General features: G+C 44.1%; 1 non-coding gene across 1 annotated transcript; it reads right to left on the reverse strand.

Annotated features, from left to right (window-relative positions):
• Positions 1-23682: 23682 nt before the first annotated feature.
• Positions 23683-23756, reverse strand: Trnat-ugu (transfer RNA threonine (anticodon UGU)). The gene has a single exon. It is a non-coding gene; the product is annotated as a tRNA-Thr (tRNA).
• Positions 23757-72089: the final 48333 nt, after the last annotated feature.

The raw sequence follows: 72089 nt of genomic DNA on the forward strand, positions 1-72089 counted from the left end.
ACATATGCATGAACAACTTAGATAACAAGATCTTTACACACGCAATAAAAGCCAAAAAAGTCCAAAGTTGTGCACCGGTACCGTTATGTCGATGACATAATAAGCCTGATAGGTGAACCACAGACACGCACATATAACAGCTGCACAGTGAAATAAACAACTTACATTCAAAAATTCGCTTCACGTTAGAAATAGAAACAGATAACACAATAAATTTTCTCCATCTCACCGTAAGAAAAACAAACATCAGCGACTTCAAAATAGTACGGAAAACGAAACAATGGGCAACACCATTCACAATCTACCGAATGACCCGGTGGCACACAAGCAAGCAACCTTCAGATTCATGCTCCACAGACTGAACAGAATAGCCATTAGCAAACAGAACTACACGCTGGAGCTGAACACAATAAAACAAATATCAGTGAAAAATGGCTACAAGCCCCGTATGACAGAGAAATTAAACCAACAAATTAGTAAACGGAAAAGGAAAGTACACACCACACACGCACATATAAAACCTTGAACGAGACAGAATAACACACAAACAATAACCACATGCAAGACACAATATTGCAGCAACACACACATAAAACAAAATGGCACATAGTCACCTGCAATAACAAAATTGTCCACATAGTAGATAACATACTGAAGAAACAGTGATTTCAAATAACATGCAGGACAGACAACATAACACAGCAAAATCCCAGAACACAGGAGACAGCCACAGGCAAACTCAACGAAGCAGGAATATATCAACTCAAATGCAACACTTGACAATCAGTATGCATACGATAAATATGCGGGAACTTTAAAAAGAGATACTCAGAACACTTCAGAGCACTAGAAAGTAACAGCAGCCATTGCACATTTGCTGACCACCTACTAGCCCACAACCACCACCCAACAACAATAGCAACAGATTTAAAAAATACCCAAATCCAGCCACATCCTATCTTAGAAACTAAAAATAGAAGAAAACTTCCATATACGGAAGGCAATAACAGAAGGCAAACAAGTTTTCAGTGTATAGGTTTCACTCTGTGAAAGCACACTATTTAACACGTCAAAGTAACTTTACTGAAAAGGCAACATTAACAGTTAAAGAACTTACACACACACAGACACACACACACACACACACACACACACACACACACACACACAGAGAGAGAGAGAGAGAGAGAGAGAGAGAGAGAGAGAGAGAGAGAAAGAGAGAGAGAGACGGAGAGAGAAGGAGAGACAGAAGTATACGAAATTCAAATTCGGCGCTAAACTCACTCGGGAGCAAATGAACGCCGACTGGGTTACGACACACAACAACATCGTTTACACCGCGTTTCGAGAAGTGAAAAGGCTTTTATTAGACCAAAATATTAAAAGGTACATTTAATGTGTGCAGTCCTCTCAGAACACGAAAGATGAAGTTTCTGTCATAATAAATCGTAAGTAATAACAAATCTATACGCAAAACATTTTGTAATACAAAAATCACAGTTTTTAAAAATCTGTTAACTCGCGGATAAAATTCACATTTACATCGTTTGGTTTGCGGGTGAGAAGCTATCAGAGTAGGACACCATACAGAGGGTCCTGCAAAAGCTTATAATATAAAATCATGGTAAAAACACGGACGAACAAACACTATCTTTAGGACTTATTTTGTTAGATCAGTTACAGCCTAAAATCTGTTGACTTTTCACAGATTTTCAGTGCCCACTGATGGTGGCACAGAGGTGCCGAAACATGTTTCGGTAACAAGAAAAGACAGTGTTTTGCATAAAAGGCAGAACCTATAACCTTAAATTTTCAAAATGAGTCATAAGTATCCGAGATGAACTTCTGAACACAACCAAAATCACAGAACGTAATGCCACAATATTTTTCTCTCCAGTGGGCGCCTAACTAATAAGATTTTATTTCTATGCTACTTCTAACGGTGACACGACGTTGCAATGGTTAAAATTAAAAAAAAAAAAAGGAGATCTGCGCAGTCGCAAACGTTCACTCCGTGTCAGACTTCACCGTGAGCATAACGACCGAACGCCTGTCCCGTGAATGCAAAAGCGATGACAACTGGTGACCTATGTACCCATTGTAGAGGTTCACGAAATTAACGTTACCACACCGAAGGTCCTCTCTTAGGGGCAATGTGATTTTCTGTTTAGACCTCTCTCCCAGATCGTCGACATTCCGGTCAATAACAGGCAGTGAAAGGGCATATTAAAGGTAACACAAGACCCAAATACCAAAATTACTACTGACCCTAACGGGAATAAAGATAATAGCAAAAATAGTTTAAATGCGATATAATGGGGTCGTGTACATACTCGTGGGATAGTACATGTGCTCCCGATACATACAACATGAAGTCGATTTTAAAAGCACACGACACAAAATAAAATACCAAAATTACTACTTACCCTAGCAGGGCTAAAGACAATCGCAGCGATGGGATAAATAGGATATAATGGGGATGTGTACATACGCGTGGGTTCCTACATGTGTTGCCGATGCATATGACATGAAGCCGATTTTAACAACAGACGCTGCCAGAAGAAATTGTTCTTTGCAGAGTGACGAGACCACTGCTGCTCCACCGGCACGTGCCATTGAAATATGGCTTCTCGCACACGTCTGGCAAACGGCTGCTCGACGGATAGTTGGTCAGGGTCTTCCGGAAAACACTCTTAATTCATAGAGGGGTTGGCCAGTACTTACCTCAGCTCAGTACAGCCGATAGATACACAAAAAACAGAACCGAAAATTTACGTTCCTAGCTTTCGGAACAAATGTTCCTTCATCAGGGAGGAGAGAGGGGAAAGAAAGGGAAGAAGGGAAAGTGGACTCAGTTACTCACAACCCAGGTTATGAAGCAACAGGGAAAGGAGAACAGGGAGGGTAGCAACGATGGAGGCATGGTTATATAAGTTATGGATGTTTGTGTAGGTTAAATTTTGGCCACTAAACAGCAGGTCAGCATGCCCGTTCCAAAAATAGTGGCACGAGAAGTCACAATCGTTAAAATTATAAATAAAAACTAGTCATCTACAAACCCAGTCGTTAAAATGTTACATTCATAAGTACATCTGATCTACTGATGTTACGTATTGAAAGTATTAGCAGATCAGCTGAGTACAATTATATCACAGGGTGATCGCGAAACCACTAGGACGAAGCCGCCATCATGGAATACGTTAAAATATCTGTCCATTCTAGTTGGTCAGGAGCCCTGAAGTCACACAGAATTTCAAGTATCTTCGTATCAGATACGGCCCAATGACATTAGCTTGTCGCTTTCGACTAGAAAATTCACTGGAATGTAATTTATGTTGAGCAAGACTCACACTCCATCAAATATGTACATCTACATCTGTGTGACTAGTCTGCAGTTCACATTTAAATGCTTCGCAAAAGGCTCATCAAACCATCTTCAGACTATTTCTTGACCGTTTCACTATGGACAAGCACTAACCAGGAAACTGCTTGGGCTCGAACAAACAGATCTGTATGAACGTTTGGTTACAGGACCATTATGTCCCTCTGAATGTGCTGGTGGGTGACGTTTTTCTGCAAAACTCTGCAGTCATGCTCTAGATATCACTGTAGATATAATTGTAGACGCCATACGCAATGCAGCAATCTTAACTATAAATGTAAATGCGCAATGTCAATAAAATGCTTGCAAAACGCACAGTGAAGAAATGCAAGTTGATCGCATGGCGTATTTGCACATTCTATAATATCAATGTTGAACGCCACGTCAATGACGCTTTTGAAGTTGTTCACTGGTTCACCAATATCGTAGCCAGCGTTCTGCTACGGGTAACGAAGCATTGGTCTTTATACTCCCGCAGATAACTGATTGTAAATGACAGAATGCATATTCATGATAAAGAATCTGTCGTGCAATTTCGGCTGTGTATTACTGGAACGTAGTTTAATGAAGTCTGTTATTCTCTTGACATATATTTTATATTGCCTGAAGAAATACACATCCAGAGGTTGTGCATATTTTGTAGTTTTAGGCGGAATGATTTTTAAATCTACATGTTTTCCGCCAGATGCTTCCAGTAGTACTCGTTCATCCTTATGTCCAGACCAGGAGTTGCAAAGTACTAAAGACTTTCTCGACAAATGCGGATTCAAAACTGACAGACAAACGTCTTCAGATGTTGTTTCGTCATCTTCCCACTCACACTTGCATCGACGACGACATTTGGAAGGCACCGCGTTTCTATTTCCCTTGACACGCGGGGTCCAGACTTTCCACTGGATTCTTGGAAGCAAATATAGAGTTTGTCTGTCAATCGTCCGTCCATTGATATAGCAACATCGATCGTGTAACTATCTGCTGCACAGTTAACTGATTGCAACATAGCGACAGTGTTTCTCTCCCCTTTCATGGATAGTGTTCTGTCACAAGAAAGTTCATATTTGAATTGACTCTTATCACAGTTCCATACAGAACTAAAATCGGTGTTTTCTCTCGTGATATGCTCATTGACGACAGCAACAAACGTTTGAGCTCTTTCAATCAGCTCTCCTTCGTCATCCTTATTTTTTCGTGCTTGGAGCATAGTGATACGGCGTGATGTTATCCTAAACTCCTTTTTCAAATTAGTAATACGTCCTAGTGAAGCTGTAAAGTTTGTTCACCCGAGATTTCTGGCTACGTCCAATTCCCAATGTTGTAAATGCCAATAATGAACGGCGGAACCGCATTCTCGCGCTTCATCCAATTTCGCCATTACCCGCTCCTTGATGGTCTTGAGCAGCAGTGTACGATTTCCTTTGAAAACTGTATTTCCTTCTCTTTTCTTTGCCACGTAATCCAGTATATTTTTAATATTGCTTTTAGACTTCAGTTAAGGGTATCTTTTCAGAAGCTTGTCGTATGTGTCGAAACCTCTTACGTAATAATCATCGTACATGTTCTCCAGTGTGTTGTCATCAAACGCCGTGATGATACTTGCAACTTTAACCTTCTTCTTGGTAGACTGTTGGTATTCACTGTCACTGCTTCCATCGTCCCTTCCCGCACTTGCCGTAGCACTACCGTTTGCAACGAGTTGTTCGACATTATCATTCCGATCATCATCATTATGTGTTAGTGTTACAACAGTATCTGTTTCTAACTTATGCTCATATTTCTGCACTATAATAGATATCAGAAAACATGCGAATGATTCGTCTTCTTCACCAATACCATCTTCACGAAGAAGGGTTCTTCGTAACTTCATCTCAACCAATCGCAATACATTATCAGGATTGATTACCAATCGCCGAGCCATCTGACGCTTCAATAGACAAATAATGTCACAAAACGCAACTTCAGAGGCACACTGCACCGTCCCTACTGGTCCCGACTGGCGTACCGGCAGGTCAGTGTGCAATGCGGTATGGCATACGAAGAGGCCTGTAACAGACGACTACAGAGCTTTGCAGATGCGGGAGTATCACTAGTGCAATAAGAGAGCTTTACACTATTTCTCACACGATTTTGGTGTATTTGTGTTTGTTCGAGCTCAAGTACTTTCCTGGTAAGTAAATAGGAACAGCTGAATCTGTTCATACATTTTCTGATTTCTCCTATCTTGTTACTATGACCGTTTCACCTTATGTAGCGTAGATGGTCGTCAGGAAAATACACTACTGGCCATTAATCTTGCTACACCACGAAGATGAAGTGCTACAGTCGCGAAATTTATCCAACAGGAAGAAGATGCTGTGATACGCAAATCACGAGCTTTCCAGAGCATTCACACAAGGTTGGCGCCGGTGGCGACACCTACAACGTGCTGACATGAGGAAAGTCTCCTACCGATTTCTCACACACAAACAGCAGTTGACCGGCGTTGCCTGGTGAAACGGTGTTGTGATGCCTCGTGCAAGGAGGAGAAATGCGTACCATCACATTTCCGACTTTGACAAAGGACGGATTGTAGCCTATCGCGATTGCGGTTTATCGTCTCGCGACATTGCTGCTCGCGTTGGTCGAGATCCAATGACTGTTAGCAGAATATGGAATAGGTGGGTTCAGGAAGGTAATACGGAACGCCGTGCTGGATCCCAAAGGCCTCGTATCACTAGCAGTCGAGATGACAGGAATCTTAACCGCATGGCTGAAACTGATCGTACAGCTACGTCTCGATCCCTGAGTCAACAAATGGGGACGTTTGCAACACAACAACCGTCAGCACGCACAGTTCGACGACGTTTGCAGCAGTATGGACTATCAGCTCGGAGACCATGGCTGCGGGTACCCCTAACGCTGCATCACAGACAAGAGCGCCTGCAATTGTGTACTCAACGACGAACATTGATGCACGAATGGCAAAACGTAATTTTTTCGGATGAATCCAGGTTCTGTTTACAGCAACATGATAGTCGCATCCGTGTTTGGCGACACTGCGGTGAACGCACATTGGAAGCGTGTATTAGCCATTGCCATACTGGCGTATCACCCGGCGTGATGGTATGGGGTGCCATTGGTTACACGTCTCGGTCACCTCTTGTTCGCAGTAACGGCACATTGAACAATGGACGTTACATTTCAGATGTGTTACGACCCGTAGATCTACCCTTCATTCGATTCCTGCGAAACCCAATATTTCAGCAGGATAATGCACGACCGCATGTTGCAGGTGCTGTACGGGCCTTTCTGAATAGAGAAAATGTTCGACTGCTGATCTGGCCAGCACATTCTCCAGTTCTCTCATGAACTGAAAACGTCTGGTCAATGGTGGCCGAGCAACTTGCTCGTCAAAATACGCCAGTCACTACTCTTGATGAACTGTGGTATCGTGTTGAAGCTGCATGGGCAGCTGTACCTGTACACGACATCCAATCTCTGTTTGACTCAATGCCCAGGCGTATCAAGGCCGTTATTACGGCCAGAGGTGGTTGTTCTGGGTACTGATTTCTCAGGATCTATGCACCCAAAGTGCGTGAAAATGTAATCACATGTCAGTTCTAGTATAATATATTTGTCCAATGAATACCCGTTTATCATCTGCATTTCTTCTTGGTGTAGCAATTTTAATGGACAGTAGTGTATTAACTGAGTCCTTTATTAACATAAAAAAAGATCTAGAAACTTAATCTTCCATGTGTTGTGCTACAAGCTGTCCTACATAGTCCACTTTAGCCTCACTGTCGGTGAAGTATAAGTCCACTATGTTCACTATGAGGCTGCTATGTGCGGCCGGCCTCTGTGCTGGAGGCTAAGCCTGCAGACGCCTGTAGACGTATGAGGAGTCCCATACCATTCCAGCTGCACATGCCCCACACCTGTACAGAACCTCTACCAGCTTGACCAGTCCCCTGCAGACATACAGGGTCCATGGATTCATGAGGTTGTCTACATACCCGTACACGTCCATCCGCTCAATGCAATTTGAAATGAGACGCGTCCGACCAGGTAACATGTTTCCAGTCGCCAATAGCCCCATGTCGGTTTTGACGAGCCCAGGCGATGAGTAAAGCTTTCTGTCGTACAGTCATCAAGGGTACACGAGTGGGCCTTCACCTCCGAAAGCATATGTCGATGATATTTCGTTGAATGATTTGCACGTTGACACTTGTTGATGGCCCAGTACTGAAATCTGCAGCAATTTGCGGAAGGGTTGCATTTCTATCACTTTGAACGATTCTCTTCAGTCGTCGTTGGTACCGTTCTTGCAGGATCTTTTTCTGGCAGCAGCGATGTCGGAGATTTGATGTTTTACCGCATTCCAGATATTCACGGTACACTCACAAAATGGCCATCAGGGAGAATCCCGACTTCATCGCTATCTCGGAAGTGCTGTCTCCCATCGCTCGTGCGCCGACTATAACACCACGTTCAAACTCACTTAAATCGTGATAACCTGCCGTGGTAGCCCAGTAACCGTTCTAACAACTGCGCCAGACACTTGCTGTCTTATATAGGTGTTAACAACCGCAGTGGCGTATTCTGCCTGTTTATATCGCTCTGTATTGGAATACGCATGCGTATACCAGTTTCTTCGGCGCTTCAGTGTATATAGCTAGCAGTGAGGCTGCGACATGTATGGGCACCGTTTCTTGGAAGTCACCCATATGCGTACTGCTGATAGTAATTAATGTGCCCATAAACAACAAAAGATGACGGCATTAAAAATTACATATAATGTTGTCGGAGTTGGGAATACACACATTATGATTTACGACTAACGGTAGAAGGAATCTAATTCTTCTGGACAGTATCCCTAGAATAGCCGGAGTCTTAAAGTACTAAAGCGATATCTTTAGTCTCTATGTTGCAAAAATTTCTTATTTGACGCTGCTTCAGTTTCTAGCTGACGTGTACCTCACAAATGATTATGATGCTGTGAGTGCGTAGGTGGTGTCTGTCCAGTCGTGAACAAGCACAAATGGGATCGCATACTACATACCTGTTCCGATGAACTAGTGTCCCGCTGGAGAAATGGATGTTTAGGCTTCTTCTCAGGTGGTGATATGAAGCTTTCACAACTATCTTGTCAAAATTAACTGCCGAGTTTCAGTTTCCTCAGAGCAATTCCGAAAGTACAGCAGAGGACGCGACAGTGATTCGAACTCACAATGTTCCTAGGCAACAGCACAGAGCGCTTCAGGCGACGAAGCATTATTGACGGGCTACCCAGATTACGATATCCTCACTTTTAAATGCCCACGGGAAAATTTTTTCCCGAGGGCATGCAGCTTTCCTGTATGGTTAAATGATGATGGCGTCCTCTTGGGTAAAATATTCCGGGGGTAAAATAGTCCTCCATTCTGACATCCAGGCGGGGACTACTCAGGAGGACGTCGTTATCAGGAGAAAGAAAACTGGCATTCTACGGATCGGAGCGTGGAATGTCAGATCCCTTAATAGGGCAGGTAGTTTAGAAAACTTAAAAGGGGAAATGGATAGGTTAAAGTTAGATATAGTTGGAATTAGTGAAATTCGATGCCAGGAGGAACAAGATTTTTGGTCAGGTGAACACAGGGTTATAAATACAAAATCAAATAGGGGTAATGCAGGAGTTTGTTTAATAATGAATAAAAAAAATAGGAGTGCGGGTAAGCTACTACAAACAGCATAGTGAATGCATTATTGTGGCCAAGATAGACATGCCTACTACAATAGTACAAGTTTATATGCCAACTAATTCTGCAGATGATGAAGAAATTGATGAAATGTATGATGAGATAAAAGAAATTATTCAGGTAGTGAATGGAGACGAAAATTTAACAGTCATGGGTGACTGGAATTCGAGAGTAGGAAAAGGGATAGAAGGAAATGTAGTAGGTGAATATGAATTGGGGGTAAGAAATAAAAGAGGAAACAGTCTGGTACAATTTTGCACAGAGCATAACTTAATAATAGCTAAGACTTGGTTCAAGAATCATAAAAGAAGGTTGTATACATGGAAGAATCCTGGAGATACTAGAAGGTATCAGATAGATTATATAACGGCAAGACAGAGATTTAGGAACCAGGTTTTAAATTGTAAGACATTTCCAGGGGCAGATATGGACTGTGACCACAATCTATTGGTTATGAACTGTCGATTAAAACTGAAGAAACTGCAAAAAGGTGGGAATTTAAGGAGATGGGACCTGGATAAACTGAAAGAGTTTCAGGGAGAGCATAAGGTAACAATTGACAGGAATGGGAAAAAGAAATACAGTAGAAGAAGAATGGGTAGCTCTGAGGGATGAAGTAGTGAAGGCAGCAGAGGATCAAGTAGCTAAAAAGACGAGGGCTAGTAGAAATCCTTGTCTAACAGAAGATATATTGAATATAGTTGATGAAAGGAGAAAATACAAAAATGTAGTAAATGAAGCAGGCAAAAGGAATAAGAACGTCTCGAAAATGAGATCGACAGGACGTGCAAAATGGCTAAGCAAGGATGGCTAGAGGAAAAATGTAAGGAAATGTAGGGGTAAGATAGATACTGCCTACAGTAAAATTAAAGAGACCTTTGGAGAAAAGAGAGCCACTTGTATGAATATCAAGAGCTCAGATGGGAACCCAGTTCTAAGCAAAGAAGGGAAAGCTCAAAGGTGGAAGGAGTATACAGAGGGTCTATACAAGGGCGATGTACTTGAGGACAATATTATGGATATGGAAAAGGATGTACACGAAGATGAAATGGGAGGAACGATACAGCGTGAAGAGTTTGACAGGGCACTGAAGGACCAGAGTCGAAACAAGGCCACGGGAGTAGACAACATTCCATTAGAACTACTGACGGCCTTGGGAGAGCCAGTCCTGACAAAACTCTACCATCTGGTGAGCAAGATGTATGAGACAGGCGAAATACCCTCAGAGTTCAAGAAGAAGATAATAATTCCAATCCCAAGGAAAGCAGATGCTGACAGATTTACCGACAGAATTACCGAAGAATCAGTTTAATAAGTCACAGCTGCAAAATACTAACGCGAATTCTTTACAGATGAATGGGAAAACTGATAGAAGCCGACCTGGGGGAAGATCAGTTTGTATTCCGTAGAAATGTTGGAACACGTGAGACAATACTGACCTTACGACTTATCTTAGAAGAAAGATTAATAAAAGTCAAACCTACGTTTCTAGGATTTGTAGACTTAGAGAATGTTTTTGACAATGACTACTGGAATACTCTTTTTCGAATTCTAATGGTGGCAAGGGTAAAATACAGGGACCGAAAGGCTATTTACAATTTGTACAGAAACCAGATGGCAGTTATAGGAGTCGAGGGGCATGAAAGAGAAGCAATGGTTGGGAAGGGGGTGAGACAGGTTTGTTGCCTCTCCCCGATGTTATTCAATCTGTGTATTGAGCAAGCAGTAAAAGAAACAAAAGAAAAATTCGGAGTAGGTATTAAAATCCATAGAAGAAATAAAAGCTTTGAGGTTCGCCGATGACATTGTAATTCTGACAGAGACAGCAAATGACTTGGAAGAGCAGTTTATCGGAATGGACAGTGTGTTCAAACAAGGATATAAGATGAACATCAACAAAAGCAAAACGAGGATAATAGAATGTAGTCGAATTAAGTAGGGTGATGCCGAGGGAATTAGATTAGGAAATGAGACATTTAAAGTAGTAAAGGAGTTTTGCTATTTGGGGAGCAGTAGAGAGGTCGAAGTAGAGAGGATATAAAATGTAGACTGGCAATGGCAAGGAAAGCGTTTCTGAAGAAGAGAAATTTGTTAACATCGAGTATTCATTTAAGTGTAAGGAAGTTGTTCTGAAAGTATTTGTATGGAGTGTAGCCATGTATGGAAGTGAAACATGTATGATAAATAGTTTGGACAAGAAGAGAATAGAAGCTTTCGAAATGTGGTGCTACAGAAGAATGCTGAGGATTAGATTGGTAGATCACATAAATAATAAGGAGGTACCGAATAGAATTGGGGAGATGTGGAGTTTGTGGCACAATTTGACAAGAAGAAGGGACCGTTTGGTAGGACATGTTCTGAGGCATCAAGGGATCACAAATTTAGCATTGGAGAGCAGCGTGGAGGGTAAAAATCGTAGAGGGAGACCAAGAGATGAATACACTAAGCAAAATCAGAAGTATGTAGGTTGTAGTAAGCACTGGGAGATGAAGAAGCTTGCACGGGATAGAATAGCATGGAGATCTGCATCAAACCAGTCTCAGGACTGAAGACCACAACAACAACAACACTTTTAAATGATTGCGTCTCGCTGTGGCTACACTACGTTTCAGTGTATACACTACGTTTCAGTATATTATTTCATTTCCGTAATCCTGTCTGTTTTAACTAGTCTTCTAAATTAAGAAATGGAAGAAGCAAAAGCAGAAATTATTAATTTAAATAATGACTAAACTAGTGCACTATTGGAATGTAGGCCTACAACGCGAAAAATCTTACTCCTTAACGTATTGATCTATGTAACAATTTCTACACGAAATAAGTAGATACTTTTGTAAATACACTCCTGGAAATGGAAAAAAGAACACTTTGACACCGGTGTGTCAGACCCACCATACTTGCTCCGGACACTGCGAGAGGGCTGTACAAGCAATGATCACACGCACGGCACAGCGGACACACCAGGAACCGCGGTGTTGGCCGTCGAATGGCGCTAGCTGCGCAGCATTTGTGCACCGCCGCCGTCAGTGTCAGCCAGTTAGCCGTGGCATACGGAGCTCCATCGCAGTCTTTAACACTGGTAGCATGCCGCGACAGCGTGGACGTGAACCGTATGTGCAGTTGACGGACTTTGAGCGAGGGCGTATAGTGGGCATGCGGGAGGCCGGGTGGACGTACCGCCGAATTGCTCAACACGTGGGGCGTGAGGTCTCCACAGTACATCGATGTTGTCGCCAGTGGTCGGCGGAAGGTGCACGTGCCCGTCGACCTGGGACCGGACCGCAGCGACGCACGGATGCACGCCAAGACCGTAGGATCCTACGCAGTGCCGTAGGGGACCGCACCGCCACTTCCCAGCAAATTAGGGACACTGTTGCTCCTGGGGTATCGGCGAGGACCATTCGCAACCGTCTCCATGAAGCTGGGCTACGGTCCCGCACACCGTTAGGCCGTCTTCCGCTCGCGCCCCAACATCGTGCAGCCCGCCTCCAGTGGTGTCGCGACAGGCGTGAATGGAGGGGCGAATGGAGACGTGTCGTCTTCAGCGATGAGAGTCGCTTCTGCCTTGGTGCCAATGATGGTCGTATGCGTGTTTGGCGCCGTGCAGGTGAGCGCCACAATCAGGACTGCATACGACCGAGGCACACAGGGCCAACACCCGGCATCATGGTGTGGGGAGCGATCTCCTACACTGGCCGTACACCACTGGTTATCGTCGAGGGGACACTGAATAGTGCACGGTACATCCAAACCGTCATCGAACCCATCGTTCTACCATTCCTAGACCGGCAAGGGAACTTGCTGTTCCAACAGGACAACGCACGTCCGCATGTATCCCGTGCCACCCAACGTGCTCTAGAAGGTGTAAGTCAACTACCCTGGCCAGCAAGATCTCCGGATCTGTCCCCCATTGAGCATGTTTGGGACTGGATGAAGCGTCGTCTCACGCGGTCTGCACGTCCAGCACGAACGCTGGTCCAACTGAGGCGCCAGGTGGAAATGGCATGGCAAGCCGTTCCACAGGACTACATCCAGCATCTCTACGATCGTCTCCATGGGAGAATAGCAGCCTGCATTGCTGCGAAAGGTGGATATACACTGTACTAGTGCCGACATTGTGCATGCTCTGTTGCCTGTGTCTATGTGCCTGTGGTTCTGTCAGTGTGATCATGAGATGTATCTGACCCCAGGAATGTGTCAATAAAGTTTCCCCTTCCTGGGACAATGAATTCACGGTGTTCTTATTTCAATTTCCAGGAGTGTATTTAAAATAAGTTGTCAAATTTATTTGCAGTAAATGATTTTCCGTATTTTATTAAGAGATTCTTTTATGGTGTAGGATTTTAATAACTATAGTCAGCGACAGCGGAAGAGCCATGTATCTCATATTATATTTGTACCTCTTTGTACACAAGACCGTATTTTACGAAACGTTAGCAAGATTTTCTACGGACGTAATCTGTCACAGATAAGCACTGCTGCCAGTTTGCCTGTGACAGGAGCTAAATGTGTCGCTGTGGTCGCTTAAGTAGGACAGCTCAGCTCATTCTAATCCGTGCTGGAGCGAAATAATGTGTTTCGGAAACGAACGGAACCAAAACGTATCGTTCTAGAGATATTAGAACAGTTATTAACACTGATTTCTTTCCCTTGGAAATACGACTATGTCAGTGATTGCGAAATTTCTGAATGTGATTTGGGAAATATTCAGTAAGATGCCCAAACGTGAAAAAGTACGTGTCTCTGGGGAGACAAGATAAAACTTAACTGGGAAAACAGCTCTTTCGCTATGACGAACCATGCATTTTTACGAGTTTTCGATGAGAGGACACAAACACTCATCACGACTTTTGGTGAGAGTTTCTCCGGTGGGGGCGTCAGGTAGAAATGCAGTGGGAGTACGTTACAACAGGTTCAATAAATCTCTTCGTTGACGTTTTCTTTATTTTCTTTTCCGTCTACCTTATCAGAAATTACTTTACAAACTATCTTGACCAAAAAAAAATAAACGAAAAGAAAAGTAAATAAATCAGTTCCTGTGGTCGACATTTCACAAAATGAACGGGACGTAAACCTGTTATCAGGAAAACGCATAATGTACGTCAAGTTTTGGAGAGGCTCTCTCATGCCTGACGTTGATGATGTGTTCTCGATATTGTTACGACGCGGCTGCTCACTTTTTCTCTGACATGGAACCTGGCCATAGCACTGAAATCTAAACTAGAAAACATGTTGCTATCTTCTGTCTGCACGTCCATATGAATTTACAAAACGCGTTTCTGTTTATCGGCGTCATTAAGGGCTTTCTGCAATTTAATCCGGTACGGTTTGAACATTGTAGCAAACCACGCCCGACAGACAAATGACAAATAACTAGCTCTTAGCCAGCACAGCCAGCAAACTTCTTAGGACTACATTTAGTGCTCCGATGAATGCATTCTACGTACTGAATGAGCACAGTGGGACATTAAAGCTGCTGCAACCATCGTGAAACCCTGTGAGTTGTAGGAGGGCTAATAGCGTATTCTCGAAGGAAATCACGCATCGCTATTGAAAATAGACATACCTGTCGAAACATATAAATCAAACGCTTTTTCTGGTAGTGTTGTCTCAATCTCAAACGGCGCATATTGAGTCATTAACGAGGGTAGGTTAATGGTTCAAATGGCTCTGAGCACTATGGGACTTAACATCTGTGGTCATCAGTCCCCTAGAACTTAGAACTACTTAAACCTAACTAACCTAAGGACATCAGACACATCCATGCCCGAGGCAGGATTCGAACCTGCGACCGTAGTAGTCGCGCGGTTCCGTACTGAGCGCCTGAACCGCTAGACCACCGCGGCCGGCGAGGGTAGGTTAAAATTCACTCCAAGCTTCTATCTTCATTCTTGTAACAGATAAAGACTTGTGAAACTGGATGAATCTCTTTAAAAGCCCTGTGTTTTGTTATATTTTAATTTTGGGAGCACATTACCTTCTACATCGTCATCAGATGGTATTTTAATTACGGAACCACCTTAAACAACGTATTACCATAAGGAATAACAGAGAATGTTAAATACAACGATAAGCATCACGAAATTATTGGAAATCATGTGGTATCATCATATTTCGAGGGCAAGCGGTACTGAAACTGATAGTTCATTTAAGCTTATAGGAAATCAATCCTGAACATCACGTTAGTAACTATAATTTACGATAGGCCATCTGCCTTAGCTCGCATGCAAATATGAATGGCATTTGTTCAGAAAAAGGAGAATTAACTCACTGAATGCACACTCTTAGATTATTCTGTTCTTCTATAGCGTGATTTGAAGCCCAAAATTTAATCATTTAGCCTACCATCACTTTAAGAAAGCATATTTGTTTTGTGGAATATGGATAGATCACATCACTTCCACCAGTGTTGTAGACCTGTAATGGCAGTGACATGCCGAATCATATAGAAATTAGGCTTCTGTCACTGTGACGACACATCTGACTTTTCATTCATTACTAGAAAATCTGTATTTTCACTGTTGTTTAATTTGTAGACAGAAATCGTCTTTAATATTTCTTCTAGAATAAGTAAATCAGGTTCAAGATAGACTAGCATATAACAATAAGACTTCAAAAAGTAAGTTGAGAGATTGCAGGGCCTTCTTACTTAGCAGTCAGTGTTACGCTGTATAATGTTCTTAGGGAAGTTTATCTTTATTACTTGGTTGCTATACCTGGATACGATCTGACTTCATACATTGTTATGAAATGGTGGGCACTAGTCAACACTCTTGCTTGTGTGCTCAAGTGAAGTGTAGGCGCCCCAGTGGTCCCAGTCGCCTACGGTGGACTGGAAGCCGAGCGGTGACCTCTCCTGTTGTCAGGATGCTAGGAAATGGCTGTGGAATGGTCAGAAACGCCAAAGAAACATTATTAAATTCATAACACCTTTATTCCTGCCGAGTAAAATGTGGCCTGCGTAACACAGGCTGGATGAGCTTGGTGATATCAACGACCTTCCAGAGTCCTCGCTGACTCGTAGTGATGATACCAGCTCTGGACCGCACCAGTCTTGCTAGCGCAGCGCCGCGTGCTGTGACGTAACGTTGGAATGCCCTTACTTCGGCCGCGCGTGGCTGGCGCCTGGCTGGGCGGCCGGCTCGGTTGTGGATTGCAAGCCACTGCGTGTAGGAGGCTCCGGGTTTGAGTCCCGGCGCTGTCGGCACGAGAGGCGTTCTCGTAGTGCTGAGTGTACTCTATCCCACCCCGTCTTCTTCCTTGCTCCTCCTGGTGGTTCGTCCGCGGTGGACGGGCGGAACGGGCTGCAGTCCCCCAGCATCGTCGGCTCACCCGGTTGTGACGGCGGATGCACACGGCCTAGGCCCCGCACGATCTCGACTACGGCTCACCGATGTGGTCAGCATTGGCGGCGAGCGAGTCTGCCGCGATGTCTTCTAATCCTGGGTTGATGATTGACAGTGGCAGCAGAGAGGACCAGAGCTGGTACTGTCCCCTCACGTCTGCTGCTGGATGGGCCGCCATTACTGCAACATCTCCTTAATAAAGATTAACATGTCGATCACCGACCTGAGCGCTACGCAGCGACTCAGTACACATCTAACTGCAAGTCTAACTGCGAGTGCCTTGTTGCTATCAAGGCTGGTGTATTTAAAGGACGCACGAGCGACGTCATCATGTCATGCTCGTTTGTAATGGACGCATTCATTTGACTTATACTGCTGATTCATCTGTCGTACTTGCTCCTTAGGTGTTCTTGCGACAGAGTTACGTGTTTTTACGGCAGACTTACGCGAAGTTGTGAAATGCAGTACAGCTGACGCTATACCTCTGTCTTACACTCTACGAAAGTCTCCGTCTAACACAAACCCGCGTGCTAAGCAATTCTCTCTCGCCTGTTGTGTGTAACCAGGCCATTGCCCCTGCATGACGACACATTCCGATACATGTGCAATCCTCTTACCTCTTGGCTAACCTACTGCCTCTGGCTCTCGGCGTAGGCAACGAAACTTTGACAATATTCCACGTTTCCAACTCTTTACTATTCCGCGACACTACAGAAGGAATAGCGGTAAGTGTTACCTGCATTCAGAGGAATAATAGTGTGCCGATTCAAATGACTGCAGTAAAAGCATACAACGACTGAAGGCCGAGGGGAACGTTTTCTTTTTTTGCGGAATCTGGGTGAAAACATTTGTGGACTGGCGAGGTGTGTGGTCTCATTGTGCAGACACGTTGTATGGCGCCGGTCAGTCGGCGGCCGCATGCGGGTGGGTTGACTAACGCTGAGAAGTCGCCGCTGCAACGGGCAGCCCATTGAAGAGCGGCAATACAGCAGAGAAGTCGATAAGACGACTGTGAGCTTTCTGTAAATTTCCGAGGGATAGGTCACTCGTGCCCAGACATGCAGAGTCAGTTACAAAACATATTTGTGAAGGCACGAGGCTTTCAGCGAGTTTATGGTCGTTCTTTGGAAAGTTGTAATGGATGCAACAGGGGAGATATCGATCTTTTTCTTTATGGAGGGCTGTGGTTCCGTCCAGGTCATGTTGTTAAGAAAAGACAGCGTAAATGAGGGGGAAAGAGGTCACTTGGCTGAATTCTTTTTTTTCCTTTCTCCCAATTATCTTCGAAGTCCCTGATTGGTCAAATTTGTGTATGCAGAGCAAGGGACAGTCCTCCTTCTTCGAATGCAGCGCTCCAGCTCGTGATTGGCTTGTGCTAAAGTGGGAGTAGTCTAAGATGTAAATGTTCTTTGCTACCGAGCTAGCGAGGAAAGTGGAGAGAAAGAGGTCACTCTTGTACTGACACATAGCTAGTAGAGAACGGCAGGTCTTTACCTAAACTGTGAGACTTGTGTCGTTTGCTAGTGTGCCACTTACAGCCTGTGCCAGTCACCTTCTGAACCGTCAGAAGTACTGCTTCAAGCATCACGTACACATCGAGTGATGCGTGGGTGTCTTTATTTGTCTTGAGTCAGCCGTCTAAACATTTGACAAATTCCATCACGCATAGTCGTGGGACGGAGTTAAATTGTTTTGGCAGACCAGCAGACGGGTCCACGTGCACACTGGAATCCACCAGGGTTCCAGAGGTTCATAGGGAAGTACCTGCGTTGCGAATTAGCCCAACTCGAGACCTCATACTTGCATGTTTTCGGGCGCGTGCCATTAATAATAGATTGCTGCCGTATATGACTTCAGTCGCCGAACGCATCGTGTTGTGCTGCCTTGACCAGGAGAAGGGGAAAGTGGTAGCTGCTACGGCGTAGGGCTCCACTATATTTTAACAATAGAGTATAGATGCTTGATGGTGGAGTAGCTTTTGTGCCGTATCCCAGATTCATGTGTGTGACGTCACACAAAGCGATTAGTGTTTTGGTTAGTGTCGTGTGTCGATCCCCAGAAGATAACTTTGTCCGCCTTAGACCCCATATTAGCGAAAGCGTTTGTCAGATAAAACTGTTTGTGTGACGATTCTTTAGCCATTTTTTTGTGATGTTAAGAATAAATAAATAACTTTTTATTGAGATCTCAACTCCTCCCTCTGTTATGATTAACATTACCTTTGCCATTTTTATTAAAGTCCTGATTACAAAAGAAAGTAGGAAGCTTGCAAGTCAGACATTTTTAGGCAAGTCCGAGTAACTTTCATTATGTGCTGCACTATTCTACATGACACTGCTTTTCAAGATAGTCACCAAATTCCTGTAGACGATGGTCAGAATGTCGTACCAATCACTCAGTCCCTCGACAACGGAAATCCGATCCGTGGTCACGGACCTGTTCGGAAATCAACGTTTGAACGTCTTCGTCGGCGGAAAATCTACGACTGTTAAGAATAAGACTTCCTATTGCCTGGACTTTTTTGGAGACTAGAAATCTAATCTGTAGGAATCAGCATGCGTTTCGAAAAAGACGATCGTGTGAAACCCAGCTCGCGCTATTCGTCCATGAGACTCAGATGGCCATAGATACGGGTTCCCAGGTAGATGCCGTGTTTCTTTACTTCCGTAATGCGTTTGATACAGTTCTCCACAGTCGTTTAATGAACAAAGTAAGAACATATGGACTGTCAGAACAATTGTGTGATTGGATTGAAGAGTTCCTAGATAACAGAACGCAGCATGTCATTCTCAATGAAGAGAAGTCTTCCGAAGTAAGAGTGATTCCAGGCGTGCCGCAGGGGAGTGTCGTAGGACCGTTGCTATTCACAATTTATATAAATGACCTTGTGGATAACATCGGAAGTTCACTGAGGCTTTTTGTGGATGATGCCGTAGTATACCAAGAGGTTGTAACAGTGGAAAATTGTACTGAAATGCAGGAGGATCTGCAACGAATTGACGCATGCTGCAGGGAATGGCAATTCAATCTCAATGCGAACAAGTGTAATGTGTTGCGAATACATAGAAAGAAAGATTCTTTATCATTTAGCTACAATATAGCAGGTCAGCAACTGGAAGCAATTAATTCCATAAATTATCTGAGAGTAGACATTAAGAGTGATTTAAAATGGAATGACCATGTAAAATTAATTGTCTGTAAAGCAGATGCCAGACTGAGATTCATTGGAAGAATCCTAAGGAAATGCAGTCCCAAAACAAAGGAAGTAGGTTACAGTACACTTGTTCGCCCACTGCTGAATACTGCTCACCGGTGTGGGATTCGTACCAGAGAGGGTTGGTAGAAGAGATAGAGAAGATCCAGCGGAGCAGAGCGCTTCGTTACAGAATCATTTAGTTTTCGCGAAAGCGTTACGGGGATGATAGATAAACTCCAGTGGAAGACTTTGCAGGAGAGACGCTCAGTAGCTCGGTACGGGCTTTTGTTGAAGTTTCGAGAATATACCTTCACCGAGGAGTCAAGCAACATATTGCCCCTTCTACGTATACCTCGCGAAGAGGGCACGAGGATAGAAGCAGAGAGATTAAGCCCCTCACAGAGGCATACTGACAATCTTTCTTTCCACGAACAATACGAGACTGGAATAGAAGGGAGAACCGATAGAGGTATTCAAGGTACACTCCGCCTCACACCGTCAGGTGGCTTGCGGAGTATGGATGTAGATGTAGATGTAGATGTAGACACTGTCATCTGTAGTCGATGCCGATGGTCTGGCTTCCCAGCCAGCATCACCCATGTCTTTGCGAGCCTTGGTAAAGTTTTTGGCACCATTAATCATGGCTTACTCGGCGTTCCATTTGGTCAGTACACCAAAATCTACATGCAGTTTAGACATAATTTCCCTCAATAATCGTACTGCCACTCACATTTCCGCTTTGGAGTAGGTTTCCAGTTATCTCGCCATTTCACTTCCAACAGTGATGCACCTGTTATCCGTACAGAGGCAGAACTGTGTCTCCATAAACCAAAGGAGAGGAACTCTCTCCTAACAGTGCGCCATCCCTGCAGCATAATGATCTTAGCGAGGGACAATGTGGTGAAATCAATTCACTGTAAATAACTGTTGCCTATTTGTTTAGATAACAGTTCAAATGGTTCTGAGCACTATGGGATTTAACATCTGAGGTCATCAGTCCCCTAGAACTTAGAAGTACTTAAACCTGACTAACCTAAGGGCATCACACACATTCATACCCGAGGCAGGATTCGAACCTGCGACCGTAGCAGTCGCGCGGGTCCAGACTGAAGCGCCAAGAACCGCTCGGCGAGAACGGCCGGCAAGATAACAGTACTAAAGCTTTTACCACCGAAGTGAGAGAATATCCCTGCGAGGATAAGTTCCATGGTTGCCCACAAATTTGCTAATTACATCTGTTAGTTTACAGTTGCTTAGAACTGGCGTGTGAAATTGATTAAAATGTTCAGATTGTTTACGGATAGGGGAGGAGAACAATTGTTTAGCTCGCTGCTATTAACGTATGCGGGAGATTGTAAGTTCCAGGCTTCATTAAATAAAGTGTAAATGTTTGCACTTAGTTTTAGAAGGCTACCGGTCGTTGGATACTAACTTTCAAAACCCACTGTTCCAGAAACAAGTCCACAGCTGACACAGCAGTGAATGTGCATCAGCTGAGGTTGAGCTGACTCCTGGCTGAGTCTCGAGTTAGTTCCTTCTTTGATGTAACATGAGAAGTAAACACCACGAGAAGAATTTTACATCAGACGAAGAAGTGATAACCGTCACCAACAATTATTTTTTTCAAAATCCTCGAGACGTGACCAGATAACTGTGATCAATACATACTCTCTCATGCCGACTGTAATAAATCATTTTTTCATACACTGTTATTTGTTAGCGTTCAGCAATATAAATAAAAGCTTCGCGTTCGGGCTCTAGATCTGCCAATTGCGCCCAACCGGGCGCCGCGTCATCCTCTGCCAATGGTGTCACTAGACGCGATACAGAGCGGCATCTGATCACTAAGCAGCTCTTGCGATCGTTGTCGGGTTCTGTGACCTTGTAACCGGTGCGACTCACACGGGAGTGTGTTTATTGCTCCGCTCATCGCCCTGCCTTGCGCTACCCAATTTGTGGCTCCTTGGGCCGGCTTCAGCGTCTCTAACATTATATTATTTCTGAAGATGAAGTAAATAATGTTACTTCTGCATCAAAATAAAACTGTGTCCCTTCTCTAGCCATTTTTTGTAAGATTCATAAATTAAAACTTACATTCTTGAGAAGACAATGAAATACCTTTCCTTCAAGACTTATCTCGTTTAATTACTCGAAAATATTTATATATTCTTGTAACATAAACACAGTAAAATAAAAGCAAATCAAATCAACATCTTGAATTTCTAGAAAAAAATAATCTGTTCTCTTGGCATGAGAAAGTTAAATTGAAATGAAATCAGACAACGAGAACTGAAACCAATAGTTGCTTTTTCAGCTCCTGCAGATTCAGCTTCTGCAGAACGCAGACTGCAGTTCTACGTGTCGAAGAATGTGAAAGGGAGACAGAGAGAGGGGTTGAGACAGGTAACATACATGATGTTATTCGACTTGTACATTGAGCAAGCAGCACAGAGAATCAACGGAAAATTTGGAATGGGGAATTAAGTTCAGGGAGAAAAAATGAAAACTGCGATGTTTGCCGATGGTATTGTAACTCTGTCAGAGACGGCAAGAGAACAGTTGAATAAAACGAATAGCGTCTTCAGAAAAGATTATAAGCGGAATATCAACAAAAGTAAAATAAGAGTAATAGAATGTAATCGAATTTAATCAGGTGATTCTGATATAACTAGGTTAGGAAATGGCAGACTACAAGTAATTGATTAGTTTGCTATTTGCGTAACAAATCTACATCTACGACTGCATCTACATAGATACTCCGCAAGCCACCGTACGGTGCGTGGCGGAGGGGTATCCAGAACAACTACTTGTCATTTCCTTTCCTGTTCCACTCGCAAAATAGAGCGAGGGAAGATGACTGTCTCTATGCCTCCATATGAGCCCTAATTTCTCATATCTTATCTTAGTGGGTCTTACAAGCATTTTATGTTGACGGCAGTAGAATCGTTCAGCAGTCAGCTTCGAATGCCGGTTCTATAAATTTTCTAAACAGTGTTTTTCCAAAAAAGAAATCGCCTTCCCTCCTGGGATGCCCATCTGAGATGGCGAAGCATCGGCGTAGAACTTACGTGTTGTTCGAACCTACCAGTAACAAATCTAGCAGCCCGCCTCTGAATTGCTTCGATGTATTCTTTCAATCCGACCTGGTACGAATCCCAAACACTCGAGCAGTACTCAAGAATAGGTCGCATCAGTGTTGTATATGCTGTCTCCTTTAGAGATGACCCGTCTTTCCTAAAATTCTCCCAATAAACCGAAGGCTACCACTCGCCTTCCCAACAGCATTTATCACACGCTCATTCCACCTCATAAAATTGCAACGTTATGCCCAGATATTAAAAACACTTGACTGTGTCAAGCATGACACTAGTACTACTATATCCGAACAATACAGGTTTGATATTCCTACTCATCCGCGTTAACTTACATTTTCCGTATTCAGGGCTGGCTGCCATTGATCACACCAACTGGAAATTTTGTCTAAGTCGTCTTGTATCTTCGTACAGTCATTCAACTTCGACACCTTACGGTACACCACGGCATCAACAGCAAACAAGCGAAGATTGCTGCCCACCCTGACCGCCAAATCAGTTATGTATACAGAGAACAATAGCGGTCCTATCTCACTTCCCTGGGGCACTCCAGACGATGCCCTTGTCTCTGACGAACACCCGCCTTCGAGGACAACATTCTGGATTCTATTATTTAAGAAGTATTTGGGCCACTCACGTAGCAGCTAACGGCCAAAGGAGGGGAATAAAATGAAGAAAGCATTCGTGGGAGAGAGAAATTTCTTAACTTCTAACATAAATTTAAGTGTTAGTAAGTCTTTTCTGAAAGTATTTGCTTGGATTTGACTGTTGTACGAGAGTGAAATGTGGACAATAAAACGCTCAGATAAAAAGAGACTGTAAGCTGGCGCTGAACAAGAATGCTGAAGTTTGGATGGGGAGGTCGAGTAACTAAGAAGAAGGTGACTAACTGAAAACCTCAGCTGCCGACAGGTGTTGTTGATATACCTGAATGTGGACAGCTGAAAATGTGTGCCCCGACCGGGACTCAAACCCGGGATCTCCTGCTTACATGGCAGACGCTCTATCCATCTGAGCCACCGAGGACACAGTTGAATAGCACGACTGCAGGGACTTATCCCTTGCACGCTTCCCGTGAGACTCACATTCCCAACTGTCCACAATTCTACATATGTATTGTACCTTATAGACAAGGGATAAGTCCCTGCAGTCGCGCTACGCTATTCATCTGTGTCCTCGGTGGCTCAGATGGATAGAGCGTCTGCCATGTAAGCATGAGATCCCGGGTTCGAGTCCCGATCGGGGCACACATTTTCAGCTGTCCACATTGAGGTATATCAACAACACCTGTCGGCAGCCGAGGTTGTCAGTTAGTCATCATTTATTCCAGGGAAAAGCTGCACGGTCATCAACAGTAAATGTTCTTTCGAGAACAAGTTACTGTCTTCGTATATAAGAAGAAGGTGGTGTATCGAACTGGAGAAGAAGTATATTCGTGGCGAACTTGACAAATAGAAGAACTCGACTGATGGGACACGTCCTGAGGTATCAAGGAATTGTCAGTTTTGTAACGGAGGGGAGTCGTGAGGTGCTGGGTGGGCGAGTCGAAGCAAAATCATCATTACAGTCAGCACGTTCAGATGTATCCAAGCTGCAGCAGTTATGCAGAGATGGAGCGGTTTGCACAGGATAAACTAGCGTAGCACCAAATCAGTCTTTGGATTAAACACCAAACAACAACAAAGCGTAAAGGACAATTCACGTCTCCAGGACATTTTCAGTCTAGTATCACATCACGATCAACGTTCTATAACAGCATTGTGAATAGATGTAATGTGATGTTTCCAAATACAAAACACAAAGCAAAGGAGCGCCTCTACTTAACAAGTTCTACGACTGTCCAAAGACAATTGACGTCCGTCTTGGGAGATCGTTCATGAGTCATACATTTCTCTATCTTCAGCCTCGTTTTCCCCTTCCCCTATGTCACTAATGAATGGACTCTTTTTCGCCCCCCCCCCCCCCCCCGTCCTCTTCGTCGCTATTATCAGGAATTTTCCTCTTAGACATCCTTGTCGAAACTCGACTCAGTTTTTCTGTGCCAACAGAGCAAGTTTTTCTCATCTGTGATTGTTCTTGTGCTCCTGCAATATGTATCATCGATTTAGTTTCAAGACTTGGCTCCAGAGCACTGCGATTTGTGTCACCATGAATGACATCTATCGTGAACAATTCTGAGTTGGTTGTTTCAAACCGTTAGACCGCTGTTGCGATGTCTCTTTGAAGGTCAGATCGTAACCCATTTGGTAACTGGACATGCTACTGTGCTATCATCTTCAGCTATACAACTGGTGTGGACGTGACTGTCACCCAGTGGATCAGTGTTCCCTGTTCCTAAATAGGGTCCATTATTCCAAGTACGCCTAAAGGCGTAGATACATGTTATTTAATTAGGTTGTGTTGAAGACGGAATTTTCATCTAGGACAGTTCCATATGGCTGCAGTACGAGTTTTATTGTTTCGTTTGGAACTTCCGTCGTGATGTTGCAGACACGCACATTTGTCAAGTTGCTTTCGGCTGGACTAACGGAAAACTACTTAGAACCGAGCCTGTTGCTAACGGTAGCTCAAAGCGCCCACGCTAACGATTATATGCCTGTACAATAATTTAGAGCAAATTTTGAAACAGTTGATCGGAAAGTAAAGCACAATAATTTTTTTTCTCCCCTGGTACTGCAGCTGGAATGTTAAAATTTCACGACGATATAGTTTGAAGTTCGCGCTACAGAGCGTATTTTGTTTTCATGTACAGCTCCAACGACAGAAACTTGACCTATGAAACAACATAAAGCGCGTATTATTGTCTTATACATGTGAAGAGGAACTAAGTGCAGTTCGACATTTGTGGGTCAAATGGCATAAACTGATGAAATTGACAGGGACATGTTTGCAGTCTATAGTCCGACTGTATGGACCGTAACAATTTCTCCATGTGGCGTGCATTCTTCCAAGAGGGACGTGTGAACCTCAGTTATTAGACACGCTCCGGGCAGCCGGTAACAGCTACAACCCTGCAGAATGTCGAAGTCACTGAGGCAACATTTTGAACGACAGACGTGTGGAACTTCGAACCTTATCACAGCAGTTCAACTTTTTCTTGGTGTCGTGTACAACAGCGTTCATGACAAGTTGAAATTTCATAAAGTTTGTGCCCGCTGGGTGCCCGAGAACCTGAGGGACAACCACAGGGTGCAGCGAATGATAACAAGCTTGGATCACCTAGCGATCTACGCCGCAGAAAGCTACGACCTTCTGAAAGGAATCGTCACTGGCGATGAGTCGTAGGTTTACCATTACACATCCGAAACCACCTGGTCTCTGTGGAGTGGAAACAGGCTGGTTCCCAGTCTGACTAAATTTCAAAGTAACTCAGTCTCCTACGAAAGTGCTTGTTACAGTGTTCTGGGATATGCATGGTGTGTTACAGGTGGACTTAGATGAACAGGGGACCACTGTGAATGCTGCAGACTACAATAAAATTCTGGTTAAGTTTCGTCGTGCCCTTCATGACAAACGTCATAACGTCAATTCTGACAGTGTCAAACTTCTTCATGACAACGCTCACCCCATGTTACTGCTCCTGTTCATGAGAAAATCGCCGATTTGTGTGGAAGGTGCTCCAGAATCCACCATAGAGTCCAGATCTTCCACTGTCGGACTTTCATCTGTTTGTTCCCATGAAGAAATTCCTGCATGGCCAACACTTTGCCACAGATGAGGAATTGAAATCGGCAATCCGCAGATGGCTGTACACCAATCAATCCCTAATTTTATCGTGGTGATCGTTCCGCCCTATTTAGGTCGGTGTCAAAAAAATATTTTTGCATTCGGACGCGAAAGTTGTTAAATGGATTTCGTGAGAAGATTCCGTCGCAACGACAAACGCCTTTCTTTTAATGATTTCCAGTCCAAACCCTGCATCATTTCTGTGACACTCTCTCCCATATTTCGCGATAATACAAAACGTGCCGCCTTTCTTTCAAGTTTTTCGATGTACTCCGTCAGTCCTACCTGGTCAGGATCCCACACCGTGCAGCAGTATTCTAAAAACAGACGGACAAGCGTGGTATAGGCAGTCTCCTTAGTAGATCTGTTACATTTTCCAAGTGTTCTGCACTTGGTTAGCCTACCCCAGAACATTTTCTATGTGTTCTTTCCAATTTAAATTGTCCGTAATTGTAGTACCTAGATATTTAGTTGAATTTACGGCTTTTAGATTAGACTGATTCACCGTGTAACCGAAGTTTAACGAGTTCCTTTTAGCATTCATGTGGATGACCTCACAGTTTTCGTTATTTAGGGTCAACTGCCACTTTTCGCACCATTCAGATATTTTTTCTAAATTGTTTTGCAGTTTGTTGCCGGCCGGAGTGGCAGAGTGGTTCTAGGCGCTGCAGTCTGGAACCGCGAGACCGCTACGGTCGCAGGTTCGAATCCTGCCTCGGGTATGGATGTGTGTGATGTCCTTAGGTTAGTTAGGTTTAAGTAGTTCTAAGTTCTAGGGGACTGATGACCTCAGAAGTTAAGTCCCGTAGTGCTCAGAGCCATTTGAACCATTTTACAGTTTGTTTTGATCTTCTGATGACTTTATTAGTCGATAAACGACAGCGTCATCTGTAAGCAACCGGAGACGGCTGCTCAGATTGTCTCCCAAATCGTTTATATAGATAAGGAACAGCAAAGGGCCTATAACACTACCTTGGGGAACGCCTGAAATAACTTCGTTTTACTCGATGACTTTCCGCCAATTACTACGAACTGTGACCTCTCTGACAGGAAATCGCAAATCCAGTCACATAACTGAAAATCGTCTCACAAAGTCCTTCCGACTTTGAAAGCTGTATACGTCTATGGCCGGTAAATGATTAATTCAGCCTTTCTGGATCACCATATGAACAAGTTCCTTGCCCTCAAGTACGACTCTTTAAACAGGTTTTTCACACTGGCCACCCAGCTTTTCATAGTCTAAAAGAAACTAATGGTGCGTTTGGATAGAGAATTCAAGAATCTCGTTTTGAACCCTGAAATGTCCTCATGACAGCATCGAAATCTGGTAAACAAAAGAGCCGGCCGCGGTGGTCTAGCGGTTCTAGGCGCTCAGTCCGGAACCGCGGGACTGCTACGGTCTCAGGTTCGAATCCTGCCTCGGACATGGATGTGTGTCATGTCCTTAGGTTAGTTAGGTTTAAGTAGTTCTAAGTTCTAGGGGACTGATGACCACAGACGTTAAGTCCCATAGTGCTCAGAGCCATTTGAACCATTTTTTTGAACGATAAAAGATATTTATAAGACGTTTCTTTCACACCGAAGTGAACAATCTGTATCATCGTTGGATTCTTAGAATGGTCAATATGCAAGAACTGTCTAGATCATTATGCGTGTGGACAGAACATTCCTTTCGTCTGATGATCCCAGTGGCTCTATGACACATGTGCAGCTGTGGGATAGGTATGGCATTCGATGTCGGAAGAACTTCGTGAGATTTTCAGATCTAGTTCTGCTGAATGATTATGTCAGACCGCACTTGAGAAACAATATAATTAAGCTGCAGTAACTAGTGCAAAATGACGCAAAATCAAAATTTAAATTGGAAAGAACACATAGAAAATGTTCTGGGGTAGGCTAACCAAGTGCAGAACACTTGGAAAATGTAACAGATCTACTAAGGAGACTGCCTATACCACGCTTGTCCGTCTGTTTTTAGAATACTGCTGCACGGTGTGGGATCCTGACCAGGTAGGACTGACGGAGTACATCGAAAAACTTGAAAGAAAGGCGGCACGTTTTGTATTATCGCGAAATATGGGAGAGAGTGTCACAGAAATGATACAGGGTTTGGACTGGAAATCATTAAAAGAAAGGCGTTTGTCGTTGCGACGGAATCTTCTCACGAAATCCAATTATCAACTTTCGCGTGCGAATGCAAAAATATTTTGTTGACACCGACCTAAATAGGGCGGAACGATCATCACGATAAAATTAGGGAAATAAGAGTTTACACAGAAAGATATAAATGTTCGTTCTTACCGTTCGCTATACGAGATTGGAATAATAGAGAATTGTGAAGGTGGTTCGACGAACCTTCTGCCAGGCACTTAAATGTGCTTTGCAGAGTATCGACGTAGATGTAGATGTAGATGTACTGCTGCTGACTGATATTTGTCAATCTCCGCTTGATAAACAGTATAGTGAAGATGCAGTCACTAGTGCATAATAAGTTCTCCTCGACAAGGCTTACCGATGTTCTGAAATAAGTCTCATACAAATCAGGATTTTTGGAGTATTACCGGCGACACTTAGAAATCTTGCTGAATTTTGTTTTATGTTGCGTTCACCGTTGTGTGTATTATGTGAAGAAATGTTGTTCCTTTTAAGCGCATGGTTTAAAAAACCTTATGTTTTAAGCATTCCGTTACAGCTTATAATTATTATGTTGATTTTACATCATAATAATTAGTTGCTTATCATTTTCATTTAACGAAATATATGTACGTGGAATCGTAACTCTAAAAGTAGAAGAACATATAGTGTAAGGTGTAATAATGTAACTAATGACAAATTACTGAATAGAATTGTGGAGAAGAGAATTTTGTGGCACAACTTGATTAGAAGAGGGGATCGGTTGGTAAGATACGTTTTGAGGCATTAAGGTATCACCAATTCACTGTTAGAGGAAACCATTTTTGTTACACATTGATATCTGTGGCTTGAAAGCTTCTTTAATTTATGTTGTAGTAAAAGTTTTCATTTTCCAAATTTAATTAATTATGGTGGAGATTTTGCAAAATTTCTTATTGTTACAAAAGTCCATATTAGAATTTTGAAGATTGTTAACTATATATAAACTTTTTTACATATCATTGTTTCCAAGATATTCCCTCTAAACCTGACATGCCAAATTACCTTTTAAGGCGCGTTTTACCCCTTAAATCCGAATCTGGGCACAAACAAAAAAGATTCGTATTGTATAATGATGCCCTCTCTACACACCCACCAAGTTTCATCAAGATGTTTTATTTACACTTTCGAGAACTTTCCCTTCTGAGTCTTATCCAGCCCAAGTACCACAATGTTTAAATTTAATTCTGTCAAATTTAACAATTACACTTAGATAATTCTCATATGAAGCTTGTGATAGCATAGAGGGAAAGAAACCACGAGCAAAAAGCACCAACTACTAAAGACTGCATAGAAATTCGGTCGCGTGCTCACCTAAGGTAACATCCTCTTCTTGTTACTTCATTTATCTACCTTAAGATCCAAATTAAAAAACTTCGGTTTCAGGCGGATTTTCATTTTATTTACATAGCATTATCAGCAGTTAATGGTTACGAGTAGGTGACACTTCTCGTCTCTTTAGTCTTCATCGAACGAATGACAGTTTTGTATTGTAATGATATGTACGTCACTTTACTGTCTGCACTTCTTGTTTCTTGTTTCACGTTCTCATCACTATAGCTTCGTCTTTCATGTTATGAGAAGCCAGAATCGAAGTTTCATTGCAGTGATGCATTTGTTTAGCTTCAATGCATCTGAATGCTATTCTTTTGGTCATTGCACTGTTTGCTGTTGTGATTTGAAACTGTGTCTTATTCGCAGCACGTAAAATTTGATTACAAAACGCAAACATCAACAAGCAGTACTATGTTGTGTATTTATTTGTCTAATTACGTGTTATAGGTAGTGTCCAATACATGTATTCATAAGGAAAAGGGCTTTCAAGTATATAATATTAAAACAAATATTGTTTTGCTACAATGTTAATAACTTCTGGTGATACACCAAAAAGCGGATCACCTCTGGTGATTGAGCTTTTTAGTTTGCAGTTTGCTTAATGCAAGAAAAGAAAAATACCTACGACGGCTACTGAAGAGAAGAACCACACAAGTAACTTTCGCCGCTCTTCATTTATGATGTTGGGTCGCAGTCCGTGAAAATGGATGTTATTCGTAATTACTGCTTAGACCGAAATCATAGACAGTGAAATGCGGATAAATGTCATTGGCCAACACTAGCTATTTTTACTGACGCACAATAATATTAAAAATGAGGATAAATTTCATTGGCCAACACTAGCTATTTTTACTGCAGCGCAGTGCAGTAGCAGTTAGCGACGATGCTCCCTTGAAAGGTGATGTCCCCAGGAGCCAGCCAGCTCATGAAACGCATCGATTGAGAAAACTTATTCTGCTTGTTGCTAGGTTTCAGCTAGGCGCAAATTGAGACGCGTATAGTACGTGTGGCGCGAAGCAGCGCAGCGCGCGTTTTTGTAACATCACAGGTTCCAGTGGGACCGAGCAAATTGCGACGCGACGCGACTGGGACGCGACACGCGCCTGCGCCAGGTCGCGCGGCGTTGTGATTGTGGCACAGTTTCTCGCGCCGCGCGTCGCGCGTGCCTCGCTAGCACCGTGGGAAATTTGAGGCGGGGAGCGGAAAAGTAGCCCCGCCATATGCTCACATCGGAACGGCGCATATCAGCAGTGGTAGTATTGCCAATACGAAAAATTTTGCCTTACTGTATACCAAATTTTATTGCCTTTGGGTAGTGTTTCGTTTTTTGCCATTTAAACACTCCATATTTCTTCGTTAGTACATTATACTTCTCTGTTATTTATATCTGTATAGTTTTGTTTTGTTTTTCTTCTGTCAAGAAAAATGCATACTTCAGTAACTGGTGAGCCATTGGCCGCTGGAATTGTATCATATGCCTCCGCGATGTTTTCAGATCGCAAAAAGGGACAGAGGGTAGTGAATACGGAAGCAAGGAATATAATAAAATCATGTGATTAAGAAGCAAGGCAGGAAAGTAAAACAAGGTTATCTTCTCGCTGCCTAGTATGCTGGCGTATCAGTACGATCTGTTACAAAAATTTAGAAAAGGATAATCTCCACAGGTGTGATCCCTTCGTGCTCCTGGTAAAAAGCGTCCAAGATCTGAAGCATAGAAGTCGCACTGTGATTACTTAGATTGTTGTTGTTATGGTCTTCAGTCCTGAGACTGGTTTGATGCAGCTCTCCATGCTACTCTATCCTGTGCAAGCTTCTTCATCTCCCAGTACCTACTGCAACCTACATCCTTCTGAATCTGCTTAGTGTATTCATCTCTTGGTCTCCCCCTACGATTTTTACCCTCCACGCTGCCCTCCAATACTAAATTGGTGATCCCTTGATGCCTCAGAACATGTCCTACCAACCGATCCCTTCTTCTGGTCAAGTGGTGCCACAAACTTCTCTTCTCCCCAATCCTATTCAATACTTCCTCATTAGTTATGTGATCTACCCATCTAATCTTCAGCATTCTTCTGTAGCACCACATTTCGAAAGCTTCTATTCTCTTCTTATCCAAACTATTTACCGTCCATGTTTCACTTCCATACATGGCTACACTCCATACAAATACTTTCAGAAATGACTTCCTGACACTTAACATACATGGACCTTGCCGTTGGTGGGGAGGCTTGCGTGCCTCAGCGATACAGATAGCCGTGCCGTAGGTACAACCACAACGGAGGGGTATCTGTTGAGAGGCCAGACAAACGTGTGGTTCCTGAAGAGGGGCAGCAGCCTTTTCAGTAGTTGCAAGGGCAACAGTCTGGATGATTGACTGATCTGGCCTTGTAACCTTTAACCAAAACGGCCTTGCTGTGCTGGTACTGCGAACGGCTGAAAGCAAGGGGAAACTACGGTCGTAATTTTTCCCGAGGGCATGCAGCTTTACTGTATGATTAAATGATGATGGCGTCCTCTTGGGTAAGATATTCCGGAGGTAAAATAGTCCCCCATTCGGATCTCCGGGCGGGGACTACTCAAGAGGATGTCGGTATCAGGAGAAAGAAAACTAGCGTTCTACGGATCGGAGCGTGGAATGTCAGATCCCTTAATCGGGCAGGTAGGTTAGAAAATTTAAAAAGGGAAATGGATAGGTTAAAGTTAGATATAGTGGGAATTAGTGAAGTTCGGTGGCAGGAGGAACAAGACTTCTGGTCAGGTGACTACAGGGTTATAAACACAAAGTCAAATAGGGGTAATGCAGGAGTAGGTTTAATAAAGAATAGGAAAATAGGAGTGCGGGTAAGCTACTACAAACAGCATAGTGAACGCATTATTGTGGCCAAGATAGATACGAAGCCCACACCTACCACAGTAGTACAAGTTTATATGCCAACTAGCTCTGCAGATGACGAAGGAAACAAAAGAAAAATTCGGAGTAGGTATTAAAATCCATGGAGAAGATATAAAAACGTTGAGGTTCGCCGATGACATTGTAATTCTGTCAGAGACAGCAAAGGACTTGGAAGAGCAGTTGAACGGAATGGATGGTGTCTTGAAGGGAGGATATAAGATGAACATCAACAAAAACAAAACGAGGATAATGGAATGTAGTCGAATTAAGTCGGGTGATGTTGAGGGTATTAGATTAGGAAATGAGACACTTAAAGTAGTAAAGGAGTTTTGCTATTTGGAGAGCAAAATAACTGATGATGGTCGAAGTAGGGGGGATATAAAATGTAGACTGGCAATGGCAAGGAAAGCGTTTCTGAAGAAGAGAAATTTGTTAACATGGTTACTTAGATGTGGATGTAATAATGTAATACGACACAATGTACTACATGCGTGTGAACATCACATGCACGCTAGAATCAGTCGCAAAGCAGTCACAAATAACAATGGTTTAACTGGTTCTTCGTGACGAGAAAAAGCATTTCAATTGTTGCATGCATATTACCAGCATTAATAAACTAATTATACAACAGGCTACACAAATGAAGAAAATGGTCGGTATTATTACGAAAGTAGGAATAAAGAGTGTCATGATTAAATATATTTAATTTGTTGGGGGCTTATGGGCGCTCAACATCGAGGTCATCAGCGATTTAATTTGTTGGAGTGTACTGCTGACAAAGGCAGATCTGTTTGAACTCCAACTCAGAAGGCACACATGGCCAGTTTCTGCATTCCTGTCACACGCATTATCCTCCGCTGCTGACATTGTGTCGTGCGACAGATCAATTGTTTATTTTTCTCAATAACAACTATTTTATTCGCGATCACACATTACCAATTTGGCAAGCCGTAGGTGAGTAACCAGTATCTGGCATGTGCCTATCATTCCGCCTGAAGGAACGCTTTTCATTATTTTAATACTGCTCAGATCAAGAGAAGGAATAAAATCCTTTGGTAAGTTTCCATTCCAGTCGCTCAGTGTTAAAATTACTATGGGTTACGGGGATTCCACCAAAATTCCAACAGAATTGGCAATCTATTTTTGTGTGAGTTGTTACCCTTTTCTCATTCGAAGAAGCATCAACGTTTGTAAGTAGCGGCCACATTTCTCTTGGTGATTGGTTTAATTGTACTTCCTTTGACAAAAGACAGTGTATTAGCACAAACTCGTCTCATAGCAGTTATTGTGAAAAAATTCTGAAACAGAGTGCCTCATTAAACAAGTAATTGGCAATCACAGCTTACGAAAAATCTCATAGTGTCGATTTGCAGTAACATAAAAGAAGAAATTTCATGTTTATTTTCATACTAGGAAGCTCTTGTTTAGCTAGCTGTCGATAACTCTTAAAAATTACAGTCACTGGAGTGAAATAAATAAAAAGTATAAGTACTGATATAACGCCATAGATAAGAAAGTTCCGTGTGTTTAAGAATTGGCAAAACACTCTACTCCTTGTGTGCTATCATTCGCCAAACTTTCGTTTCGATGTCTCGAGCGGTTCAGGAGATATGAGAGATGTTGCGAGTATTTCATTCTCGCGGGCGTGGGATCGAAGTGAGCGCGCTACATGGGAACCATTTTTTCGAGATCGGAAGCAGATAGAGACCTCCTCCCAAGTCTAAACAAAAATTCAACATGTTACCTAAATTTCATTCGCGGCAACATATGGTGTAATAAGCACCAAACGTAAAATGATAGCGACCTCTAATTTTCGTTGCAAACTTATTGAGTCTTGCGTAGTGCCTTACTAAAATGTGTACATCACAATAAGAATGGTCGTTAGCGATATGATGGGCACTTCGCCACGAAGCTGACATATAACGCTACAAGTAAGGCAAAAATTAAATATTTTCAGTGAATAGTTTCTGTAAATTCGTCTGAGGAAGATAACAGGATGTGTGCGCTTCGGTTCAGTCAGCGTAGAGCGTCGCCAGTCGGCGTGTGCGAAGTATGGTGTACGCGTCGCAATATGCGCTGGACCCACGCGACTCGTGCGGCACGTGCGTGTCGCACTGTAGTGTCGTGTCACGTCACACGTGCTATACGCGTCTCAATTTGCGCCTAGCCTAATGGTCAACTGACAATCCTGCAAAATACGAAACTTCCTAGCACATTAAAACTAGCTGCCGGACCGAGACTCCAATATGGGAAATCTGCCTTTCGTCGACAAGTGCTCTCCTGACTGAGTTACCCAAGTACGGCTCACAACCCTTCCTCACATCCGCACTTCCGCCAGTACCTCGCAGCAGAGCTTGTGTGAAGTATGGGAGATAGGAGAAGAGGTACTGGTAGGAGTGCGGATGTGAGGACAAGTCGTGAGTCATACTTGGGTACCTCAGGCGGAAGAGCACTTGCCCGTGAAAGGCAAATGTCCTGACTCTCAGTCTGGAACAGAGTCTTAGTCTTCCAGGATGTTTCATATCAGCACACACTCCACAGCAGCGTTAAAATTTCACTCTGGATTGCAAAATACGTTTGACAAATACACTCCTGGAAATGGAAAAAAGAACACATTGACACCGGTGTGTCAGACCCACCATACTTGCTCCGGACACTGCGAGAGGGCTGTACAAGCAATGATCACACGCACGGCACAGCGGACACACCAGGAACCGCGGTGTTGGCCGTCGAATGGCGCTAGCTGCGCAGCATTTGTGCACCGCCGCCGTCAGTGTCAGCCAGTTTGCCGTGGCATACGGAGCTCCATCGCAGTCTTTAACACTGGTAGCATGCCGCGACAGCGTGGACGTGAACCGTATGTGCAGTTGACGGACTTTGAGCGAGGGCGTATAGTGGGCATGCGGGAGGCCGGGTGGACGTACCGCCGAATTGCTCAACACGTGGGGCGTAAGGTCTCCACAGTACATCGATGTTGTCGCCAGTGGTCGGCGGAAGGTGCACGTGCTCGTCGATCTGGGACCGGACCGCAGCGACGCACGGATGCACGCCAAGACCGTAGGATCCTACGCAGTGCCGTAGGGGACCGCACCGCCAATTCCCAGCAAATTAGGGACACTGTTGCTCCTGGGGTATCGGCGAGGACCATTCGCAACCGTCTCCATGAAGCTGGGCTACGGTCCCGCACACCGTTAGGCCGTCTTCCGCTCACGCCCCAACATCGTGCAGCCCGCCTCCAGTGGTGTCGCGACAGGCGTGAATGGAGGGACGAATGGAGACGTGTCGTCTTCAGCGATGAGAGTCGCTTCTGCCTTGGTGCCAATGATGGTCGTATGCGTGTTTGGCGCCGTGCAGGTGAGCGCCACAATCAGGACTGCATACGACCGAGGCACACAGGGCCAACACCCGGCATCATGGTGTGGGGAGCGATCTCCTACACTGGCCGTACACCACTGGTGATCGTCGAGGGGACACTGAATAGTGCACGGTACATCCAAACCGTCATCGAACCCATCGTTCTACCATTCCTAGACCGGCAAGGGAACTTGCTGTTCCAACAGGACAATGCACGTCCGCATGTATCCCGTGCCACCCAACGTGCTCTAGAAGGTGTAAGTCAACTACCCTGGCCAGCAAGATCTCCGGATCTGTCCCCCATTGAGCATGTTTGGGACTGGATGAAGCGTCGTCTCACGCGGTCTGCACGTCCAGCACGAACGCTGGTCCAACTGAGGCGCCAGGTGGAAATGGCATGGCAAGCCGTTCCACAGGACTACATCCAGCATCTCTACGATCGTCTCCATGGGAGAATAGCAACCTGCATTGCTGCGAAAGGTGGATATACACTGTACTAGTGCCGACATTGTGCATGCTCTGTTGCCTGTGTCTATGTGCCTGTGGTTCTGTCAGTGTGATCATGTGATGTATCTGACCCCAGGAATGTGTCAATAAAGTTTCCCCTTCCTGGGACAATGAATTCACGGTGTTCTTATTTCAATTTCCAGGAGTGTATTTTTGTGATTCTTAGCTTATACAAACAGCCTGCTGGGAGTTGAAAGCAATTGGCAGCGAGACCATCCCTTAGTAAACCTTGCCAGACAGACCCACACCCACACAGAGCAGACAGGGCAGCCCCTCATGGGGGCAGGACTCCAGCAAAACGATATCTGTCATGGCACCAGCAGAAGCCTGACTAGGGGCAATGGTCTAAAGAAATGCAGAAATGCGTCTACGCAATGGAGTTGTAAACCCTGCACTGTGTGCAGAGACACGCATAACGAAATTCACATGTTTTCATGTTCACTGATATTGCAAGAATCCCAGTGAACCACTTCCCTTAGCCACCCCTGTTGTATAAGAAAACTCCGGAATCTGAGAAATGTTTAGAGATGGAATCTTTATTACACCTCATAGCTAGGACTAACAAGCTCCAAGGCACAGGCGATTTAGACAAACATCTTTGAGATTGTATCTGTTTGCTTGTTGCCATGAGAAGATACGCAACTTCAGAGAAAATCATCTTTTCCCCCTCTGCAAAAACTTAAAAGAAAAGCCAATAACTGTCAGTTTTTTTCCAGAGACGCAGGTTTCTTAACGCTTGCCCTGGTTTGACATGAGTTTGTGCTGTCATATGGGAGGGCAGATTTAAAGCCATTAGAGCCTTGCGATTGGCTCAAGACGGTGTGAAGGTGGTATCGTTCATGCACTTGAGATTTTTGCATTTCTTTCGTGGCCGCGATCGATTCACAGGTGCCGCCTACACGTCTCACCTCCTCCGCCGCACACATCTCGCCAGCTGCAAGTCACGTCGCTGCACGAAGTAAACAAGGGAACGTACTGCCACTCCGACATTGTCAGGGCGTACAGATCTCAATCACCACTTGCTCTCAGCTGCACCTATGTAGACAAACTTCAACATATTTGATCAATCAAAGTCTGCTCAGCGTCAGATCAGTTCAGCATGCGTTATCCATATTTTAGAACTACTTGAACCTAACCAACCTAAGGACATCACACACATCCATGCCCGAGGCAGGATTCGAAGCTGCAACCGTAGCGGTCGCGGGGTTCCATACCGTAGCGCCTAGAACCGCTCGGCCACTCCGGCGGGCCTTCCGCAAGGCGTTCGATACAGTTCCCCACAGTCGTTTAATCAATAAAGTAAGAGCATATGACTGTCAGACCAATTAGGTGATTGGATTGAAGTGTTCCTAGATAACAGAACGCCGCATGTCATTCTCAATGGAGAGGAGTCTTCCGAAGTAAGAGCGATTTCAGGTGTGCCGCAGGGGAGGGTCGTAGGACCGTTGCTATTCACAATACACATAAATGACCTTGTGGATAACATCTGAAGTTCACTGAGGCTTTTTGTGGATGATGCTGTAATATATCTAGAGGTTGTAACAATGGAAAATTGTACTGAAATGCAGGAGGATCTGCAACAAATTGACGGCATGGTGCAGGGAATGGCAATTGAATCTCAATGTAGACAAGTGTAATGTGCTGCGAATACATAGAAAGAAATGTCCTTTATCATTTACCTACAATAGAGCAGGTCAGCAACTGGAAGCAGTTAATTCCATAAATTATCTGGGAGTAGGCATTAGGAGTGATTTAAAATGGAATGATCATATAAAGTCGATCGTCGGTAAAGCAGATGCCAGACTGAGATTCACTGGAAGAATCCTAAGGAAATGCAACCAAAAAAAAAAAGGAAGTAGGTTACAGTACACTTCTTCGCCCGCTGCTTGAATATTGCTCACCAGTGTGGGAATCGTACCAAATAGGGTTGATAGAAGAGATAGAGAAGATCCAATAGAGAGCATCGCGCTTCGTTACAGGGTCATTTAGTAATCGCGAAAGCGTTACGGAGATGGTAGATAAACTCCAGTGGAAGACTCTGCAGGAGAGACGCTGAATAGCTCGGTACGGGCTTTTGTTGAAGTTTCGAGAACATACCTTCACCGAGGAGTCAAGCAGTATATTGCTCCCTCCTACGTATATCTCACAAAGAGACCATGAGGATAAAATCAGAGAGATTAGAGCCCACACAGAGGCATGCCGACAATCCTTCTTTCCAACAACAATACGAGACTAGAATAGAAAGGAGAACTGATAGAGGTACTCAAAGTACCCTCCGCAACACCGTCAGGTGGCTTGCGGAGTATGGACGTGTATGTAGATGTAGATGAGCGAGCGGATGTGTATGACTGATAAGTATCGAGCTATTGTATCAGCATACTCTGAAAGGAACCTGACTGGTATACAAGCCTTGCCTTTCTGATGTGTTTTAAGCTGCTTCATTTCACCGAGGATACCTACTTCTACGTTACTCATGTTGGAAGTTGTTCTTGATTCGAATTCTGGAATATTTACTCAATATAATTTAAACCTTGCAGTCAAAGCGAATTAATACAAGCAATTGACAAGAAAAAATAGGCTTCTGCAGAAAAGTTGCTAAGGAAACCAGAACAGTAACAAAAGAACGTTAGAAGAAAATATGCCAAGGGGTTGTTTTGGTTAGATGTGCCCACATGACCCGCTACAGGTAGACTAATGTACTCGGTCGAATAAGTCCTATACAACTACACGGAATAACATGGCCCGGCCGGTTGGCCGTGCGGTCTAACGCAAGGCTTTCCGTGCGGCAAGGAGCGCCGGTCCCCGGCACGAATCCGCCCGGCGGATTTGAGTTGAGGTCCGGTAAGCCGGCCACTCTGTGGATGGTTTTTAGGCGATTTTCCATCTGTATCGGCAAATGCGGGCTGGTTCCCCTTATTCCGCCTCAGTTATGTCGGCGATTGCTGCGCAAACAAGTTCTCCACGTACGCGTACACCAGCTTTACTCTACCACGCAAAAATAGGGGTTACACTCGTCTGGTGTGAGACGTTCCCTAGGGTGTCCACCGAGGGCCGAACTGCACAATAACCCTGGGTTCGGTGTGGGGCGGCGGAGTGGTGAAGTGGACTGCGGTAGTCGTCGTGGGGTTGCGGACCACTGCGGCTGCGGCGGGGACGGAGCCTCTCCGTCGTTTCTAGGTCCCCGGTTAACATAACATACAACTGAATAACTAACACGCCGTTCTTAGAAACAGGAACGGAAGGACTGAAAGTGAACGCGGTAATTATTAATGACTCTAGTGCTGAAAAGAGCCGTACGTATACAGAAATAGCTCTCCTGTTACCTATGAGCTCAGTGGGCATACGAGACCAAACAAACAACAGCTTGCACCAAGAGTTTAGGGAATCACGTATCAGACAGCTCTGTAATAAACAGAACCTGGCGTCCCGCAACCCCACTGCTCTGTCATCAGACACTTGTCATCGGCCGACGAGTATACGAGGGCTGTTCAAAAAATTCCGGAACTTCGTCCACAAAATATTTCTACGTTTCCTTTTTCTTATTGTTCATGATCTCCTTCGAGAAACTCTAGTCCACAATTGATACACCACTCCCAACGCCGTCTATACTTCCGGAAGCAGTCTTGGTTCGCCTCCTGCTCGATCGCGCGAAACGCCGCCTGCGAATTTCCTTTTATCTCATCGGTCGTTGCAAATCTTCGTCCTTTCAATAGGGTTTTCGACATTGGTAATAACAAAAGGTCCGCAGAGTCTACGCCTGGAGAGTATGGAGGGTGAGGCAGCACAGTGATTTCGTTTTTCGTGCTAGTCACACACCAAAAAATGGTTCAAATGGCTCTGAGCACTGTGGGGCTTAACTTCTGAGGTCATCAGTCCCCTAGAACTTAGAACTACTTAAACCTAACTAACCTAAGGACATCACACACATCCATGCCCGAGGCAGGATTCGAACCTGCGACTGTAGCGGTCGCGCTGTTCCAGACTGTAGCGCCTAGAACCGCTCAGCCACCCCGCCCACTTTCACACACCAACAGGGATAAATGTGCGGGTGCGGTATCGTGATGCAAGAGCCATGAATTGTCTCGCCACATTTCAGGTCTTTTCCTTCTCACATTTTCTCGCAGGCGTTGCAACACGTCCAGATAGTGCTGCTATAGATGAACAGTTTGTCCCTGTGTTACGTTCTCATGACGAACTAATCCTTCAAAGTCAAATAAAACTGTCAGCATGGCTTTGACATTTAATCTAACTTCTGCTTGATACAGAATCCTTGTACGTATTCTCAGTTCGAATATGGTAAACTTTCTTGAGACTGAGAAGCTTAAAGCCACGAACCAGCATAGCTTCAGAAAGCATCACTAGTGCGTAACTTAGCTTGCACTTTTCTCACATGAAATACTGAGAATCGTGGATGAAGGGCAATAGGCAGATTTCATATTTCCAGATTCCCGGAAAGCATTTGACACGGTGCCCCATTGTAGGCCGTTAACGAAGGTTCGAGCATATGAAATAAGTTCACAGATATGTGAGTGGCTAGAAGACTTCTTAAATAATAGAACCCAGTATGTTGTCCTCGACGGCGAGTGTTCACCAGAGACAGGGATATCGTCCGGAGTGCCCCAGGGAACTAAGACAGGATCGCCGTTGTGCTCTATATACATAAGTGATTTGGTGGACGGAGTGGGCGGCAATCTACTTTTGTTTGCTGTGATGTATGGTGAGGTGCCAAAGTTGAGTGACTGTAGGAAGATGAAGGCTTAGACAAGACTTCTAGTTTGTGTTATGAATGGCAGCTAGCTCTGAATGTAGAAAAATGTAAGTTAATGCGGATGAGCAGGAGGCACGTACCTGTAATGTTCACCTACAGTATTATTTGTGTCCTGCTTGACACAGTCAAGTTGTTTAAATATCTGGTTGTAACATTGCAAAACGATATGAAATGGAACAACCATGTGAGAACTGTGGTAGGGAAGGTGAATCGATGACTCTGGTTTATTGGGAGAATTTTAGGAAAGAGGTGTTCGCCTGTAAAGGAGACCGCATATAAGTCGCTAGTGCCACCTTTTCTTGAGTACTGCCCGATTGTTTGGGCTCCATACCAGGTCGGATTGAAAGGAGACATCGAAGCAATTCAGAGGCGGGTTGCTAGATTTGTTACCAGTAGGTTCGAACAACACGTAAGTGTTACGAAGATGCTTCGGCGTCTCAAATGGGCATCCCAGGAGGGAAGGCGACCTTTTTTTCGAGAAAAACTATTGAGAAAATTTATAGAACCGGCATTCGAAGCTGACTACTGAACGATTGTACTGTCGTCAACATAAAACGCTTGCAAGGACCGTGAAGATAAGATATGAGGAATTAGGGCTCATGCGGAGGCATACAGACAGTCGCTTTCCCTCGCTCTATTTTTCGAGTGTATCAGGAAAGGAAATGACAAGTAATGATACAGGATACCCTCCGCCACTCACCGTACAGTGGCTTGAGGAGTATTTATGTAGATACAGTCGTAGCTGTAGATTTGTTACTCAAATAACACACTTATCAATTACTTTTGGTATGCCATTTCCTAACCTATTTATATCAGAATCACCTGAATAAATTCGACTACATTCTATTGCTCTTATTTTACCTTTGTTGATATTCAGCTTATAGTCTTTCCTGAAGACGTTATTCGTTTTACTCAACTGCTCTTGCAAGTCTCTTGGCATCTCAGACAGAGTTACAATGCCATCGGCAAACTTCACACTTTCCATTTTTTCTCCCTGAACTTAAATCCTCGTTCCAAATTTCTCGTTGATTCTCTGTGCTGCTTGCTCAATGTACAAATCGAATAACATCAGGTATGTTTCCTGTCTAAACTCCTTCTCCATCTCTGTTTCCCTTTCATGTCCTTTTACAGTTAGAACTGCAGTCTGCGTACTGCAGAAGCTGAACCTATAGAGCTGAAAAAGCAACTACTGATTTCAGTCCTCGTTGCCTGATTACATTTCAATTTAACTTTGTCATGTCAAGAGAACAGATTTTTTTCTACAAATTCAAGATGTTGATTTGATTTTTTCACTGTATTTGTGTTACAAGAAGATATAAATGTTTTCGAGTAATTAAACGAGGTAAGTCTTGAAGGAAAGGTATTTCATTGTCTTCTAAAGAATGTAAGTTTCAATTTATGATTCTTCAAAAAAGTGGCTAGAGAAGGCGCACAATTATATTTTGATGCAGAAGTAACATTTTTTACTTCACCTTCAGAAATTACGTAATGTTAGAGACAATAAAGCCGGCCCAAGAAGACACGGATTGGTTAGCGCAAGGCAGGGCTATGAGCGGAGGAATAAGCACCCTCCCGTGTGAGTTGCAACTGTTACAAGGTCCAGAACCCAACAACGATCGGAAGAGCTGTGTACTGACCACGTGCCGCTCTGTATCGCGTCTAGTGACGCCATTGGCAGAGGATGACGCGGCGCCCGGTTGGGCGCAATTGGCAAATCTAGAGCTCGAACGCGAAGCTTTTTTTTTATATATATGGCTGAACGCTAACAAATAACAGTGTATGAAAAAATAATTTATTACAGTCGGCATGAGAGAGTATGTATTGATCACAGTTATTTTATAAATTTCCTGGTCGCGTCTTGAGGATTTTGAAAAAAAATAATTATTGGAGACTTATCTGTTCTTCGTGTGATGTAAAATTCTTCTCGCGGTGTTTACTTCTTACGTTACAACAAAGAAGGGCTGCTAGATTTGTTACAGGTAGGTCCAAAGAACACGTAAGTGTTACGGAGACCCTCAAATGGGAATCCCTGGACGGAAGGCGACTTTCTTTTGGAGAAACAGTATTGAGAAAATTTAGAGAACCGGCATTTGAAACTTTCTGCCGGACGATTCTACTACCAACATACATTACGCGTAAGGACCACGAAGATAAGACATATTATGGCTCATACAGAAGCGTACAGACAGTCGTTTTTCCCTCGCTCTATTTCCAAGTGGAACAGGAAATTAAATAACAAGTAGTGGTACAGGGTACCCTCCGCCACTAGCCGTACGGTGGCTTGCGTAGTATCTGTGTAGATGTAGATGTAGATGTAGACCTATCTGACGAAGTTTTTTTTTTATCTTTGAGAACCTTTCATGACCCATTGTGAAGGCTGAACCTTAGTTTCAACATCATAAAAATAGATCCACGTCTCATCACCAGTTATGATTCTCTTAAGGAACATCTCGTTCTCACTTCCGCGATACAAAAGATCTTCACAGGCGCAGGTCTTTCTGGTCCTGACTCATGAGCCGTGGGACGAATTTGGCGGCAGCATGGTACATTCTAAGTCGCTGTGTCAAGATTTCATGACGTGATCCAACTGGTTCTTGTGCAATCTGTAGGACCGCAAGACTTCGATTTGCACGCGCAATTTCGTTGCCGTTCTTGACATTAGCGTCGTCGTGAAGGGCGTTCTGAACAGAGTCATCTTTAACTTCCATCCGGTCACTTTGAAACCGTGTGAACCATTCGTAACATCGAATACGGCTTAAGCGCTCGTCACGGTAGGCTTCGTGCATCATTTGATGTGTATCTGTAAAGGTTTCTTGAGTTTGAAGCAAAATTTAACGCAGACATGTTCCTCCTCTAGCTCTGCCATCTCGAGATTCGCCAACTGTGGGACACAACGTTCTATCAATTCAGCACTGAACAATAAGTAGCGTGCATACGAGGTGCATTCAAGTTCTAAGGCCTCCGATTTTTTTTCTAATTAACTACTCACCGGAAATAGATGAAACTGGCGTTACTTCTCGACGTAATCGCCCTGCAGACGTACACATTTTTCACAACGCTGACGCCATGATTCCATGGCAGCGGCGAAGGCTTCTTTAGGAGTCTGTTTTGACCACTCGAAAATCGCTGAGGCAATAGCAGCACGGCTGGTGAATGTGCGGCCACGGAGAGTGTCTTTCATTGTTGGAAAAAGCCAAAAGTCACTAGGATCCAGGTCAGGTGAGTAGGGAGCATGAGGAATCACTTCAAAGTTGTTATCACGAAGAAACAGTTGCACAACGTTAGCTCGATGTGCGGGTGCGTTGTTTTGGTGAAACAGCACACGTGCAGCCCTTCCCAGACGTTTTTGTTGCAGTACAGGAAGGCATTTGTTCTTCAAAACATTTTCGTAGGATGCACCTGTTACCGTAGTGCCCGTTGGAACGCAATGGGTAAGGATTACGCCCTCGCTGTCCCAGATCATGGACACCATCATGTTTTCAGCACTGGCGGTTACCCGAAATTTTTTGGTGGCGGTGAATCTGTGTGCTTCCATTGAGCTGACTGGCGCTTTGTTTCTGGATTGAAACATGACATCCACGTCTCATCCATTGTCACAACCGACGAAAAGAAAGTCCCACTCATGCTGTCGTTGTGCGTCAACATTGCTTGGCAACATGCCACACGGGCAGCCATGTCGTCGTCCGTCAGCATTCGTGGCACCCACCTGGATGACACTTTTCGCATTTTCAGGTCGTCATGCAGGATTGTGTGCACAGAACCCACAGAAATGCCAACTCTGGAGGCGATCTGTTCAACAGTCATTCGGCGATCCCCCAAAACAATTCTCTCCACTTTCCCGATCATGTCGTCAGACCGGCTCGTGCGAGCCCGAGGTTGTTTCGGTTTGTTGTCACACGATGTTCTGCCTTCATTAAACTGTCGCACCCACGAACGCACTTTCGACACATCCATAACTCCATCACCACATGTCTCCTTCAACTGTCGATGAATTTGAATTGTTTTCACCCCACGCAAATTCAGAAAACGAATGATTGCATGCTGGTCAAGTAAGGAAAACGTCGCCATTTTAAGTATTTAAAACAGTTCTCATTCTCGCCGCTGGCGGTAAAATTCCATCTGCCATACGGTGCTGCCATCTCTGGGACGTATTGACAATGAACGCGGCCTCATTTTAAAACAATGCGCATGTTTCTATCTCTTTCCAGTCCGGAGAAAAAAAATCGGAGGCCTTAGAACTTGAATGCACCTCGTACAACAATGAAACTTCCGGCAGTGACACGTTAAACACAGGCGTGTGCAGGGATGCCAGCCGCATTTCGCTCAAACATACCGTTGTCGCGAAATTGCGAACATTCCGAAATTTTTGGACAGACATCGTACAATGGCGCCCCAGACGTTCCGTCAAATCCATCCTGCTGGCCTGCTCAATGATACATGCTGGTTCCCTCTGCTTAGTGGTCTTGTGCGGTGCTGAGCGTTAGGCCTCGCAGCCCAGAACAAGGTCTCGTTGGCTGCACAGATGACGGATGGGAAAAGTCGACCGGTTGAAATCGGTGCTTTAGCACTGAGTAACCGGTATTTTTTGGTATTTGAGAGGTCTAGAGCAGTATAGGATTATTTTTCATATTCTACTTATAACAGGGTAAAGGAAAGGGGGAATACAAATTTGCCATAAAAGCAGCGCTAAAATTTTCATTTTTAAACAAAACTTCTGTTAAACAGCGAGTAATGTTCATTGTAAAATCTCTTTTGCCTTGAAATGTAAGGGTATAAAATGGGAAAAGCTATGAGCTCTGTTCTAATGGCAACATCTGCAGTTAGAAACAAGCAATGGTCAAATTGCTCTGAGCACTATGGGACTTAACTTCTGAGGTCATCAGTACCCTAGAACTTAGAACTACTTAAACCTCACTAACCTAAGGACATCACACATACCCATGCCCGAGGCAGGATTCGAACCTGCGACCGTAGCGGTCGCGCGGTTCCATAATGTAGCGCCTAGAACCGCTCGGCCACCCTGGCCGGCAACAAGCAATGGACACGTGACTCAACAATCGGTCCAGAGTGTCAGAGATAATAATGTACCTGTGGCAGTGTGACGTGATCAATTAGAAGGTACAGGTGTGCGTGCAGTGTGCAAGACCTACCCCCGCCCAATGTATATGGTAGTTTCTTGGTATAGTCCTAGGACTTCGATTGTATTGCAGAATAGTACCACCCCTAACTCGCAAGTATTTTACAAAGTACTGTAGCAATGAAATACAATATTACATTTGCTTTAAAAAGTTAAAAACGGGAGAAGGCATGACAAACTTGCGACGTCATGTAAGGAGAAGAAAAATTTGAATTATTTGTGATGTGCTTTAAACTCGCGATAGTAAATGAGGCCTTAATCATGAGTTTCTCCAGGGTGAAAAAGTGATACCATCTGAAAGTCATGATGTAGGGAAATCAACGACTTGTGACCTTTCACTCTCGCCATCGTCCTTCCCCTTGAAAATCGTCGCTGGAGACGTTGCTGGACACGATTTCTGCCACAGTCTCAGCGCCGTATCGATCGTGATCTCATCTCTTAACTTTTATTAAAAATTTTCAGCGTTTGTACGAAGTCTGCGTTAATTACTGTAAGTTGTTGTTGTAGTGGTCTTCAGACCAGAGACTGGTTTGATGCAGATCTCCATGCTACTCGATCCTGTGCAAGCTTCTTCATCTCCCAGTACCTACTGCAACCTACATCCTTCTGAATCTACCTAGTGTATTCATCTCTTGGTCTCCCTCTACGATTTTTACCCTCCATGCTTCCCTCCAATACTACATCGGTGATCCCTCGATGCCTCAGAACATATCCTACCAACCGATCCCTTCTTTTAGTCAAGTTGTACCACAAATTTGTCTTCTCACCAATTCTATTCAGTACCTCCTCATTAGTTACGTGATCTATCCATCTAATCTGCAGCATTATTCTGTAGCACCAAATTTCGAAAGCTTTTATTCTCTTCATGTCTAAATCGTTTATCGTCCACGTTTCACTTCCATACACGGCTACACTCCATACAAATACTTTCAGAAACGACTTCCTGACATTTAAATCTATACTCGATGTCAACAAACTTCTCTTCTTCAGAAACGCTTTCCTTGCCATTGCCAGTCTACATTTTATATCCTCTCTACTTCGACCATCATCAGTTATTTTGTTCCCCAAATAGCAAAACTCCTTTACTACTTTAAGTGTCTCAATTCCTAATCTAATTCCCTCCGCATCACCCGACTTAATTCGACTACATTCCATTATCCTCGTTTTGCTTTTGTTGATGTTCATCTTATACCCTCCTTTCAAGAAACTTTCCATTCCATTCAACTGCTCTTCCAAGTCCTTTGCTGTCTCTGACAGAATTAAAATGTCATCGGCAAAATCAAAGCTTTTATTTCTTCTCCATGGATTTTAATTCCTATTCCGATTTTGTTCCTTTACTGCTTGCTCAATACACAGATTGAACAACGTAGGGGATAGGCTACAACCCTGTCTTACTCCCTTCCCAACCACTGATTCCCTTTCGTGTCCCTCGACTCTTATAACTGCCACCTGCTTTCTGTACACATTGTAAATAGCCTTTCGCTCCCTGTATTTTACCCCTGCCACCTTCAGCATTTGAAAGAGAGTATTCCAGACAACATTGTCTAAAGCTTTCTCTAAGTCTACAAATGCTAGAAACGTAGGTTTCCCTTTCCTTAATCTTTCTTCTAAGATAAGTCGTAGGGTCAGTATAGCCTCATATGTTCCAACATTTCTACGGAATCCAAACTGATCTTCCCCGAGGTCGGCTTCAACCAGTTTTTCCATTCGTCTGTAAAGGATTCGCGTTAGTCTTTTACAGCTGTGACTTATTAAACTGATAGTTAGGTAATTTTCACATCTGTCAACACCTGCTTTCTTTAGGATTGGCAAAATAATGTGAAAAACTGTACCCACTTGGGAATGGTTCATTAATAAACGATTCGACCCCCATTTGCAAGTAATACAGCTGCGATTCTTCTTGGAATACTGGCATATAATGGTTATGTAGTCTTCCATGGAATGTTATGCCACTCTTTGATCAAAACCTCTTCTAACTCCTGTAGTGACGAAGGAGGCGGAAATCCGCTCCGGAGTCTGCACTCCAATACCGCCCATAAGGGTTCGATAACGTTCAAGTCCAGGGACTGTGCTGGCCACCGAAGACGCTGCAGTTTGGTTGCATGCTCCTCGTACCACGATTGTATTGTCCTGGCTGTGTGAACGGGTGCTTTATCGTCCTGAAATAAGGCATTACTGTTGGGGAAAATACGTTTGAATCATGGGGTGCCCCTGATCGCCTAAAATGTTCACACAATCGTTGCCTGTAGCACGGAATTTGAGAGTAATGACGGGACCAGCAGAATACCATGATATGGCTGCCCACACCATCACACTTCCACCTCCATGCTTAACCGTTGGAATCGAGCAGTCAGGACTGTAGGCTTCTTTTGACGTTCTCCAGGAGTAAACCACGCCCGATGTTGGAAATAACATAAAAGTTGACTCGTCGGACCATATGACGTGTTTCCACTGGACAGCCGTCCAGGATTTATGCTACTGACACCATGTTTTACGATTCTTTGTATTGGTTGTCGTCACTAATGGTTTCGGCTTAGAAGCTTCTCCGCGAATATTCGGTTTATAGCGTCCTTGGCGGACAGTGTCGATAGATAAGGGGTCTGGATGATGGCTATTGAGCTATGCAGTCACTTTAGCCGCCGTAGTTTTGTGTTGTTTTGACACAAGTAGTGTTAGCATATAACGATCTCTGTCATTTAGTTTTGATTTGCGCCCACTGCTAGGTTTACACTATGACGTCTTTCCATGTTTTGTGTAGTCTGTCATGACTGTTGATACAGTTGCTCCTGAAACGTTTAGTAGGTTGGCTGTCTTGGTTACTGATGCTCCAGCTAATCGGACCCCCACAATCTGCCCTCTCTGGAACTTTGTTCGGTCTTTCATTGCACAACGCCCTCGGCCTCTGAACGCAAATACGAAGTGTGCACTACTCGTAACCAACCTGCACTGATGCGTAGTCCGTACTGAACACGCACAGTCCAGCGCAACACGTGCCTTCCCTTCGTTGTTGATCGCCAATCACGTTAATATCAAGGTTCACATTATTTTGCCTGTCCCCTGTATATACAATTAAGACGAGTTGCCTTCTGTCTCGGGTTCTTCAGTCGACGTTCATCTAATGATTTTACTGACGTTTCGCTAGCAAGACTGGCTGGCATTGTCAAAGCTTCACCCTCCATTGCCGGTGGTGAACTGGAGCCGAGCTCGCAGCCGCAGACTATATGTACCTGGCGCGCCAACGTCCGAGGGCTTCTCCGCGGTCATTTCCGGTGCGGTTCTCCTCTTGCTGCCTGCGGCGGTCGTTCGCTGCAGTACGGGAAGCCAGGTTCCGTTTACCTTACGGCTTTCCTCTTTCTTGTTGAAACTGTTTGCGTGTTTTTGTATTTCTACAGCTTCTCTGAACAAGCGCGTTAGATAGTGCTTCTCTACAGCCAGAACTTCGGTGTCGGCGAATTTTATTACGTGGTCGGTCTCACTCACTGCGTGCTCTGCCACGGCCGATTCTCCACCCGCCCCAACCTGCAATGTCGCTTATGCTCTTTGAACCTGGTGTTAATTAATCGTCCAATCATTCCGACATAAACTTTTCCGCATGTGCATGGTATATGGTATACAAGGCCCCGGGAGTAGACAAAATTCCATTAGAACTACTGACGGCCTTGAGAGAGCCAGTCCTGACAAAACTCTACCATCTTGTGAGCAAGATGTATGAGACAGGCGAAATACGCACAGACTTCAAGAAGAATATAATAATTCCAATCACAAGGAAATCAGGTGCTGACAGACGAGAAAATTACCGAAGAAACAGTTTAATAAGTCACAACGGCAAAGCACTAACGCGAATTCTTTACAGACGAATGGAAAAACTGGTAGAAGCCGACCTTGGGGAAGATCAGTTTGGATTCCGTAGAAACGTTGGAACACGTGAGGCAATACTGACCCTACGACTGATCTTAGAAGAAAGATTAAGGATAGGCAAGCGTACGTTTTTAGCATTTGTAGACTTAGAGAAAGCTTTTGACAATGTTGACTGGAATACTCTCTTTCAAATTCTGAAGGTGGCAGAGGTAAAGTACAGGGAGCGAAAGGCTATTTACAATTTGTACAGAAGCCAGGTGGCAGTTATAAAAGTCGAGGGACATGAAAGGGAAGTAGTGGTTGGGAAGGAGTGAGACAGGGTTGTAGTCTCTCCCCGATGTTATTCAATCTGTATATTGAGGAAGCAGTGAAGGAAACAAAAGAAAAATTCGGAGTAGGTATTAAAATCCATGGAGAAGAAATAAAAACTTTGAGGTTCGCCGATGACATTGTAATTCTGTCAGACACAGCAAAGGACTTGGAAGAGCAGTTGAACGGAATGGATAGTGTCTTGAAAGGAGGATATAAGATGAACATCAACAAAAGTAAAACGAGGATAATGAAATGTAGTCGAATTATGTCGGGTGATGCTGAGGGAATTAGATTAGGAAATGAGACACTTAAAAGAGTAAAGGAGTTTTGCTATTTGGGGAGCAAAATAACTGATGATGGTCGAAGTAGAGAGGATATAAAATGTAGACTGGCAATGGCAAGGAAAGCGTCGCTGAAGAAGAGAAATTTGTTAACATCGAGTATAGATTTAGGTGTCAGGAAGTCATTTTTGAAAGTATTTGTATGGAGTGTAGCCATGTATGGAAGTGAAACATGGACGATACATAGTTTGGACAAGAAGAGAATAGAAGCTTTGGAAATGTGCTACAGAAGAATGCTGAAGATTAGATGGGTAAATGACATAACTAATGAGTAAGTATTGAATAGGAATGGGGAGAAGAGAAGTTTGTGGCACAACTTGACTAGAAGAAGGGATCGCTTGGTAGGACATGTTCTGAGGCATCAAGGGATCACCAGTTTAGTATTGGAGGGCAGCGTGGAGGGTAAAAATCGTAGAGGGAGACCAAGAGATGAATACACTAAGCAGATTCAGAAGGATGTAGGTTGCGGTAGGTACTGGGAGATGAAGAAGCTTGCACGGGATTGAGTAGCATGGAGAGCTGCATCAAACCAGTCTCAGGACTGAAGACCACAACAACAACGCAGGTAGTTGGTTATTAGTGTGTTTTCTTGCCATGCAAAAGTCTGCCATTTCATTACGGGTAGAAATTGTTGCCTTGAAAGGAGAATGTTGTAAAAGTTCGCAAGTCCTACCTTGCGAGCGTGTGTGTTTGCCGTAACTGGCAGAAATTGGTAAAATTTATTTTTATATATATTTTCGAAATGTTAATGTTATTAACTGTGAGTGTCCCCCCCCCCACCCCGCCCCCGCCCCCCATGTGCATGACTCATGCGTTTTGGTTTTTATATTTTGAGAACTTTCGTAAACAGGATTGTCTTTATATGTTGCAGACAAGTTAGAATCTGCGCCATTTAATGAGCTTGAGTGAGGCTGTTTGGGCGGCCGTAGGTACGGCTGTTGTAACCAAATGGGAAAGTTGTCTGCCCAAAACTGAAGTCATATATTCAAATTCTATTCATTTATTAATGGAGTGGAATTCAGCTGTAATTTATCTACGCTTGAAATATTATACAGCGTCGCGTTGTATACGTAAATTTCTTGCCTGTACTTGCCTTTTAGTGGCGTGAAATTTTTTATGACAATTTAATAATTTAAAAGTCTTTTCCTATCGTGAATTGTGACTTATTCGTTAAATGATTGTTGGTTTTTTTTTTAATGTCGTAGAGTCTTGCACCAAATTTGAATAAAGAGTGTTACTGAAAATTGTGTGTAATTTCGCCAGTTATTCCTTGGCGCCTACTTCCACTTTCCATTTTGTGTATTAATTGTGATTAATAACCTTTGGTGAACCAGTAGTAATTCTACGGTTCAAGCCCATGTCTCTATCTCTTTCTCTCTCTCGCACCTGAACTTGCTAGTTGTCTGTCTGTCTGCAACGTCTCCTTGTATCTACCTCTCCCACGCACGTATGCTACAACCATATACCTACCTTCCCCCCCCCCCCCACACACACACGCACACGTCGAGAACGAAGTCCCCCCTACACACACACAGGCACACGTACAGAGCGAAACCCCCCAGTTCCCTAAGCCAGTAAGCCCATGGGTCTCCGCACACGCATCCAGAGGCACTCGGTGTGGGCGGCTACCCGCCACACACAGTCGCACAGCAAGTAGCAGAGCCGTGAGGCACCGCAATACGGATGCGTCCACGCACGAACGACGGCTCTGCAAACCTGCACCGCTACAGGTGGAAAATTCGGACGCCGCGGGCTGCAGCCGCTTCAGTCTCCCGACTGCTAATCCTGAGTCCTGCACGTAAATGTAAAATGGCCGTACACGTTCCTAAAGCATTTGCGAAGGTCAGATTTGTGGCCGCATTAGCGTTGCCGGCAACATTCCTGCAATTTATTTGGCAATACTAGGCGGCACTGTCCGGCAGTTTGCTAATGGAGTTGCCTAGTTGCCTAGGTATGGCCAAGGAGTAGTCTGTGTTGTCCACTAAGGATGGAGAACACTAATACGCCCAGGACATAGCTACTCCTACACTTGTCTGTAAATGCTTGTCTTTGCCGCTCAGCCTTGATCTCAAGTCACCTGGAGAGTCTACACACAATGTGGAGCCAAAACGTTAACTGAATTCTGGCTGGTGACTTTGTTAACGCGTGATGCGGTAGGGAAAGTATGAAAATGGAGAGGAGATGTAAGCAAAATCATTATACAGACGACTTTTTTTGGGGGGGGGGGGGGGGCTGGGGTTGAACCGTGGATTTACTTTCAAAACCTATTCTTCAAGAATTTACTTTATTACTAGCGATTCATCAAGAACATTAACACATTTAATCACACTATGTGACAGTGGGTATCTGATGAAAATAAATTTCAACAAATGGAAATTTTATTCCTAAAAACCCTATCCTTTCTTTAAAAACAGATTTAAAAATTATAATCAGAAAGCACCCTCTAAATATCAAGTAACAATTTATTCAGAGGCAGAAATAATAATATTATATATGAGCTTTCGGGCTGAGAACCTTGCCGCTACCTTTTAACACGGCCATAGTCACGACCGCTCACAACAACCTCTGAAAGACTACACTGGTGCAAATCTGCAACACACCAGATTTCTTCAAACTAAAAATTTTAACAACTCACACAAACACGTAAACTATGCACCCGGTAGGAGGGATGGAAATGGTACAAAACACTCACATTAAAAGAAATTACTTGCCACCGAAAGTGCAACTTGTTTTTAAAAGAAAACTCCTACGGTGGAAGGGTGGCAGCTTTATATACTAAAATGACCATTTAAATAAAACCCGTGAAATGCAGTCTTACATAAAATGTACAAACATGCACTACATTACATATATACCACCTCTCAAGATGATAGGCAAGATAAAAACATATTTTAAGGAATTCGGCCTTTACACCTTAAGCAATAAATTTGCTAACACCGGCCAACCGGTGTGGCTGAGGGGTTGTAGGCGCTTCAGTCTCGAACCGCGTGACCGCTACGGTCGCAGGTTCGAATCCTGCCTCGGGAATGGATGTGTGTGATGTCCTTAGGTTAATTAGGTTTAAGTAGTTCTAAGTTACAGGGGACTGATGACCACAGATGTTAAGTCCCATAGTGCTCAGAGCCATTTGAACCATTTTTGTTTACAGCGAACCCGACAAATATGACTGAGGCAGCTATTAACGAACGTCAGACCGACAGACAGACAGACACACACTAACTGCTTAAGAAAGCTGAGGACGAGAGACTGACCAAGAACACAAGCAGAATTTAACAAGTAAATGAAACAACATTTCACGAATCACTTAACTTTTAATAATCTGCGATGTCTGGCGAAGACCTGGCGCAGCACGCCCAAAACGCTCTCCCGAACCGTCCGCTGCCAGCCGCTTCAACGGACGCAGGAAGGCGCGCCGATCTCCCGTCTCACGGCGTCGCAGCTCGCGCCGGCCAGACCGATGTCGTGGGTTGACTCCTGTTGCTCTCGTGTCGGCCGCAAAGCCACTCACTACCCCTCGCTATACGCCGCGGCCCACTGGACTCACGTGGCGACCCCACATGCGCCGACGCTCAAGACGGACAAGTCATCTTGCGTCCCAGTGCGCGACCGACCAACCGATCGATCCAACCGCGAGTGACCATTGCCTGAGCAAACTCGAGCAGACTGGCGGCCTAACACATACTAGCACCCCGGACGACAGACAGACTCTGACTGCCCCACACTGACCCGACTGACCAACTGACCAGACTCGCCGCCTAGCGAGCTCATAGCGCCCCTTAAATGCACGTGAACAGGCTACCTTTTCCCCTTTCACAGCAGAGGGAGACACCGAAGCTGCGATTGCTACAGCGGCGCCAACGCCAGGAACGGGGGGCGAGTACTTTACACTATGCGCTGCGGCGCGCTCTTCAAAACAACAAATTTTACCACGGCTCAGAGGTCATCACTCTTCTCAAAGGTTGGATGCGGCCCGCCACGAATTCCTCTCCTGTGCCAACCTCTTCATCTCAGAGTAGCACTTGCAACCTACGTCCTCAATTATTTGAATTATTAACTGGATGTACTTGTATTCCAGTCTCTGTCTTCCCCAACAGTTTATGCCCTCTACAGCTCCCTCCAGTAGCTTGGAAGTCCTTCGGTGATATCTTAACAGATGTCCTACTATCCTGTCCCTTCTCCTTGTCAGCGTTTTCCACATATTCCTTTCTTCTCCGATTCTGCGTGGAATCTCCTCTTTCATTACCTTATCAGTCCACCTAATTTTCAACATTCGGCTGTAGCATCATATCTCGAATGCTTCGATTCTTCTTTGTTCCTGTTTTCCCACAGTCCTCGTTTCACTACCATACAACGTTACGCTCCACACGTACATTCTCAGGAATTTCTTCCTCAAGTTCAGACCTATGTCTAATACTAGGAGACTTCTCTTGGCCATGAACATCCTTTTTGTTGGTGCTAGTCTGTTTTTGATATCCTCCTTGCTCCGTGCGTTATTGGTTACTTTTCTGCCTAGGTAACGGAATTCCTGAACTTCATCAACTTTGCGACCATAAATCCTGATGTTAAGTTTCTCGCTGTTCTCATTTCCGCTACTTCTCTTTACTTTCGCCATTCTTCGATTTACTCTCAATCCATATTCTGTACTCATTAGATAGTTCATTCCATTCAGCATATCATGTAATTCTTCTTCACTTTCACACTGGACAGCAATGTCATCAGCGCATGGTATCATTGACATCCTTTCACCTGGAATTTTAATTCCACTCCTGAACCTTTCTTTTATTTCCATCACTCCTTCTTCGATGTGCAGATTGAACAGTAGGGGGGAAAGACCATATCCCTGTCTTCACTCTCTTTAATCCCAGCACTTCGTTCTTGGTCGTCCACACTTCTTATTCCCTCTTCGCTCTTGTACATATTATATATAATCCGTCTCTCCCTGTAGCTTTCCTCTGTTTTTCTCAGAAGATTCGACACGAACCACAAATGGGAGACCCACTGATTTAAGCAACTTTTACTTTGAGTAGATTGTTAAGGACCGGCGTCTGTGACGAATAACTTACCAAAAGCACTGGTGGACGACTGCTCGAGCGCTGTTTTTGTGAATAGCTTGTAACGTGATTGAAGGACAGTGAAACATATAGCAACATACATGATGGACACTTGCACGGTGTGTAAAGCAGGATAAGCGTCGATCTGTGGCAGATCTGATGACATACTATAATGCTGGTGCTTGGGAGGATTAACCAGCTTTCATGCTATACCACGTCGGTGGTTGTGCCTGGATATGCTGTCATCCACGTGAATGGCTGACTGAAGCATCCACCATGTCATGGGCACATGGCAAGGAATATCCGAAGAGGACCTCGAGAGAGGACAACTTACTCTCTCACCTATTTTCATGCTTCAGGAAAATTATTAAAGATATCGTTTCAACGTGACGCACCTTGAGCGAGACTCTAGAAAGTTAATTGCCTGAGCAGACGTTGATGGAGCCTGGTAGGGCGCTAAAAGCATGAGGTATTTTTATGGTTTAGCTCATAGAAACGGCATGTTGGGAGTTGGCAGCAATTGGCAGAGAACCCATCCCTCAGTAAATCTTGCAAGACAGGTCCACAGCCGTACAGGGCAGACAGGGCAGCCCCTTGTTGAGACAGGTCTCCAGCAGAACAATGCTGAGCTACCTGCCATGGTACCAGCGGATGGCTGGGCTGGGGTGGATGGACTGAAGGAATGCATCTACAAAGTGGAGTCGTAAGCCAGGAATTCTGTGCAGAGCCTTGTGTAATAAAAATTCACCTGTTTTCATGTTTGCCAATGCTGCAAATAGGCCTGTGACCCACTTCCATCGGCCACCTCAGTTGTATAACGTTTATAGATAGAATCTTTACTACACCTCATAGCTAGGACTAACAAGCTCCAAGGTACAGGTGATTTTGATAAAGATCTTTAACATTGTATCTGTTCACTTATTGCTGTAGGAAGCGACACGACTTTGGAGAAAATCATCTTCCCCCTGCCAAAACTTAAAAAAGCCAGTAATTGGCGGTTTCTTTTTTTTTTTTTCAGAGATGCAGGTTTCTTAACTCTCACCCTGGTTCGACATGAGTTTGTGCTATCGTATAGGACGTGAGATTTAGCGCCTATAGAGCCCTGTGATTGGCTCAATATGGCGTGAAGGCGGCGTCGTTCTTGTACATTGAGGGAAATCATTTTTTTCTGAAGAAGTGCGAAGCACTCAGGTGCATGACTTTGGCCTGGAAGCACTTCTGGTCGATGGTCTGGCATGTGTGATTGGTACTTGGGACCTGTCCTGAGACTGACTTCACTTGCGAGTAGTTTAGACTGGGGAACCTGTGTTAAAGTTCTTACTGTACTGACAGTGTGACTTGAAACGTCTCGAACTGCTCGTTTGCCGTGGCCACATTAATTTGTTTGTGGTTTACCAGTATTCACGTTTGGTATCCTTGTGCACTCTGTCGTATAACTGCGGCAAATGGGGCCTTCGTACGACCAGTGAAGGGGGATGTCACACACTGAAATCTACTGTGATTTCAGGTCTCTGGTACAGAGCAAATTGCTATCCGTCTGCCTGATCGCTAGAGATTTTTGCATTTCTTTCGTGGCCGCGATCAATTTACAAGTGCCGCCTCACGTCTCAACTCCGCCACACCCATCTCTCCAGCTGCAAGTTACATTGCCACACGAAGCAAACGGGGCAAGGTACTGCCACTACAGCATTGTCAGGGTGTACAGACCTCAATCGCCAGTTGGTCTCAGCTGCCCCTATGTAGAGAAACTACAGTAGATTTGATCAATCAAAGTCTGCTCAACGTCAGATCAATTCAGATTGTGATATCCACATTTTTAGGGCCAGAATACTTTACTCACTTCTGCCACACAGGATTCTTGTCCATTGTAGTCTTAAACCACCTTTGTTGTTTGCAGTATTCAGTCGATAACTTGTTTAGCATAATTTATGTCTGGTTTAGTAAAATAAATGTTGTTAGTAAATTTTGCTTCATTCTCAGTCATTTATATACTCCCCACAGGGCTACTTTTCAGCCTAATCTGTAGAGTCAGACTAGTGACTAAATGAATCATTTGCGACCTGTGGCAGTTTATAGTCATTAAAGACATTTCCTTTTGAGTGGCCATGATGACATTGTAGTACTGTGAAAGACGGTACATTGCATGGAAGATCAGCTGAAGGTGAGAGACAACAAGTCACTCTCTCACTACTCTCTATATTCATGGGTACAATTTAGTGTTGATTTTGCACCCAACATATCGTTTTCGTGAGACGGCAGGCAGTTATCAGCATAAGCAGACATTGATGGGAGCATGCAGATTGTTAAAGCATGCAGGATCTTTTTTGTGTCTCTCCTTCAGTTAGCCTTTTCTCTAGAGCTGAGAACAAGCAGACGATGTGGTCATTTAATAGTTAATTTCGCATTGGGCGTTTGGGACCTGATTGCTATATGCACCTGTTAGGGACACGAAAATCTCAAAGCACTTACCATGGACAGAATGCTGCGCCCTCGAATTCCTTGCAGGAGCGTGAGAGAAATCTATGACGCCCAGCCAACGCATTACGAGTGTTGTAAACGCCCTTTGTGAACAGGGATGGAGGCCGTAAAATTCGCGAGTTTCCATATTCACTACGGACAGGATGCTGTCGTTTAAGCCATCAGATGGTGTCGTTCCTTTGCCCCTAAAGTTTTTTAGGAAGCCTGAGGCCTTCAAAACAGTTTTAGAAGCAACGTAACATTTATGGCGGCACTGAAATGATCTGTGTTGGAACACTCTTTTTTAGTTTGGCGGGGCTCCTGGTAGGACACACGGTAATGTTCAAGCCATCCAGATAGTGATCTCCATGTTAAATGTGTTGGGCACTTTACAGCTACATGGGATTTTAAATATTGGCCGTGGGGGAAGAAAGAAGAATGGGAGCACAACATCTCCTCCTCTCTGTGCCGGAATTTGAGAGTCAGGGATTGGCTGCTTCTCCTAAAAAAAGAAGAATATGGCTAATTTTGATTAGAATTGGTCAGTGAGTAGAGCAGACGAGTTAGGAGGGGAGACATGGAACTCGCAGAGTCTTATGATTGGCACAAAACCCTTGCAGGGGCAGTTGTGGGAGTGCTTTTGTGGAGTTTACCGAAGTTTGACGGAAAGTGAGGAGAGGAGAAACTTGGTCTTTTGATTCAGGTAAAGACAATTGTAATGGGTGGTTGCTCTTGGGACAATTGTCCTGAGTGTGACTTTGCACCAGCATGGACTTGACTTGGGAGCCTTTGGTGAGGACTTCGCTGTACCAACAGCTAAGACCTGACTCATCTCCGACAACTCACTGTCCTGAGGGCAATCTTATCCTTGACAGGTCTGCCGCCTCGACGTTTGACCTCCTTGGGCATACTGCCCTACAAGTGAGTCAAATTGGTCAATGGGGAGAGTGACACATTGGAATCCACCAAAATTTCAGAGCTCCATTAGCGAGTAATTGCGACCTATCTAACAGATCTCCAGCCTTTATTTTACATATTTTGTTCCTATGATAGGGAATTGCGGGCGCCTCAGCTCGCTGCTATGTAGATTCCTGAACCACGAATGTCACCTGAGACAGCACCGCACATCGAGAAAAGGGTTATTGTATTTCTGCTCCGGTTTGCTAGGAAAAACAAGAGGACAACCTCGACACTTGTTCTCAGCTGCACCTCTGTGTAGAATAAATCCATCAAACTCTATTCAGTGTTAGATAATTTCAGATTGCGCTATCTGTATTTTGAGGCATAGTAAATAGTTCAGTCAGAAGAACTTTAGCCTTTGCCAATGACCCACCACCCATAGGAGTGTTAACTGTTTATTCCATATTTGTGGTCCTATCAGCTCATGTTCTGTTTTGTCATCATGCTTAACAAGTATTTTTTTCCTATTTTTAATCAATAAACTTGTGCCATAACTTTTAGAAAAGGTCAATCCTGCATTTATATAATATTCACCCCTCAAAAAATGATTAAAATAATGACAGGGCCACCACTTCATTAATATTATTTCAGCATTCACGTTCATTTAGATTATGATAAATGTGATGACCTCTAATGCAAGCTGTTAATAATTAACACAGTCAAAGGGCAAAATCAATTTAGCAGACGCACAGGGTTGTTAATTAAGTGGGGTGTTTACTACTTAAAGTGATTGCTGTCAGGACGATAACTCATAGTTTCCTGTCGGCTTCCGAAACGTTTTGCAAGCCTAGCGCAGTCTTGCAGAGGGAACGAATAGACACTAGAGATAAGAAGACGAAAATCAACAAAAGTAAATTAAAGGTAGTGAAATGTAGTACAGTTATATTAAGAACTGGTTCAGCAATTAAATTTGAAAGAAAAGAAAGCTGCGATGAGATATTTCTGCTGTTTGGGTAGCATTATAGTTGTTGGTGACAGAGCTGGAAAGATACAAATTACTGACTGATAGTAGGAAGAAAAACGTTTTTGAAAAAGAGATGTGTTACGGTATCTTTTTTTGGAAGACTCTCGTGAGTGCACTCTTTTATGGAAATGAAACTTGGACATTAAGCAATACAGGCAGGCAGTTGACAGAACGTCTTTTGAAACGTGTTGAATGAAGCGATACTGAATCTAATCAGACAGGAAAGAGTTTATAGTGCAACTTTACAAAAAGAAAGTATAGGATAACAGTACACACTCAGAGTCATCAAGGACTAGTTAATGTGGAAATGGAGACATGTGCAGAAGTGATGGAGGGGGGGGGGGACTATAAAGTGACATCAAGGTTGCACTACGCTAAGCAAATTAGTCCGTTTGCAATAATTATGCAAAAGTGAGAAGGCTGGCGCGGGATTGACTTGCAGGAAGAGCTTCATCAAATCAGTCCACGGACTAAAGACAATAACAACAACAGCAAACACGTAAGGTTAGTTGTAGAGAGGGCTATTGAACAGGGGCTGTTTTTGGGGACATCTCTGGGTAACTGTAACGCACCTACAAGAAGAGCAGGCACAGAAGATTCGTGCGAAATATTCTTGATTACTTCTCGAAAGTCTGGGATCTGTAAACCATCAAATTAAAGGGGAGACGTCGAAGCAAATCAGAGACGGGATGTTAGATTTGTTAGCGCTCGTTGCGATCAATACAATGGTGTCACTAAATGCTCTGTGAGTCTAAATGGATATTCTTTGTGAGAAGATGACGATATTTCCACGAAACGGTGTTGAGGATGTCTAGAGACTCAGCCTATTAAACAGACTCCAGAACAAGCGTACTGCCTTCAATGTAGGACATGTAAGGACAAATAAAGAAAGGTTGGGGGGGGGGGTTGGGTTGGGGTTGTTTGGGGAAGTAGACCAGACAGCGAGGTCATTGGTCTCATCGGATTAGGGAGGGACGGGGAAGGAAGTCGGCCGTACCATTTCAGAGGAACCATCCCGACATTTGCCTGGAGCGATTTAGGAAAATCACGGAAAACCTAAATCAGAATGGCCGGACGCGGGATTAACCGTCGTCCTCCCGAATGCGAATCCAGTGTGCTAGCCACTGAGCCACCTCGCTCGCGAGGAAGGTTAGGTCTCGTATAGAGGCATACAGGGAGTCATCTCCGATTGGAATAGGGAAAAGAATGACTAGCACTGCTGCAAAGCACTCTGCACCATGCGAGGTACGGTGACAACCGAAACGACTATGAGTACGCTGGCGAGTTAAAACAGTGTGGCCACTTGCTTAACGGTGTGTCGGTCCATCTATGGAACGCTGTATATAGGAGTGAGTCGGCGTAGCACCGATTCGACAAGTCTTTGGTAGGCTTCCTCATGTGTGCGCCACGAGATGTCTACACACGGGTCACGCCGTTTCCGTAACTTACGGGCCGGTTGTTTGTGGCACGGAGCTGGTTCCCGCTAGAGTCTCAGAAATGTTCCATCGGGTTCGGAACAGACGAACTGAATATGAGTTCCTCATCACACTTCTTATGGCTCTGTGCAGCATGAGTCTGGTATTGTAACACAGATAGCTATCCCGCTGGAAACTGCAATAGCCCACGAGGAAGACATGTGGAGTGAAGGGATACAAGTCTTCCGCAACAGAGATCTCGTAGTCCGCAGATGTCATTATGCCTTGGATTACTGTCACAGAGACCATTTAAGTCCAGGTGAATGTCCCCCTGGCATAATTTTGGCCCTAGAGGCCCGCGATTTGGCGCAGTGCACGTTTGGAGAAGCCATTCGCCCGCTTGGCGGCTTACCCGCACAGCATCATCGACCAAATGCAACAAGAAAGTTGATTTGTCTGACACAGGCAACACGATCCATCTTCAACAATGTGCGTTGAACACTATGCTCCGAAGCACATCCGTAACGGTCTGTCCTACGCCAAGTCGCTTATTTCATTTTATTTCCCCAGCTGCTGTCTTCTCATCGCTAGTTTGCTTCTCTAGTCGTCTCTGATCGGCTTGTATACCACGTCACATGCCCAGAGAAAGGTATTCGTGAGGTGTGCGCTGTAATATACCCCCTCATTTGTACTTGCAGCTTATTGTCTCCATTACTTGGTTGGTTGGTTTTTGGGGGAAGAGACCAAACAGCGAGGTCATCGGTCTCATCGGATTAGGGAAGGAAGTCGGCCGTGCCCTTTCAGAGGAACAATCCCGGCATTTGCCTGTAGCACGGAAAACCTAAATCAGGATGGCCGGACGCGGGATTGAACCTGTCTCCATTAGTCTTTTATGAAGATCTGAGAGAAGCGAAAATTGCAATATACCTTGTAGTTTACTTAGCTTTTCTTGCAGAGTTGGCTCCAGTTCCTTTTGTCTAGGGGTTTGATTCTTGAAGTTAAAATTCTCACATTTTAGGTCTTCATGTATTGATCTAAATAAATTTGAAGATTGTTGTTTCAGACTTTTTCTTGTTATGTTAAAATATTTCGCCACATTTTAGTACATAATACAGTCTTTTGATTTTCCACATTAACAAAGCCGAAATTACATTGTTCGCACAGAATACGAAAATACGTCCGATCACATCAGAGGCATACTTACTACTGCGTCACTCAGCGGAAACAGTATTCCAAACTGGTTCAAATGGCTCTGAGCACTATGGGACTTAACATCTGAGGTCATCAGCCCCGTAGAACTTTGAACTACTTAAACCTAACTAACATAAGGACGTGACACATATCTATGCATGCCCGAGGCAGGATTCGAACCTGCGCCCGTAGCGGTCGCACGGTTCCAGACTGTAGCGCCTAGAACCGCTCGGCCACCACGGCCGGCAAACAATATTCCAAATGGCTCCCTTTTTTCTTGACAAATGAATTTCTATTAGTTTCTGTTACATTATTACTTTCGATTATTATTTCGTAAATGAATCCAGAAATAAACATTGTAAACAGTACAGGACTGCGTAATTAATAATAGAAATTTTAAGTGTGCCAATAATTCGTAACTTCGAATCTTTCTAAAAAAAAATAATTTTAACTGTACATGCAGAACTAGTACTTATCGATTATAACTTCGAGACTAAAACATTTTATAAAGTAGTTAATTGTCATAAACTTTAGATTGAAATATAACATACTATGTATAAAATTATATTAAAGTTTTCCGAAAAGCAACTGGGATAATATTGACCTATTCAAAATTCCAAAAATAATACTGGTATTGACAAGTACTGTTGATGAAAAGAAATGAAAGACGACGATGTCCCGTTACAGTGTCTTGTGGTCGGTATTTTGCCTCCTGAAGGGTGAACCCATTGCTTGACATTCGTTCACGATTGTGGTCCAAAACGTGATTAGCAGCCATGCTGAACACCTCTTGCTGTGCCTGTGGCACCTTCATTGGTTTCTGGGCGCCTCCACAGGTGTCTGCGAAGATCATCAAGCATACCCCTCTCTCATAGGTGCAGACGATGGTCACCATTGACCCAGGTTCCCTTGCTAATCTTTCACCCCCGACGATGCTTGGCGGCTTGTAGGGCCGTTCGTAATGGACGGGAACAGGTTGAGATGATCACGTACAGAGAGTTGTGCAAAATCTGGGACTACACAGCGCTCACGGTTGACTCCATAAAAGCAGAGAACAGTCCTGCTCCTAATCCGTGCGAACCATAACTAGTAGGCACCTGCCATCAGCTGATGGTGTTGTGCTTTGTCTCACACAAGTGGCTGAATGTTCGAATGACGCCACTGTGACATACGCCATTTCGGCGTGTAATTTCCTGTCTTGCGCTTGCAGTAAAATTATGATGCGTGGATGGTCTAAGCTTTAAATGACAATTAGAGGCCCGTGTACACAGGACACACTGTCTCGTTCACAATTAGGGACATTCGCCGTTCTACAGAACTGCATCGAAAATGCTATTTCAGTTTTGCCTCCATTACACACGTGGCTGTAAGTAGCAGCCTCCTGACGCCAAAAGAGCGTCCAAAAAGAGTTTTCAGGTCAAGAAAGCATAATGCAAGTTTAAATGTGGTGCAGAAGTTGATATGCGCAGTTTATTTATCTTTTTCCTTGCCTACGATAGAGCCACTTTGCGGCTTTTCGTACGACTGTACCAAAAACTCCCCGCTGTTTTACCATGTGACCGATTATGTTTTCCATCTCCGAAGATGTTGATCTTAAAACTTCCTTACACCTTTCGTTTCTTGAGTAGCCGGTCTGCCGTAGAAGCCGTCCACGAAAGGACAGTACTTCTACATCAACATACGTAATACACAACTCACCGTATGGTGCACGGCGGAGGGTACCTTGTATCACTTTTAGTCATTCCCTTTTCTGTTAGAGCGAGGAAAAAAGGGTATCTATATGGCGAGTACTTCAATTACAATTTTTTATTCAAAATTTAAACGTTGATTTGGTTCGAACCCGGCACCGGGAACGTTTCGATTACTAATCAAAGGCGCTACCCCTAACAGCTGTGGCATCCAAGTTGTTGACAAGAATAATAAACAGGAGAAAGGAACAGGAAATTGAGGATCTCTGAGATGACGATCAGTTAGCCTTGGGAAAGGTAAAGGCACCAGAGAGGCAATTCTCATGTTGCGGTTGATAATAGAAGCAGGACTAAAGAAAAATCAAGACACGTTTATAGGATATGTCTACCTGGAAAAAGCGTTCGACAGTGAGAAATGGTGCAAAACGTTCGTAATTCTGAGAAAAACAGGAGTAAGCTATAGCGAAAAACGCGTAATGTACAATAAGTACAGGAATCAAGTGGGAACAATAAGAGTGGAAGACTAAGAACGAAGTGCTCGGCTTAGAAAGTAGAAGACAGGGATGTAGCTTTCGCCCTATTGTTCAGTCTATACACCGAAGAAACATTGACGGAAATAAAATAAAGATTCTTGAGTGGAATTAAAATTCCAGGTGAAAGTATATCAATGATACGTTTCGCTGATGACTTCCTCAGTGAATGTGCAGAAGATTTCCGGATCTGTTCAATTGAATGAACAGTCTAATCAGTGTAAAATATGGATTGAGAATAAATAGAAGAAAGACGAAAGTAACGAGAAGAAGCAGAAAAGAAAACAGCGGGCAACTTCATGTCGAAATTGGTGACCTGAAATAGATGAACTCAAGAACTCTGCTACCTAGGCAGCAAAATAACCCGTAACGGACGGAGCAAGGAGGACATAAAAAACAGACGAAAAAGAAGCATTTCTGGCCAAGAGGGGTCTACTAGTATCAAACATAGACCTTGATTTGAGGAAGTAATTTCTGAGACTGTACGTTTGGAGCAGAGCAGTGTATGGTAGTGATAAAGAAGAGAATCGAAGCATTTGAGATGTGGTGCTACAGGAGAATGTTGAAAATTATGTCGACTGATAAGATACGGAATGAGGATGTTCTTCGGAGAGTCGGCGAGGAAAGGAACATATGGAAAACACTGAGGAAAAAAGGGGCATGATGGTAGTATATCTGTTAAGACGTCAAGATATAACTTTCATGGGGCTAGCGGGAGCTGTAGAAGGTACAATAAGATCTTAGAAAAAGACGGAGATTGGAATGCATCCAGCAGATAATTGAGGACGTAGGTTGCAAGTGCTCCTCTGAGAAGAAGATTTTGGCACAGGAGAGGAATTCGTGGCGGAAGACCGATGACCCAAAATGTACGTTAGTAGCAGTAGTATCGTTACGCAGTCAGCTGGAAAAGTCGGTTTCTTTAAATTTTCTCAATAGTTTTCCATGAAAAAAGTCTCTTCTTCCCTCCAGGGATCCCCATTTCAGTGTTCAAAGCATCTGCGTAATACAACTGTACTGATCGGATCCACCGCGAACAAATCTAGCATCCCACCTCTGAATCGCTTCTTTGTCTTCCTTTAATTCGCCTGGTGTGCATCCGAAACACTGCAGCAGTACTCAAGAATGGGTCACTCTAGTGTTTTGTATGCGGCCACCTTGTGTATGCTGTCAGGGCTCTACATGATATTAGCCAGGTGTACCAATTTCTTTGGCTCTTCAGTGTATTTCTCATACATTTAGCAACTTTGTACATATACAGGGTTTTCAAAATAGTGTCGAATACTTTGAGAGGTGCTAGTGCTCATCTTAACGATAAAAGTGCGATAAACATGGGTCCGGAAACGCATACTTTCCGAGATAGCCGGCCGGTGTGACAGAGCGGCTCTAGGTCCTTCAGTCTGGGACCGCGCGACCGCTACGGTCGCAGGTTCGAATCCAGCCTCGGGCATGGATGTGTGTGATGTCCTTAAGTTAGTTAGGTTTCAGTAGTTCTAAGTTCTAGGGGACTGATGACCTCAGATGTTAGGTCCCATAGTGCTCAGAGCCATTTGAACGATTTTCTCCGAGATAAACACGTGTTTGTGGGAAGGGCTGTGCGACGCTTGCTTGCAGATATTAGCACAGTAGTTGCATTAACGCTGCCTCAAATGTGTCGCCAGGGTATTCTGATATCTTACTCACAGTCCTCTACCTTGCATTAGGTGGTCTGCACTCAGTTTTGTGGTTCGATTGTGTTATAGGCTACCTTCATTTTCGTCGGGTTTGTGAGCCTTATTGTACAGTACTGTCAATACTGGTTACGTGTCATTGTGTTTTACCTTCTTCCAAAGGTTGATTCACTTACGTGTTTACTGTTATTGCGCTGTTTATACGTGCAAATGGTGTAGTAAATTTACATTTTCTCTCTTCCACCACTTGTTAGCAATGGAAGCCTACTACTCGTCAAGTGAAATGGTGGATATGATATTCTGCTATGGTTCAGCTGATGGACGTAGCCGGGGGGCCCGCGCCCTCTACGCTGAAACACATCCATAGCGCAGAGTGTCCTCTGGTAAGCTGCTCGGCGGACTTTTCCAGCGACTGAGGGATGCAGGTACCCTTGCACCTCGGAAGACTAGGAGTAGAAGACCCCGCACATTCCGCACGCCTGACTTGGAGGAGCATGTGCTACGTTTGGTGGGACAAACCCAAGCGAGCAGTGTGCGACCATTACCAGCAGCGGAAGGCGTGTCTTTCTCTCTCTCTTATCCGGGAGGGGGGCAAAGGGGAGATACTTCATGAACAATTGCTGTACCCATATCATCTACAGCGCGTTCGGGCCCTATGGCCACAGGGTCATCCCGGCAGAAGACGGTTTTGTCAATGGCTGTTGCAGAAGTGCCGCAGATCCACTATTATAGGGCCATACTTGCTACCAGAAAGGTTAACTCGGGCTCGTTATGTGGACTTTCGCCGGCCGAAGTGGCCGAGCGGTTCTAGGCGCTTCGGTCTGGGACCGCGCAACCGCTACGGTCGCAGGTTCGAATCCTGCCTCGGGCATGGATGTGTGTGATGTCCTTAGGTTAGTTAGGTTTAAGTAGTTCTCAGTTCTAGGGGACTGATGACCTCAGATGTTAAGTCCCATAGTGCTTAGAGCCATTAGAACCATTTGCAAGTCTCATAGTTCTCAGAGCAATTTGAATTTGTGGACTTTCTCATTAATGTATTATCTACCTTGATGGAGGCTGTGCCACTGCAGAAACGAATCCAAATGTGGTTCATACATGGCACACCAGCACTTTCGTCAAAATCTGCGCGAACAATTGACGGAGACATTTCAGGAATGTTGAATTGATCAGAGTGGGGGGGAGGAGGGGGGTTTGAGGGGCACACCCTGGCTTTCTCGTTCCCTAGACCTCAATCCCCAAAAAATTTTAATATGGGGACACCTGGAGGAATTGGTCTACACTACTTTTTTTTTCTTTATTGTGATTTTGATCACCTTACACAAAGGTGGGCTGTCAGCAGCTAGTACGCCGCTCTTCAGCCTTGAGTGTTACAATAAGTATTACATATAGGTGGCACAGAGAATACAATCAAAACGGCGGGCAAAAAATGTAGACACTAAAAGACAAAAATCATGGAGCCATTCACACTGGACGAGAAAGATCACTAACACTAGTTGACACGGCGTACATAACATGGAGGACGGCGACGGCACACGTGAAAAGTGGTGGCGTGACGGCGAAATAACACTAAACACAAACGAAGGCACACACAGGAGACACTGATGGCGATGATCTCCGGCACCGAACGTTCACTGAGCGTGTGCGAGTCCGAGGACCTGCCAAGAGAGGAGGAGGAGGAACGGGAGTGGGAGAGGGAGAGGGGAGAGCAGAGATGCCATAGGCAGGGGAGATAGGGGGATGGAGGAAGGGGAGGGGAAGCCCAGTGGAAGAGGGGTGGGGGAAGCGAGTTGGGGAAAAGGAAAGAGAAAGGAGGGAGGGTGCCTAAAGGAAAAGACACAGGAAGTGGGGGGGAAAATCAAAGTTGATAGGAGGAGTAGATGGAGGGGAGGAGGACTTCATCAGGGAGGGGGAGCTGGCGGAAGCCAGCTTGGGAGAGGGTAAGGAGGTTGGAGAGATGGAGACCGGGTGGGACGTGGGAATACAGGCGCGGCACAGGCGGGGGTGGGAGAGGATGGGTGAGACAAGCGGATGAGGAGGATCGAGTTTGCGGGAGGTGTACGGGTCTACACCACGCCAATCAACGCTTTTTCAATGCGTGCCATCAGGTACAACAACCGGGTATACTTCAAAGGGTGCGTCATTCCTTACGCCTGAGGGCAGAGGAATGCATTGGCATTGTCATGAATGGACGCCACGTTGAAACCTACCTGTAACCACGTCCTTATCGCAGAAAGGATGCATTTCCGGACCCATGTTTATTGGACGTTTTTTCCTTGTTTCGATGAGCGCTAGCTCCTCTCAAAGTATTCGACACTTTTTGTTTGAACATTCTGTACACCACCTGTATTGCTAGCAAACTGCGACTCAATGCTTATGACGTTATATCTCCTGAACTATGTGTAGTACATGACATAATTTTGCAAGTACATCCATTGGTATGTGCAGATATTGTCTGCGAAATGTGTTGCGAACAGAGACAGTAGTGAAGAAGTAATAAATTAAAATGTCATGCAAGAAACGGCGGTTTTACACGTATCTCAGAGTATATATGTTGTCGTATCTTCTGAACTATGCGTTGTACAATGACACATTTTTACAAGTATATTCAGTGGTATATTAAATACTTTCTGCAAAATGGGTTTCAAACATAGACGGTAGTAAGAAAGTAATAAATGGAAATGTCATGCCTAGTGCGGCAATTTTACTGAATGAGCTCCGAAATTGTAGTAACATCATTTTGTCGGAAAGAGGGGTGTGCTTTCATTTTCAAATTGTGGGTGAATATAGTCTTGCTACTTACGAGTCGTGAGTTGCAATTCGTTTGCTTCTCCCCCCCCCTCCACCCCAATCGATAGATAGGTGGTTCTTATCCCTGCAGTGGTCCTTCTCACACACTAAATGTGTAATATGTGTTTCAAGTTTAGTTGAAATTGATCCAGTGCTTTAGGAGAAGATATGGAACGTGCATGCATAGTGCACTTTTACAATATGATATCGCAAACACTTATATAGCCAGTAACTTCCAGTTTTCTTCTTCAAGAGAACTTCTGTGTCGTCTTGATAGCTCCAAGCTGATAAAAGGAGTTCTTGCTTTTTATAGTATAGGTAGGTATTACGCTGTTTCTCCTAACGCATCGAGTGCGAATGATTGCCAAACGGAATGAATTTATTGTGATATTCTATTTCCTCCTTCTATCTTAATAGCAAAACAGGGCGAGATGACGTCCTCATGCACCAGATAAAACGAAGATCCAAGTAATAACGCAGCAGCTACAGCGAAAATGCCGATCTTGGCGTGGAAAGTATACATAACCGCTAGCCACGAGCTCGACTCCAGACCGACACCGATAATAGGGGGTGAACCTTAGAGAATAACAGCTAGTCGTGATTTTGAGTAGTCAGAGTACAAACTTCAGTCGAATATTCCTCGACAAGTGGCCATGGATCCTCAACAATATTGTTATTCTAATCAGTTCACTTTCCCTTTCGCTTTAATATAAATATTTTTAACTTCTCTGAGAAATTTTACACACAGCGACTACAAGAGGAAACTAAATGAACATTACCTAAATCACATTTTTTTCTTCGATTTTTCCCAACGCATCTCCACTGCAGTACCAAAACCGCGATACTCACTGGTGTGAAAGTTGTTACCGTGTGACGGCTGAAGACACACTAGCGTCCCCTGGCTACGGGAAAGCCGTTCGTCAATTGAAGTGCGATAAGATTAATGTTTGTTTTTAATTCATTTTCTACTTAATATCCTAAATAGTTATTATATTTTGCTGTCCAAATAATTTGTAAACTATCAAATGGTTCAAATGGCTCTGAGCACTATGGGACTTAACTTCTAAGGTATCAGTCCCCTAGAACTTAGAACTACTTAAACCTAACTAACCTAAGGCCATCACACACATCCATGCCCGAGGCAGGATTCGAACCTGCGACCGTAGCGGTCACGCTGTAAACTATCAACAAGGCTGAAAAATCGTAAAATACAAGTAAACAGAGCCTAAATTCGTGAATGAAATTACAATGTCTTCATGAAGAAAAACTCTCGAAACTGCATATAACTGCAATTTATCCCGCTGAAAACAAGAGAATGTAAACTCAGTACTTCATCCATAAACCGCACATGTTTCTGTTGTTGACTGTTTATGCGACTGGCATTTTCACATGCAACCGTTTTGTACAGAGTCTAAAGATGTCTTCATTGTTGCACTTCATTCCACTTTCCAATTCACAAACATTAGAAAGCTGTGATATATCTGGATACCATTTATGTTAATAGATAACATCACTTCATATTTAACAGTCTTCTTTACTTTTCCAGTGCCTACAATTATCTGGACACTCATAACAGGCATTACTACTAATTCTTACTTTGTAGGTAAAGCATGTAACCATTACTGACTAACCACATAAAGATCACAATCACTGTCAGCTAAAAACTGCACTTCTTCACCTTGGAAGACAGGATGTCCTGTTTTATCCTCAGTATTATTGACTTCATCTTCCCACTGTAGATCATGCAACAATTTCTATTCTATCAAAACCTTCTCCTTATCTGGAGATTACACACATATTTGCAGGACTGCATCACTTTTCATCCTCTAAGCATTTGTCAATCTGTGCATTAATGACAGGTGATACATAAAATATATAGTACATAATGGATGTAGGAGCGTAGGTTGTAGACACGTGTTTGACGACATATGAAAGTTTGGGTCTGGTTGTAGCGCGTGATCGGGTAGCCTACTGATAAGGCGGCTGCTTGCGATAAGTATTCACACCTTCATTCACACTAATAACTAAACATATTAAGTCAGCAGTGATGAATAACAGTCGTGATTTTCGTAAAAGGTACAGTTCTATTTCCAGGATACATTATTTTGACTACTAAGAATTTTATAGTCCATAAGATGCGATACCTTTTGGCCACAGCCATAATTACTTGCAACTAGCTATTGGTTTGGATCATACATATGTCTTGATGCAGGCATGACAGGCATGACTCATCTCTGCAGGAAACT

Source organism: Schistocerca cancellata, chromosome 7, assembly GCF_023864275.1.
Source record: "Schistocerca cancellata isolate TAMUIC-IGC-003103 chromosome 7, iqSchCanc2.1, whole genome shotgun sequence".
Classification (NCBI taxonomy): Eukaryota; Metazoa; Arthropoda; class Insecta; order Orthoptera; family Acrididae; genus Schistocerca; species Schistocerca cancellata.